Source organism: Amphiura filiformis, chromosome 7 (genome assembly GCF_039555335.1).
Source record: "Amphiura filiformis chromosome 7, Afil_fr2py, whole genome shotgun sequence".
NCBI classification, from domain to species: domain Eukaryota; kingdom Metazoa; phylum Echinodermata; class Ophiuroidea; order Amphilepidida; family Amphiuridae; genus Amphiura; species Amphiura filiformis.
This window is the reverse complement of record NC_092634.1, coordinates 64,667,853-64,736,196: the sequence shown is the minus strand read 5'-3', so window position 1 is coordinate 64,736,196 and position 68,344 is coordinate 64,667,853. Positions and strand designations below refer to the sequence as shown.

General features: G+C 37.9%; 3 protein-coding genes across 5 annotated transcripts in view; all 3 read left to right on the top strand.

The window, feature by feature from the left end:
* LOC140156431 (uncharacterized) overlaps positions 1-3,480 on the top strand; it is a 5,306-nt gene extending 1,826 nt beyond the window's left edge. The window contains exons 2-6 of the mRNA XM_072179380.1: positions 232-378; positions 719-829; positions 1,420-1,530; positions 1,798-1,911; positions 3,295-3,480. Coding sequence (XP_072035481.1) covers positions 232-378; positions 719-829; positions 1,420-1,530; positions 1,798-1,911; positions 3,295-3,455 — 644 coding nt within the window. The 3' untranslated portion in view covers positions 3,456-3,480. The remainder of the gene's footprint in view (positions 1-231; positions 379-718; positions 830-1,419; positions 1,531-1,797; positions 1,912-3,294) is intronic.
* A 10,413-nt stretch (positions 3,481-13,893) lies between these two features.
* LOC140156430 (uncharacterized) lies at positions 13,894-28,519 on the top strand. 2 transcript variants are annotated; one of them, XM_072179378.1, is made up of 8 exons: positions 13,894-14,073; positions 18,330-18,476; positions 18,808-18,918; positions 19,516-19,626; positions 19,777-19,887; positions 20,155-20,268; positions 20,668-20,779; positions 27,909-28,519. In XM_072179378.1, exons 1-8 carry the CDS (start codon positions 14,016-14,018, stop codon positions 27,949-27,951), a joined length of 807 nt encoding a protein of 268 aa, XP_072035479.1. In that variant the 5' UTR covers positions 13,894-14,015; the 3' UTR covers positions 27,952-28,519. The 2 variants fall into 2 exon arrangements, with proteins under 2 accessions (XP_072035479.1, XP_072035480.1); XM_072179379.1 differs by lacking the exon at positions 19,777-19,887 and having other exon boundaries at positions 27,909-28,518.
* Positions 28,520-31,990: 3,471 nt separating this feature from the next.
* LOC140157474 (uncharacterized) lies at positions 31,991-41,277 on the top strand. 2 transcript variants are annotated; one of them, XM_072180679.1, is made up of 7 exons: positions 31,991-32,251; positions 33,523-33,669; positions 34,010-34,120; positions 34,710-34,820; positions 35,088-35,143; positions 35,601-35,757; positions 40,428-41,277. In XM_072180679.1, exons 1-7 carry the CDS (start codon positions 32,194-32,196, stop codon positions 40,436-40,438), a joined length of 651 nt encoding a protein of 216 aa, XP_072036780.1. In that variant the 5' UTR covers positions 31,991-32,193; the 3' UTR covers positions 40,439-41,277. The 2 variants fall into 2 exon arrangements, with proteins under 2 accessions (XP_072036780.1, XP_072036777.1); XM_072180676.1 differs by having other exon boundaries at positions 31,996-32,251; positions 35,088-35,201.
* Positions 41,278-68,344: the final 27,067 nt, after the last annotated feature.

Sequence of the window (68,344 nt, the reverse complement as noted above, 5' to 3'; positions counted from 1 at the left end):
TGCGTGAGGGATCATACTGTCTTGTTTGAAATGCATTCTATTTAGTAGTAAAGAAGAAGGAAAAATCAAACATTCCAATCTTTTAAAAAGGAAACCATATGCCTTTTTACAATTCATTTAATTACTATAAATCTCACAGACCTCAACTACATGTCAGACAAGTTAAAGTTTGTTTTTTCCTTTTACTCACTTCGAATGTACTTTGTCAAAATCACCATTGTCCGAATGAAGAGTGTATACTACCACCAATATATTGTCCAACGTATGAGCCATGCGATGGCTTTCTTTGTGCTAATGGAGAGTGCAGACCACCGTGGTGGGTATGTGATGGAGTCAATGATTGTGGCGACTACTCGGATGAGCAAATTTGTCCCCCTGGTAAGTTACATATTGAATTCAAGTCTGTCATTCTGTCATTTTGCAGCTGCTGTTAGCTGTGAGTAGTATACTGTATAAGTGATGATTTTGCGTATAGTTATTATTGCGACTTGCCGTGAGAAACACATTTTCGCGAATGTTATGTTATGATTGCATATATTTGCAAGTTGCTATTTTCGTTGTAGGAGCTCTAATCACAAAATTCGCTAAAATAAAACCCTTACCACTTAGCAATATACAAACGTTATGAACATCCAAAATGGTACCGTGACCTTTGGGACATTCTTTACAATTCATGTAATTGCTATACATCTCACCGACATTAATTACTTAACTACAGGTGTGCCATGTGATGGGTTTCCTTGTCCTAATGGAGTGTGCAAACCAGCGTCGTTTGTATGTGATGGAGACAACGATTGTGGCGACTACTCGGATGAGCAAAATTGTCCCGGTAAGTTACATAATGAATTCATGTTTGTGGGATAGGTTTTTACGATTGATCATCTGATGTCAGTCGATGATCACCTTCGTCATAGACAAAGAGCAAACTACTTTGTTGCAAACTCTCCGCAGTTGCATCACCAGATAGGCGAGGTCTGCTTGTTTTCTGTTGATAAGGGGCAGTCTTCAGTGAACGGCTATTTTCAGATCCACCAAACTCTTTACATTTCCAGATAGGCGAGGTCTGCTTGTTCTCTGTTGACAACGGGCAGTCTACAGTGAACGCCTCTTTTCAGAGCTACCAGTAGGCAAGGGCGGCCTACATGTCTCGTTCTTAGGTACTTTGTCCTGAAGAAGTCAGAGCTACTCCTGACGAAAGCTTGACAGTTCTAAACTTGTCCGCCAAAGAACCCGCTAAAAACTTACTAATTGTAATGAATTCAAGTTTATCATTTTGCCACTGCTGTTGTTTATATTGGCTGTGACTATATTATATACAAAAGTTATGAACATTCAAAATGGTATCTCGACCTTTGGGACATTCTGTACAATTCATGCAATTGCTATACATCTCACCAATATTAACTACCTGTCCAACAGATGTGCCATGCGATGGGTTTCCTTGTGCTAATGGAGAGTGCATACCAACAGAATGGATATGTGATGGAGACAATGATTGTGGCGACTACTCGGATGAGCAAAATTGTCCCGGTAAGTTACACAATGAATTCATGTTTGTCATTTTGCAACTGTTGTTGTTTTTATTTGCCTGTAACTATATAGAATTTACAAAAGTTATAAACATTCAAAATGGCGACTGCTCAGCGGGGAAATACAATAGCTGCCCTGACAACATTAATGACAGCTATTGTACTTACCCACTTCTTGCACTGAGCAGTCCGCGACCTTTGAGACATTCTGTACAATTCTTGTAATCATTGCTATAAATCTCACTGACCTGAACTTCATGTCCACTAGATATGCTATGCGACGGGTTTCCTTGTCCTAATGGAGAGTGCATACCAGCAACAATGGTATGTGATGGAAACAATGATTGTGGCGACTACTCGGATGAGCAAAATTGTCCCCCGGGTAAGTTACATAATTGAAATTAAATCTGTCATTTTGCAACAGAACTGGTATACCCAAAGTAGGCAAAGTTCAAACCGAAAACCTATATTGTTGTCTGCGCTTGTTGTAAGTACATTATCATCAGATTTATATAGTTTACTTCGACATGTTTGAGGACTGTTAAATATCGAAACTATAATTTTTTTATTATTTGCCATAAAATGTGTATTACATTGCATAACAAAATTATTTGATACCAGCAGGACATTTTTCGTATTCAGAATGCAATTCGATAATGTCCCACCAAAAATACTGTCCACACGCTCATACCCCATCCCTTAATGATTCAGAAAAAAGTAAAGGCAGGGCTATGACACTCACCTCATTTGCATGGCAAAATTACCTGTCTCCTCTGCAGCCAATTTGGTTTCGCTCCATCGAAATCAAGCTGGTCATGGAGGAGACTACCCTCCTTTGTGTTTGTTCATTTGTGTATGGAGATCCCTTTTTGGAGTCTATAATGACTTAGGATACGCTCTCAGCTAGAGTCCGACGCTGCATTGTACTAGAAATACCTTTTTTGTGAAATCGCTATAGAGCCAATCGGGAACACGTATTCGTTTTGAAAATATAGCATTAAAATTAGTATCACCCTTGTGGCCCCCGTGCAGTGGAAAACCTTAATTCTTTCATTAAAAGGAAATGAAAATTAAAAAAACACGGACTGATCTACCTGTGCACCTATAAAATGGGCACAGCAATTTGTCTCAAATATGAATGAATTTTAAGAAACATACGGGATATGATGAACATTGACCTGACGCCATGATAGTAGGATCTATTAGTCGTTTTATATACAATGTAGGCCTATATACCGTATTGTCATAATACCAATATTTGTCATTATATATGATGAGTAATATTTAGCAACGTAAATGTGCAGTTCATATGCACAAACGAATACTGATCTTTATGATATTTAGGTTTTTGTACATCACATATACATGTCACATAGGAGGTCATACGTGTTGACCTTCATCTATTGTATTTGTTCATCTGTGTATGGAGAGGATTAACGCCATTAAAACTCCATCAGTATTAGGGCGTAGTTCAGTGAACTCACCGGATTGCTGTTCCAAGTACTTTGATAATACAGATAATATGTATTAATGGGTCGAGGCGATTGCATTGAAAAACCTAATAAATTATTCATAACAGTTACGTAATCAATCGATAGTGCGGACACTTTTCATTTGCAAACCACCAAAATTCGTGATCTTTTAGCGTTGGAAAAGAAACCACGTGAATAGAGTGCCCTCTCAAGAATATCAACTCTCTGGTAAAGGCCTCGTTTGACGTATGTGGTAACATTGTGACGTCATAGATCTTATTTTGGCCACACAGGCGAACATGGTCATTGCTCTGATCAGGGAAGTGATACAGATGGAAGCCGATCAAAGACCACATCAAAGCAGGGAAGTAATACAGATGGAAGCCGGTCAAAGACTACATCAAAGCAGGGAAGTGATACAGATGGACCACGGTCAAAGACTACATCAAAGTGAGTATCATACTTACATCGATACTGAACAAAAGAAGTACAGGTTGAACAATAGAGCCAACGGGCAGCATGTCGAAAATCAAAATTCCCGCTTAAAAGGGATATCCTTTTCAAATCCCTTTGGAGAAATCCCTTACATTTTTAGAGGAATCCTCAAAATTTGTTTTGTTGATATGGGTATGGGTAGTGGTTGGAAGGCCTCGAAAAGTTACCAATTAAATGTATATGTTAACTGCACTCTAAGATAGCAGTGATAAAATGAAATTGTATTTCATTTTTAAAGAAATCTGTAAGCATATGGCCGAATACGATTATTTTGGTTTGATTTCCGTGATTATGTACTATAAATCTAGAATCACTGTCACTTTTTCCCGAATAAAGCGACAAACTTGAAAATAAATCGACGAGAACATGATTTTTATTCGATAATAATAATAAACCTGCAATAAAGGCGGTAAATCTGATGCACATCAAAAGCCCAATGACTACACTGTTAGCACAATAGCTTGGTATGCGTACCTTCTATAGCATGTTACGTAAATAATTCAATACACGTTGGACCTATTTGACCCCGCAAGAAAACCTCATATGCACCCATCGCACTCAGTGTTGACTATGCCTAGTGAGAGAATAACAAAAGCGTGGCGAATGAACAGTCGACCTCCCAGTACACGCCTAATGTCCTTGAGTTCAAAAATATTACGTTAGCCAACGGAGAAACACATCCGTTGATAATCCATCCAATACCTATTGATGTATATAATACTCCATCAACTCGTAATGGTAAAAGACATACTTTCAGACAATATCCAAAACCGGATTCTATAGTCATATGAAACGTGGTAAACGATCTTATGTTATAAACTGAACTAGCGCAATATGGCGCTTTAACCGCGGTGTTGGCAATAATGTACCCGATTGTCAATCATATGTATACCTTTTGATCTCGACCTACAATCCCGAAAAAAATGTATTCGAACACCCACTGTAATCCCAAGTTCTTCTTAGTATAGTGCGCACGCTATATGAGTCACTGGAACTAAGAATTATAATAGAGTTCTCTCAATGTTCATCTTAAGCATATCCCCTCCCCTTTCCCCGCCAATCAGTGTTGGGAGAGGATATGGTGAAGATGAGCATATTGGGCATGCCAACATTGTACGGGGGTAGAAGGGGGACCATTTCCAATAAGGCCTTTAAAGTGTTCGAACAATTTTTTCTAAGATTGCAGTTGTTAAAATAACTGGCACTTCATGTTCATACAAGCCAATACATTATATTATATTATTATAAATGGTTTATTAAAACAATGTACTCGCAGCAAATAGCTGAATTACAACATCATTTACACATCAAAATATTAACACAAAAATATCACAACAATGGCAAGAAAAAATATATACAACAATTACATGAGACTACAATATGAGCAACAATGACAAATCAAACTGAAGCCGAAACTAAAACCAACCTCAGTACAAACAGCAGAGAGAACTGCAGAAACAACGCAGCACAGAGAATGCAAAATGGCCAAAACTATTTCAACTGTTCATTCCACTTTTTGACCATTTTTTGATAGCACTGTTGGCGTATCTCTGCGTGCGCACTTTCGGCAGCGTCATCATGTTGCTATTGCGGAGAGGAACCTTGACTACTTCGGATCTCAACTTAGGTAGCCAGCTGCGAAATTGTTGAGAGTCATATAGTTTGGTAGCAAAATCTAAGCAGATCTTGTCACGTCTGCTTCTGAGATCAGACATTTTGCATGTGACGAGGGCGTCTTGGTAAGAAATATAGTTACCACCCAAGACGATTCTGCACGCCCTCTTCTGAATACGCTCCAAAGCCAGGTGTTGTTTCTCAGTAAGCCCCGGATGCCAAACGGGCACCGCGTGTTCAAGAAGGGGCGCACAAAACCAACGTAGATGGCAACCAAATCCTCAACACTCAGACCAAATCTTTTGAGCCTGGTCAGCATAAACAGCCGGCCACTAGCACGCCCTAGAACGTCTCCAATATGAATGTCCCAACTGAGGTCTTTGGCGATCTTAATGCCCAAAATTTTGATCACATCGGCACTTTTAAGATTTTGATTACATAACCGCAGAGGGGGTAATACCTCGGGATCTTTCATGAAGGAGACGTCCATGTACATGCATTTGGACGGATTTAACTTCATGTTGTTGTACAGAGCCCAATCGTCAAAATTGTCTAAATCAGTTTGAATAGTACTACCATTTCTGGTATTGATGTTTTCAATTACAGTTAAATCGTCAACATATTTAAAAGCGAGTTTATTTGGATCGTTCATGCTGGCAGCGTCATTTGCAAGAACCATAAAAATAATAGGCCCATTTAAGGTGCCTTGTGGAACCCCGCCTGAGAGATTTTGCCAGTCAGACACGACATTTTGGTATCTCACACATTGGGATCTGTACGACAAAAAATCACAAATCCATGGTATTGCAGCAGGCCTTGTACCCATTTCAATTAATTTTGGAATAGCGATATTATGGTCAACGCAGTCGAATGCTGTACTAAAATCAGTCACGGTGATACGTGACATACTTTTAAATTGCTCAAGGTGTTTAAGGATGAAGTCGACTAACTTAACCAAATAATGGGTCGTGGATCTTTCTTTTCTGCTGCCAAATTGCCCATGATCGATTTGTGGTTCTATGTCATCCACCACCCAATCTGTAACAAAGGACTCGGCCACCTTAGAAAAGTGATCAGTCAACGAGACCGGTCTAAGCTGGTTCCACGTAGCGGGTTTACTTTTAGGCAAAGGCACAACCACGGCACGTTTCCATTGCGATGGCACCGACCCTTCTTGAAAAGATTTATTTAAAATATGACACAGTGGATCACTAAGTTCAACTGAGAACTCACGGATCAGCTTAGATGAGATCCCATCTGGTCCCCCCGCTTTTTTCCTGCCGATTTTAGACAATTTCGAATTGACTTCCCAGGGATATATTTCAGGAAGGGCTTCTGGGGCAGGAAGGTAAGTGGGTAAGCCAGAAATGTTCAACGGGCTTAGGGATGCGAGCGAAAATCGGCTGCACTCTAGCGCAGCCGGCTGCGCTTTGGCCCCACTATTCTTTTTTAATTCTGGCTGCACTGTCTGGCTGCAACAGTTACAAGGTTGGCTGCAACATAGGTGGTCAATATATTTTGAAAGTTGCAGCCAGAGTGCGGCCATAGGGTGTTAGGTCGCATGAGGATTATCTGCTTGGATAAATAATGTGGTTTGCTGTACAATAAACCATTATTCCTATTGTCATATCTTCATATTTCCATTTACCACAACACACTGGTACCGTAAACGTTCGCCTAATGGCGCTACGGAGTTCATGGAAATGAGAGAGCGCCATCCCTGTAAAAGCCGACTATTATCACTGATCATTAAGGGTACGTGTAGTTAAAGGGTAAAACCTATCGACACATACAATTATGAACAAGATCGAAGAAACTTGTTCATGATAATGCGGTAATCATTCACCTGATACGTTGTGGCCCAGTGAGCAGAGCATTAGACTATAGTGCGAGGATAAAGAGAACTTGAGAAGATTGATGGTTCGAATCTCATGCAGTAATTTCTGACAGAATATATTGAATGTTTTTTTTCTGATTTGAGGAAATTTTATTCTCTATTTTCTTGATTTTATCTTTAACATTGTTTATATAATTTTATTATTTTATCTTGAATGTGTCTTTTTTCATGATTCTTTGTTTTTATCGTTTCATTTTAGAGTAACTCAATCCATTCAATCAAATGTTGTAATGAACCTATTTGATTGTATAGGCATTTGTTATGTGTGTGAGACGAACTGTCGCGTGCGACAAGTCTTTCAATTTGCGCGAGTGTCCTTGCCTATGCATCAGTGGTCATAAGAGGTATATCATTTTATTCGAAGGGGGGGGGGTCCCAAATATACGGGGGTCATAAAGTCTTGGAAAGAATAATAGTAGGGGGTCATAAAATGTTTTATGACCAAAATGTAGGGAGTCACACGATGACCACAGAAAGTGTGTTATTTTATTCAAAAAGACTGATTTCAATACAATTTTGGGGTTTGGGATCATACAATTTTTGTTGCCGAAATAGGGGGTGCGCAATTGTATTGACGCAGACTTTTTGTAAATTTGGGATCCCCCCTTCCGAAAAAAATGATAGCCCTCTAAGAGGATTCAAAAGATAACCTCTGCCCCTATAATCCCTAGCTATTTGTTTGAAACTGTTCCACGGAGGATGTATCATGATAGGCTCAGTCTTCAAATGATATAAATAAAATTTGAATGAGTGAACCGTAAATCATACAACGACCAACTGAATAGAAGCTGTGCATATGACGTATCATCCCGTAAATATGACGGACTACTCAAATGCATTCAACAAAAGCATGATTGCAATCTACCGCGACAGTTCGTCTCACACACATAACAAAATGCAATACGATCAAATAGGTTGATGACAACATTTGATTGAATGGACTGCACTGCGCCATGATTACGGGGAAGAAACCGGTTCAAATCCTTTGTTTGGAGCCAATCGATAAAAGCAAGGCCTATACGCTGGCAAAGTTACGTAATTAATCGGATTACTTACCATAGCAATAGGTGAAAACAATTTTGAACATATCGCGCTGCACTACAAGCAGGTTACACTCATCACCTGTGTATGTCTGCAATCATAGATTGAATACAATACCGGTCTTTTCAAAGATACTTATCTTACAGGTGCAATTGATCAGATTGATATGGTTCAATGCAGATGTACCGCGTGAACGTATCAGTGCAGAGCGGTATATTCAAAAATTGTTTTCACCTATTGCTATGGTAGTTAATCCGATTATTACGTAACTTCGCCAGCGTATAGCTATCATTGAATACTGGCTACGATTCCACAACAAAATGAGAACATGTTATAAGGCGCTTTGGAAGGCACACAATACCCCAATGGCTTTCCATTATTATGTGCACTCAACAACTATTCAGTATCGAAGCCCGGTATCGTTTACGTAATGTTACTATGTCAACGGGATCACGCGCTTAAGTAATGAACCACGATCGAAACAATCAGTACACAACAAAGGCATACCAAAATAGCGTGATCGTAATGATCGCCATACAAACAGTGCTTGGTTCCGATACCATCACGGAGTTACGTAACTACTTCGTGGTCTGATAGTTATATGATCAATGGTCTGATCTACTTGGGTTCGATCCTTTTAAGAAAAGAAAAAATAGCTGATCATTTATAATGCATAAATGAATAAAGTAATGTAGTTACACAATTTGAAACATTGAGGCCGTACTATTTTTCAAAGGTCATTTAACTGTTAAATGTACTGGAATATATCACGCATTGATAGGTAGCAGGTGGAGCAAATTTTGTCAGCGGTTTTTTTTTTGCCGTTTGTTCGAAGTGCCTATTTATCTAAAAAAATAAGAAAATTAAAATTAAATTAAAAAAAATTCACAATATTCGTTCGTAAAATGGGGACAAAATTCAAAAACATTTCTTGACCCTTCTTCACATAAAAGTGGGGGCAGAAATCAAGATTCGAACAAGTACCATTCACCATTCAAGGCGCACCCTCTACCGACTGAGCTAACGGGTCAGACAATAGAAGGTTGTAATTTTGAACTGAAGAATATTGAAAAATATGAAGATTTTACAATGTTATAAAAAGATTTACCAAAATGAGTATAACGTATTAATCGATTTACAAATTAAGTCCAATGGCACTTTGAGAAAGAATACCTGAAGAAACCCCAAAACATTTGCTGCTCTAGCAACTAACCTAGTGACCTAAAGTATTGGGTCATGTCACGATAATTTTTTCTGAGGCATTATGTCCAGGTTGCTCAATTTAACATACACGTATCCTTAATGCTGTTGAGATTTTACAAGGATGGCGCTCTCATATTTCTAAGCGCCATTAGGCGAACGTTTACGGTATGCTATTTTTATATGTTTTGTATTCTTACTGCATATCTTTATGTCAAATGCATAGTACATGTAATAATTATGTGAAATACATAAAATTATAAAAACACGGACACCTAAAATCATTCATTCATTCATCAGTTATATTCAACGTTATCAGAAAACATAGGCAATACAGAATATTATCATACAGCATAGTTAAAAATGCAAACCTACAAAATATAACAATATTTACAAAATACAATCTAAGATTATTAATACAATTAATATTATATTAATATTGTAAATAGGTCCAATAAGTGACAGTTGATAATATTATAATGAATAAGCGAGATTTTTACAAAGTCATACTACTAACTTTTTTAAGTGACATTAAATTAATCTAACCTACATGGGTTGTGACCTTTTAATGTGTCCTTTTTTAAACAATCATCTTAATGTTTATAGTCTCTTGATTTCCACTTTGTAGCAATAAGGATTTGTGGTTTCTCTGAGCTATTTACTATTACACAATAAGTCTTTTATGCCTTAGATCCAATTCACTGGGTCTTGGATATGGGTCGCAAGGTAGGTGATAACAGAAAACTATTACTAGCGCAGCCGGCCGCAGGTAGCGGGGCCAACCTTGAGTTGGCCTCGCCTGGCCCCGCAAAAATTAGAGTGTAACCAGAGTGCAGCCGGCTGCGCTATAGTGCAGCCAGTTTGTGCTCTTGTGCCTTATGTGCTGACCGATCGAAACAAAATGATCATTTATACTGTTGGCCACAGCTTTAGGATCAGAAGGGTCGGTACCTGCTGGAGGCTCAATGGGTGCTTGGCTAGTGTTTTTGGATTCATAACACGTATCTGACGGTACCACTCAGCAGGGTTAGACTTTTTATGCCTTTGAACTCTGTCATGGTAATAGTCTTTCTTATCATTAGCAATGGAACACTGAACTTTGTTCCTGTAATATCTCCAAATTGGAGGTCTAGTGTGATCGAAAACTTCTTGACGTCTTTTGATTAATTGCTTTGTTTTCGAAGATATCCACGGCTTATCTGTGACATGATGTTTTACTTGCCGTGTAGGAAAATGCAAGTCCATCTGTTCATTCAGGGTGTTATAAAAGGCATTTGTACAATCCTGAGATTTGTTTTGCTCGTAAACTTCACTCCAATCGTGACTTGATATCCAAGAACCAAAAGAACGAATGCCCCTTGTCTTTGATTGGTCGGACAGTTCTGGTAATAGTCGCGTTAGTATGCTTAATACTGTGGTTAGGTTTTGGGAACCATGCAGCTGTTGAGTGGTCGCTCTTTCCTATGGGCGTTTCAATCAAAGGGGTTGAATAGAATTGGGCAAAATTTGTTATTATTTTGTCCAAAATGCTATTCCCTTTGTCGACAACTTGGACTAGGTTGTTTTTTCTACAAAGTTGAGAGACATCAAGTTTGTTCATATCCCCTATGATGCAAACGCCTGCGTCAGGATATTTAACACGCATGAGATCCAAAGTATCTTGAATATGATTGAGCATAAGCATCATTATATCTTGGTTTTCGTCGGGGAAATAGAGTGCACCAACAATAATAGAAGAAACTGTTCTTGGAAACTGTTCATTAACACGTGAATGGTATTTTTGATAGCCCTATGGACAGAAAGACGAATATAGATCAGGATTTGACAGTTGAAAGGATAGAATAAATAATAACCAATAACAACCTCTGCATTAACGTTTAACTCCCATTAGGTAAAAAATACAACGTTTTTGGGTATATTCTGTCTCAAAACTGGCGCCATGATCCACGGCTCCATCAAGACTTGTACCTCTAAAATCATTTGGCAAAAGTCGCAGAAATGTGTTTTTTTAGCAACACACGTACCTATTCTGTAAAATATATCTTCTTATTGCCCACCAATCAAAAAAAAAAAAATATTATCATTACATCGATTTTTTAATCCATGTACAGCCAAAGTAGTTGTTTTGGCTGGGTTTGAAGTGTTTGAAGCGTTGGTTAAACGTAACTGACTGAGCGTGCACTGATGAAGACGTCATAATCGCAGAATTTTGCTGACTAGGAGCCTTTGCCATGTTCAAAGACTTTTGTCTGACACGGCGTTTATTTTATAGGCCTAATGGTCTAACAGCACGTATCCGACACTTCACTTGGAAAACCACTTTATCATTTACCTTGCGTACTGATGTAGCAACCTCGTTTTCTAAATGACTAAGCGAAATGGGTTTAAATGAGGTTTTCTTGCGGGGTCAAACAAATGTGGTGTGCATAAGTTACTGCATGGAAGTATCCCCAACTATGAATATTTGCTGAAAATGTTCATTCTCGTTACTTGTCTTGTTACGTTGCAATAAAAAAAAAAAGAATACATGAATAGTGGGACAAACTACATTATCATTATACCATACGAAGTGGTGGATAAAATAATAGAAGAGTTTAACTTCAACACTACATTATTTTCGCTCACCTTGAACGTTTTCTCTAGTTCGACTAGCATCTTCAGCAGATGGTGATGTTGTGATTATATCTTGTCTACAATCGTAACATCCTATGATGTCATTCTGTCAATCATATGACATCATCAGTGTGGGATATCCTGATTTGATTAAATCTAATTTAAGATCGTTTGGTAAACAACTTGCTCAGGAATGCGTGGAGTGCGGGCTAAATACACACATTTTGAACTTGACATTCACAGGGGTACTAGTAGAGGTGCATGTCATGAAAAGAAAATTTATATTTGTTAACATTAACTTATTTTCAAAAATCTACGTGCAACCTTTTTTTGGGACACCCGGTATTATGCACATATCAGATGCAACCCCGGCCCCTGGGTAGCCGGGGATGGCCGGGTCGTGGGCCGCGGATTTGGGGTTTAAAAGTTCAAGTCCCAGGTAAACACCTGGCCAGTCCCGGACCCATCCGGGCAAAATCTAGAGCCACTCCCCGGCCCACCCGGGGAAAAAATATCCGATACAAACTGATGCAAACCCCTGGTACTCCACGGCCCCCAAGTCCCCGGCACTGAGCATCAGATATAGGCCTAGATCTTTTGGTTAATATAGCGGCGATCTTGTCATGAGGGTTCAAATATGGTTTCGTCGCCAAAAGCATAAACTATGGCAGATCTTGTAGCTGTTATACTGGAGATCACCCGGTTAAACAATATGATGATCTGGGGCCCGTACAGTGATAAAGACCTCAGCATCGCTGGATTTACATGTTTTTGCTGACTTGAAACTTTTGCCATGTACAAAAGCCTTTGTCTGACACGGCGTTTATTTCACATGGTCTAACAGCACGCATCAAACACTCCACTTTTATCGTGCACTTTTCATGCTTTGGGATGGGACAAGAAGGTATCCCTCTTAATTTTGTTGTGTCACCACTACTGTTATGAATGCTTGTTTGCTTATTTTAAATATATATTTTACGAGACATGATTAGTAATCAAGAATCTGTCTCGTGTCCCCAACATAGTCATCCCTCAAAAAGTTGCAAATGAATGTGTTTGACAAAATTCAGGCTAATATTTTACCTGATGAATGGTATTTTTTCCACGCATTCAATGTTCATATTATTTACCATTCAAATGTATGCTCCTTAGGCCTAATCAGAATGGACGAGGAAACGCAGTAAGTGTTTGATCCTGCTCTTAAAAATAAAACAAGCCATTTTTTCTTATTCGTTTTGCGAGGTGTGGTATGCCGCATTCGCCCTATATTCGCTTGGTTTATGAGCAGAGGATGATTTGGGTTTAAGCACTACCCATCACGCCACTGTGTTGACTTGCGGTTAGCACAGCTGTGTGAGTGAACATGACACCACTGCTCGCATACTGCATAGACGTGGTTAAATTTGAATTTGGACTGATATATTTACAATAAAAACACATTCAAAATGCTGGTCGATTTCACAGTTTATGCATACATCACTTTTGTTCCGAAATCGACCAAGTAATAATGACACACACACAATTCTTAAACAACATCTTTTGCACAGAATTCAATGGGATTTGAAAAGTAAAGTGGTAGTTGAAACTCTAGTGATAAGACTTTTGCAGTGCATGATGGGGCTTCCTTAAATCATCCTCTGGTTTATGAGCTACTTTTCACATGCATACTACGATATGTAAACTGATATTATAATTCCAACATGCAATTTCAAAGTTAATGAATTTTGAGACACGTGATATTAAATTGACTGGTACTTTTAGGCTTAACATTTCTAAAATTTAATTTAAAATTCGCTTGGTTTATGACCTACTATTCACATGCCGTGTTACAGAAAATATTCTTGCTGGTATAACACCTGCAAACATTACGATATGTAAAATAATGTTCAAATTTCAAAATGTAATTTCAAAGTTATTGAATTTTAAAACACGTTATAAGCTGGTGTAGAATGGCTGGTACTTTTACGCTTACCATTTTCTTAAATCCAATTTAAAATTGAACAATTTCGAATACGTGGCAAGCTGGTGTAGAACCTATACCTACAAGCATCATATCCATCATTTCACTACCTGACTCGCGTGGAGAGACATCGTTTAATATCAGCTGCAAATAAAATAATTTGGTGATCCAGATTTTGTAACCACATCAGAAAGATGAAGTTGCTCGTCAATATGTGTCTGTTTGCTGTAGTCACTGTTATCGTGTCAACAGGTAAGCTAATTTGGTTTTCTCAGTTATTTTCAGTCCTACTTTGGTCTTTGATATAGAGTGAAAAGTACATTTAAATTCGTCCAAAAATTGAGGTCACAGAAACTCAAAATCAATTTCTTTAATCGAACATTGAAATTCATTTTAATGTCAGTGTATTCCATATTAATATTCGCCGAGAATTCAAATTCGTCGCACCTTTCGATGTTCATTGAATTGTAAAAGCTATTTCGTCTTTTGTCATTCATTTTAAAACATTTGTGTTTTATATTAATCAGGCGTTATCAAAATGGATGTAGGGTGCATTTACACTCTAAACACAAGTGTTAATATACTTTCATTTTTGAACAAAACTTTTTAACTCTTACCACGTAAACTATAATAACACACAATTCTGGTAAAAATACAAAATTGAGCACTTCTATTAACATATGGTGGCATATGTATAGAAAGTCCTGGGACATACACATGTTTATGTGCTACGGGTTACACGGGACCCAACTGTGACACACGCTTGGATACGGACACAAGTAAGTACACATAAGGCAGCACACCACTAAATCCTTCCGCATTTGGTATAACCCTTGATAGTTCTGGTAACAATAGGTCGACAATGCAAATAAGTAGGTGTCCCTTGGGAGCAAGATGATTAGCCATCTTTGTTTATTATGAAAAGTGGGCGTACAGGTATAAAATGGATTCAATTTACTTCAAAATGTGTGAATTACCAAGCCAATACATCATGCAGTTATTGTTAACTACATGTATTCACACAACACAGGGGCACTCACATAGGTAATTGACCCGTACTGGTAGCGCAGTGTTGTATGTATATTAGATCAACTAGTTAGCGTCATATATCAAAAAGTATAAAAGCTATGATTTTAGTACTTTTGCTATGTTTCAATTACTTAATCTTTTCAATATAACTGAATTTTTAACCCGGTACAAGCTTTAATAACGGGGGAACATGCATTTGTATGAGAAAGGAAATCTACCATCTTATCCAAACTCCCGTGTTAATCCAGTGCACATTTTGCTTCATTTTGCCTTGACTTGGTCGAGTTTGTAAGAGGAGTGCCACCAAACCGTAATAGGTACACATTTAGTACTCTATGTCAATCAAGTATGGTTTATTTTCTACATGTCAATCTTTAAATTATTAGCATAGTCCTTATAATAACGGTGGAACGCCTTGATGAGTAAATGATAGCAAACAGCTGCCTTTCAGTGAAAAAATATCCCAAAACTCAGTCAGTGGAGCATCGCCCGTACATGTCAATAGCGTCATTATCGATTGGAAGAAGCGGTATCAAGTTAGTAATTTACCATTATGAAGGCAGGTGTAGCAGGGTTTTATCAACGGGAAAGCGTGTTTTGTCTCGGCATAGGGGATCGAGTTAAAATATTTTCAATGGGATTTTCGTATTAAAACACACAAAAAAGCACAGGAAAGACAACATTTCTTATGTTTCAACGACTTTAATTCCTATGATATGATGAAATTAAGACCAGCAGTTCCCATAAAACATAATACACATTCAAGAATTATTACATGCACTTTTAAGTGTAAGCCTTTTAAAAAAGGGTTTTACTTCAATGAGTTCACAATACTTTGATGCATCATTTGCCATTTTTATTTTCATTGTTATTCTCCCAAAAATAATCATACATAGTAAAAATTTCAAACATAAATGAATACTTAATAAAAAGAAACGAAACAAGTTAGATTTAAAATTCTGCCAAGGATACACCGGGGTTCGAACCAGCAACCTATCGATCCATAGTCGAGGCACTACACACTATGCTATACAAGTGGTTGTGCTAGAAAGCCGCCTATTTATTATACTTATTGTTTACGACATAAAGCGCACGCACACGGTATACTAAATTTATTACTATTACTACACCATGCAGTTATTGTGAACTACATGTAGGCCTATGCACACAACACAGGGGCACTAGCTCACATAGGTAATTGACCCGTACTGGGCCTCTATTGTGTTCAATCTACGATTGCAGACATCCACAGGTGATGAGTTCAACCTGTTTGTAGTGCAGTGGGTTTTTTTCCTTAAAATTACAAGCAACACCCCTATGTCTTTCTTTCTTTAGAATAGTCCGTATTCCAACGATCGTAGCTGATATACAGTAACTTTCGTAGTGTATGATAAACAACGGTAGAGCCATTGCCACTCACGGAATATTGAAGTTGCAAGCTCAAATTTATTTTTTGCAAAACGTAAAAATATAATATGAAATAAACTTACCTTCACATCGAATACATCTTCCTTGCTCCAAGTTCTTTCCTTTATACGCTGCTTTCTAATATCTATGGATGATTTTATTAGGTTTTTGAAGTAACCTGCCGGTTTTCTTTCTCTCTTTTCCATTAGTAAAATTAAACACCATCCAAATTTCAAGGGTTGTGAGCAAGTGGGCGTCATCAACATCCCAACCAGAGAGTTGATATTCTTGAGAGGGCACTCTATTCACGTGGTTTCTTTTCCAACGCTAAAAGATCACGAATTTTGGTGGTTTGCAAATGAAAAGTGTCCGCACTATCGATTGATTACGTAACTGTTATGAATAATTTATTAGGTTTTTCAATGCAATCGCCTCGACCCATTAATACATAGTATCTGTATTATCAAAGTACTTGGAATAGCAATCCGGTGAGTTCACTGAACTACGCCCTAATACTGATGGAGTTTTAATGGCGTTTAATGGCGTTAATCCTCTCCATACACAGATGAACAAATACAATAGATGAAGGTCAACACGTATGACCTCCTATGTGCATGACATGTTATATGTGATGTACAAAAACCTGAATATCATAAAGATCAGTATTCGTTTGTGCATATGAACTGCACATTTACGTTGTTAAATATTACTCAGCATTATACAATGACAAAATATTGGTATTATGACAATACGGTATATACATTGTATATAAAACGGCTAATAGATCCTACTATCATGGCGTCAGGTCAATGTTCATCATATCCCGTATGTTTCTTAAAATTCATTCATATTTGAGACAAATTGCTGTGCCCATTTTATAGGTGCACAGGTAGATCCGTGTTTTTTAAATTTTTATTTCCTTTTAATGAAAGAATTAAGGTTTTCCACTGCACGGGGGCTACAAGGGTGATACTAATTTTAATGCTATATTTTCTAAACGAATACGTGTTCCAGATTGGCTTTATAGAGATTTCACAAAAAAGGTATTTCTAGTACAATGCAGCGTCGGACTCTAGCTGAGAGCGTAGCCTAAGTCATTATAGACTCCAAAAATGGCTCTCCATACACAAATAAACAAACACAAAGGAGGGTAGTCTCCTCCGTGACCAGCTTGATTTCGATGGAGCGGAACCAAATTGGCCATTTTTTTCGGGTCATTTTGCCATGCAAATTTCTTAGTGTCAGCCGGTTGATCCCAACGCTACAAAGATTAGTCGACCATAACGTACAATTCGAGCGCTCATTGGTTTTAATATTATCATGTGGTAAAAAATTTGCATTGGCCAATCGATTACTATAATGGTTTAGTACTGCATATCTCGGTTTAATTTCACTAAAGCGGGTTTATGGCTGGAAAGGTCACGGTGAATTTACAGTGGACGAAACTGCACTTTGATTGGGCGCTTTATCATTTTTTTCTTCCTATTTCGATGGGGAAACTATTCCCCCTGCACCCGGTGGCTACGCATGCCACTGTTATCTCACTCCCTCTCTCTTAGTCTTTGGGCTTGATTGTCACAGCTTATGAAAAACACCCTAAAACGCATGTTTTAGCTCTTATTTCCAAAATATTGGCCAAATATTAACATTTGACTTTTATTGCTAGTTAGGACTAACTAAAGGATTATGATTTAGCTATGTTTCATTTAGCAAAACAGGATAATATCTTTTATTCCCAAAAAAAATAGTGCTGTATTTTTCTTGAATAGGGAATAGTAGGTCAAACTACATCGGGCATGGCACTTAATGAAATTAAAAAAGGAACTAAACTTGGGCTTGTATGCGTGAGGGATCATACTGTCTTGTTTGAAATGCATTCTATTTAGTAGTAAAGAAGAAGGAAAAATCAAACATTCCAATCTTTTAAAAAGGAAACCATATGCCTTTTTACAATTCATTTAATTACTATAAATCTCACAGACCTCAACTACATGTCAGACAAGTTAAAGTTTGTTTTTTCCTTTTACTCACTTCGCATGTACTTTGTAAAAATCACCATTGTCCAAATGAAGAGTGCATACTACCACCAATATATTGTCCAACGTATGAGCCATGCGATGGCTTTCTTTGTGCTAATGGAGAGTGCAGACCACCGTGGTGGGTATGTGATGGATTTGATGATTGTGGCGACTACTCGGATGAGCAAATTTGTCCCCCTGGTAAGTTACATATTGAATTCAAGTCTGTCATTCTGTCATTTTGCAGCGTGTGAATAGTATACTGTATAAGTGATGATTTTGCGTATAGTTATTATTGCGACTTGCCGTGAGAAACACATTTTCGCGAATGTTATGTTATGATTGCATATATTTGCAAGTTGCTATTTTCGTTGTAGGAGCTCTAATCACAAAATTCGCTAAAATAAAACCTTTACCACTTAGCAATATACACAAGTTATGAACATCCAAAATGGTACCGTGACCTTTGGGACATTCTGTACAATTCATGTAATTGCTATACATCTCACCGACATTAATTACTTAACTACAGGTGTGCCATGTGATGGGTTTCCTTGTCCTAATGGAGTGTGCAAACCAGCGTCGTTTGTATGTGATGGAGACAATGATTGTGGCGACTACTCGGATGAGCAAAATTGTCCCGGTAAGTTACATAATGAATTCATGTTTGTGGGATAGGTTTTTACGATTGGTCATCTGATGTCAGTCGATGATCACCTTCGTCATAGACAAAGAGCAAACTACTTTGTTGCAAACTCTCCGCAGTTGCATCACCAGATAGGCGAGGTCTGCTTGTTTTCTGTTGATAAGGGGCAGTCTTCAGTGAACGGCTATTTTCAGATCCACCAAACTCTTTACATTTCCAGATAGGCCTAGGCGAGGTCTGCTTGTTCTCTGTTGACAACGGGCAGTCTACAGTGAACGCCTCTTTTCAGAGCTACCAGTAGCCAAGGGGCGGCCTACATGTCTCGTTCTTAGGTACTTTGTCCTGAAGAAGTCAGAGCTACTCCTGACGAAAGCTTGACAGTTCTAAACTTGTTCGCCAAAGAACCCGCTAAAAACTTACTAATTGTAATGAATTCAAGTTTATCATTTTGCCACTGCTGTTGTTTATATTGGCTGTGACTATATTATATACAAAAGTTATGAACATTCAAAATGGTATCTCGACCTTTGGGACATTCTGTACAATTCATGCAATTGCTATACATCTCACCAATATTAACTACCTGTCCAACAGATGTGCCCTGCGATGGGTTTCCTTGTCCTAATGGAGAGTGCATTCCAACAGAATGGATATGTGATGGAGACAATGATTGTGGCGACTACTCGGATGAGCAAAATTGTCAAGGTAAGTTTACTGCTGTTGTTTATATTTGGCTGTGACTATATTATATACAAAGGTTATGAACATTCAAAATGGTACCGAGACATTTGGGACATTCTGTACAATTCATGTAATTGCTATACATCTCACCGACCTTAACTCCTTGTCCAACAGATGTACCATGCGATTTGTTTCCTTGTCCTAATGGAGAGTGCATACCAGAAGATTATGTATGTAATGGAGTCAATGATTGTGGCGATAACTCTGATGAGCAAAATTGTCCCGGTAAGTTACACAATGAATTCATGTTTGTCATTTTGCAACTGTTGTTGTTTTTATTTGCCTGTAACTATATAGAATTTACAAAAGTTATAAACATTCAAAATGGCGACTGCTCAGCGGGGAAATACAATAGCTGCCCTGACAACATTAATGACAGCTATTGTACTTACCCACTTCTTGCACTGAGCAGTCCGCGACCTTTGAGACATTCTGTACAATTCTTGTAATCATTGCTATAAATCTCACTGACCTAAACTTCATGTTCACTAGATATGCCATGCGACGGGTTTCCTTGTCCTAATGGAGAGTGCATACCAGCAACAATGGTATGTGATGGAAACAATGATTGTGGCGACTACTCGGATGAGCAAAATTGTCCCCCGGGTAAGTTACATAATTGAAATTAAATCTGTCATTTTGCAACAGAACTGGTATACCCAAAGTATGCAAAGTTCAAACCGAAAACCTATATTGTTGTCTGCGCTTGTTGTAAGTACATTATCATCAGATTTATATAGTTTACTTCGACATGTTTGAGGACTGTTAAATATCGAAACTATAATTTTTTATTATTTGCCATAAAATGTGTATTACATTGCATAACAAAATTATTTGATACCAGCAGGACATTTTTCGTATTCAGAATGCAATTCGATAATGTCCAACCAAAAATACTGTCCAAACGCTCATACCCCATCCCTTAATGATTCAGAAAAAAGTAAAGGCCTCGTTTGACGTATGTGGTAACATTGTGACGTCATAGATCTTATTTTGGCCACACAGGCGAACATGGTCATTGCTCTGATCAGGGAAGTAATACAGATGGAAGCCGGTCAAAGACTACATCAAAGCAGGGAAGTGATACAGATGGACCACGGTCAAAGACTACATCAAAGTGAGTATCATACTTACATCGATACTGAACAAAAGAAGTACAGGTTGAACAATAGAGCCAACGGGCAGCATGTCGAAAATCAAAATTCCCGCTTAAAAGGGGATATCCCTTTTCAAATCCCTTTGGAGAAATCCCTTACATTTTTAGAGGAATCCTCAAAATTTGTTTTGTTGATATGGGTATGGGTAGTGGTTGGAAGGCCTCGAAAAGTTACCAATTAAATGTATATGTTAAGTACACTCTAAGATAGCAGTGATAAAATGAAATGTTATTTCATTTTTAAAGAAATCTGTAAGCATATGGCCGAATACGATTATTTTGGTTTGATTTCCGTGATTATGTACTATAAATCTAGAATCACTGTCACTTTTTCCCGAATAAAGCGACAAACTTGAAAATAAATCGACGAGAACATGATTTTTATTCGATAATAATAATAAACCTGCAATAAAGGCGGTATATCTGATGCACATCAAAAGCCCAATGACTACACTGTTAGCACAATAGCTTGGTATGCGTACCTTCTACAGGGTGGGCCATTAAAAAGTTCACACTTTTTTGATGGCTTATTTCTCAAAAGTGCAAACACATATTGAAATAAGTTGAACATATTTGTAAACCTCTATGTCTGGACTGTCATTGCTGAAAAGGGCATTAACATCCATGGTCTAATTACAAAATGGCGGCCATTTGAAGCAAGGGGGTCAAAAACCACTTTGCACACACGTAAGTCAAATGGAGCGGATGACCACGCGATATATGGTGGTCGCTGGTTCACACCACAATGGATTAGGAACAAAGGAAGAAAAATAACAGTACGCATGAAAGTTCTGTCAATATTTCTCTTGTAAATTAACCATATTTAAATAAATATTTCTTTTCAAACAGAATATGTAGCCTTCCAGTTGAACAGAATATGTAACAGTAGCTTTAAATAATCTGCGCAGTTAACGTTTGTTTGCAGTCGCATTCTAGATAATGTGCATAATTTTATACCCGAGTCTTCATGATGGTTATTGCACTATAACATAAATCTTATATAGAGATATAACAAGATAAATTTATAAATAGGTGTCAGGAATGAGACATTATTTCTTCATATAGACACATATAGGGCCTATAAACCGTAGCAGTGCTTCAATGGAAACGAGTTATTTGTCTCAAATTGTCATGAAATTAAAAATATTGCACTAGAAAAGTAAGAATACAAGTAAAATCATATTTGACTCTGATAAAAATAGTTCTGTTCTTCATTACTGCTTATCATGGTTCCATAAAGTCACGTATTTATGCATGCCACAGTGAAAATGCGCCTGTCTTTAAAGTGTTCTTATCGTCCTTCAACGTGGCCTCCTTGCTCGCGAATACAAATCATCGCACGATCGTACATATGGTGAACTGCTCTTGAAGTAACCCTGGTGCGTCGGATCCTTGTGAACTCCTCAGCTCCCGTAAATTCCTTGGCGGACCTTCAGCATACACAGACGCCTTGACATCACCCCAAAGCCAGAAGTCCAAAGGTGTCAGATCAGGACTCCTCGGAGGCCACTCCACATGATGTCCAAGGCCGACAACACGATGCGGAAACAACTCCTGCAATCTGTCTCTAACAGCGATAAGACGGTGGGCTGGCGCTCCGTCTTGAAAGAACCACGCCCTGCGGATGGCCCCGTTCGCTTGCTGTCCAAATATTTGGAAGAGTTGAGGCTCTAGTTGATCATTGGTTATGTCGAGGTAAACGTTTCCATTTATGTTCTGGTCAACGAATATCGGTCCTATCAACCGGTTGTTTCCTGTGACGGCTGCGAGAACACTAACTTTGCGTTTGTCATGTGGAACGTTAAAAGCAAAGTCTCTCGGAGGATTGCCTTTCGGTGCATACATCCGTACGTTTTGAGAAGAGACAGACCCGTCCATTTGAAAGTTTGCCTCGTCAACAACAACAGCGGTATCAAGAAAGCGACGTGCTCTGTTAACTAACCAGTTACAAAACTGAAGTCGCCGATTTGGATCTCCTGGTTGCAGTCCATGACGCTTAAGGATCTTGTAAGGGTGCCATTCGATATCATGAGTGATGATTCGTCTGAACGTTGTCCTTGGAATATGGGGACAATTGTTCCGTCGAGTACTCAATCTTGGGTTAGCTTGCAAATCCCTTCTGATTGGCTGATCTTCCTGTTCGTGGTCTCCCACTGTTAGATTTGTTCCGATTGAGAACAGTTCCATGTAAGTGAAACTTTTGTTTAATATTATAGATGTGTCGGCGACTAGGAAGTCTGGTATTCGGAAACTGGTTCGGCCATGCATTCAGGACAGAGCGCACCTTTCCGGTTCTTGAAATTTCCTCCTCGATGAAAATTCGTTCCTCCTTTGTAAACTGCCGCATTTTGAACAGCAAGAATCACCTCAAAGTACTTACACGGGTATCTCTAACATGAATGACAAGAACGCACGCAAGGCATTTTAAATTTGAAGTTCCCTCCAAAACTAGTGTGTTTGTTATGTAAATGAGCATGTCCAATCAGCCTTTTGTGTCAATTTCACAGGTGAATGATTTTCAAACAGTAAACAACTCATACACGCATGAGTCCGATGACCCCGGCAATGACACTCAAGTAAATGCATATAGAGTCATCAAACTTTTTAAAACTTGCTTAAGCCTAAAAACTTAATATGCATGATCATTGTCTATAGTCTTACGTGTGTGCAAAGTGGTTTTTAACTTCGCTGCTTTAAATGGTCGCCATTTTGTAATTAGACCATGGATGTTAATGCCCTTTTCAGCAATGACAGTCCAGACATAGAGGTTTACAAATATGTTCAACTTATTTCAATATGTGTTTTCATTTCTGAGAAATAAGCCCTCGAAAAAGTGTGAACTTTTTAATGGCCCACCCTGTATAGCATGTTACGTAAATAATTCAATACACGTTGGACCTATTTGACCCCGCAAGAAAACCTCATATGCACCCATCGCACTCAGTGTTGCCTATGCCTAGTGAGAGAATAACAAAAGCGTGGCGAATGAACAGTCGACCTCCCAGTACACGCCTATTGTCCTTGAGTTCAAAAATATTACGTTAGCCAACGGAGAAACACATCCGTTGATAATCCATCCAATACCTATTGATGTATATAATACTCCATCAACTCGTAATGGTAAAAAACATACTTTCAGACAATATCCAAAACCGGATTCTATAGTCATATGAAACGTGGTAAACGATCTTATGTTATAAACTGAACTAGCGCAATATGGCGCTTTAACCGCGGTGTTGGCAATAATGTACCCGATTGTCAATCATATGTATACCTTTTGATCTCGACCTACAATCCCGAAAAAAATGTATTCGAACACCCACTGTAATCCCAAGTTCTTCTTAGTATAGTGCGCACGCTATATGAGTCACTGGAACTAAGAATTATAATAGAGTTCTCTCAATGTTCATCTTAAGCATATCCCCTCCCTTTCCCCGTCAATCAGTGTTGGGAGAGGATATGGTGAAGATGAGCATATTGGGCATGCCAACATTGTATGGGGGTAGAAGGGGGACCATTTCCAATAAGGCCTTTAAAGTGTTCGAGCAATTTTTTCTAAGATTGCAGTTGTTAAAATAACTGGCACTTCATGTTCATACAAGCCAATACATTATATTATATTATTATAAATGGTTTATTAAAACAATGTACTCGCAGCAAATAGCTGAATTACAACATCATTTACACATCAAAATATTAACACAAAAATATCACAACAATGGCAAGAAAAAATATATACAACAATTAAATGAGACTACAATATGAGCAACAATGACAAATCAAACTGAAGCCGAAACTAAAACCAACCTCAGTACAAACAGCAGAGAGAACTGCAGAAACAACGCAGCACAGAGAATGCAAAATGGCCAAAACTATTTCAACTGTTCATTCCACTTTTTGACCATGTACGGATAGCACTGTTGGCGTATCTCTGCGTGCGCACTTTCGGCAGCGTCATCATGTTGCTATTGCGGAGAGGAACCTTGACTACTTCGGATCTCAACTTAGGTAGCCAGCTGCGAAATTGTTGAGAGTCATATAGTTTGGTAGCAAAATCTAAGCAGATCTTGTCACGTCTGCTTCTGAGATCAGACATTTTGCATGTGACGAGGGTGTCTTGGTAAGAAATATAGTTACCACCCAAGACGATTCTGCACGCCCTCTTCTGAATACGCTCCAAAGCCAGGTGTTGTTTCTCAGTAAGCCCCGGATGCCAAACGGGCACCGCGTGTTCAAGAAGGGGCGCACAAAACCAACGTAGATGGCAACCAAATCCTCAACACTCAGACCAAATCTTTTGAGCCTGGTCAGCATAAACAGCCGGCCACTAGCACGCCCTAGAACGTCTCCAATATGAATGTCCCAACTGAGGTCTTTGGCGATCTTAATGCCCAAAATTTTGATCACATCGGCACTTTTAAGATTTTGATTACATAACCGCAGAGGGGGTAATACCTCGGGATCTTTCATGAAGGAGACGTCCATGTATATGCATTTGGACGGGTTTAACTTCATGTTGTTGTACAGAGCCCAATCGTCAAAATTGTCTAAATCAGTTTGAATAGTACTACCATTTCTGGTATTGATATTTTCAATTACAGTTAAATCGTCAACATATTTAAAAGCGAGTTTATTTGGATCGTTCATGCTGGCAGCGTCATTTGCAAGAACCATAAAAATAATAGGCCCATTTAAGGTGCCTTGTGGAGCCCCGCCTGAGAGATTTTGCCAGTCAGACAGGACATTTTGGTATCTCACACATTGGGATCTGTACGACAAAAAATCACAAATCCATGGTATTGCAGCAGGCCTTGTACCCATTTCAATTAATTTTGGAATAGCGATATTATGGTCAACGCAGTCGAATGCTTTACTAAAATCAGTCACGGTGATACGTGACATACTTTTAAATTGCTCAAGGTGTTTAAGGATGAAGTCGACTAACTTAATCAAATAATGGGTCGTGGATCTTTCTTTTCTGCTGCCAAATTGCCCATGATCGATTTGTGGTTCTATGTCATCCACCACCCAATCTGTAACAAAGGACTCGGCCACCTTAGAAAAGTGATCAGTCAACGAGACCGGTCTAAGCTGGTTCCACGTAGCGGGTTTACTTTTAGGCAAAGGCACAACCACGGCACGTTTCCATTGCGATGGCACCGACCCTTCTTGAAAAGATTTATTTAAAATATGACACAGTGGATCACTAAGTTCAACTGAGAACTCACGGATCAGCTTAGATGAGATCCCATCTGGTCCCCCCGCTTTTTTCCTGCCGATTTTAGACAATTTCGAATTGACTTCCCAGGGCTATATTTCAGGAAGGGCTTCTGGGGCAGGAAGGTAAGTGGGTAAGCCAGAAATGTTCAACGGGCTTATGTGCTGACCGATCGAAACAAAATGATCATTTATACTGTTGGCCACAGCTTTAGGATCAGAAGGTTCGGTACCTGCTGGAGGCTCAATGGGTGCTTGGCTAGTGTTTTTGGATTCATAACACGTATCTGACGGTACCACTCAGCAGGGTTAGACTTTTTATGCCTTTGAACTCTGTCATGGTAATAGTCTTTCTTATCATTAGCAATGGAACACTGAACTTTGTTCCTGTAATATCTCCAAATTGGAGGTCTAGTGTGATCGAAAACTTGTTGACGTCTTTTGATTAATTGCTTTGTTTTCGAAGATATCCACGGCTTATCTGTGACATGATGTTTTACTTGCCGTGTAGGAAAATGCAAGTCCATCTGTTCATTCAGGGTGTTATAAAAGGCATTTGTACAATCCTGAGATTTGTTTTGCTCGTAAACTTCACTCCAATCGTGACTTGATATCCAAGAACCGAAAGAACGAATGCCCGAGTCTTTGATTGGTCGGACAGTTCTGGTAATAGTCGCGTTAGTATGCTTAATACTGTGGTTAGGTTTTGGGAACCATGCAAATGTTGAGTGGTCGCTCTTTCCTATGGGTGTTTCAATCAAAGGGGTTGAATAGAATTGGGCAAAATTTGTTATTATTTTGTCCAAAATGCTATTCCCTCTTGTTGGTTTGTCGACAACTTGGACTAGGTTGTTATTTCTACAAAGTTGAGAGACATCAAGTTTGTTCATATCTCCTATGATGCAAACGCCTGCGTCAGGATATTTAACACGCATGAGATCCAAAGTATCTTGAATATGATTGAGCATAAGCATCATTATATCTTGGTTTTCGTCGGGGAAATAGAGTGCACCAACAATAATAGAAGAAACTGTTCTTGGAAACTGTTCATTAACACGTGAATGGTATTTTTGATAGCCCTATGGACAGAAAGACGAATATAGATCATGATTTGACAGTTGAAAGGATAGAATAAATAATAACCAATAACAACCTCTGCATTAACGTTTAACTCCCATTAGGTAAAAAATACAACGTTTTTGGGTATATTTTGTCTCAAAACTGGCGCCATGATCCACGGCTCCATCAAGACTTGTACCTCTAAAATCATTTGGCAAAAGTCGCAGAAATGTGTTTTTTAGCAACAAACATACCTATTCTGTAAAATATATCTTCTTATTGCCCACCAATCAAAAAAAAAAATTATATTATCATTACATCGATTTTTTAATCCATGTACAGCCAAAGTAGCTGTTTTGGCTGGGTTTGAAGTGTTTGAAGCGTTGGTTAAACGTAACTGACTGAGCGAGCACTTATGAAGACGTCATAATCGCAGAATTTTGCTGACTAGGAGCCTTTGCCATGTTCAAAGACTTTTGTCTGACACGGCGTTTATTTTATAGGCCTAATGGTCTAACAGCACGTATCCGACACTTCACTTGGAAAACCACTTTATCATTTACCTTGCGTACTGATGTAGCAACCTCGTTTTCTAACTCACTGAGCGAGATGTGTTCAAATGAGGTTTTATTACGGGGTCAAAGAGATGTGGTGTGCGTAAGTTACTGCATGGAAGTATCCCCAACTATGAATATTTGCTGAAAATGTTCATTCTCGTTACTTGTCTTGTTACGTTACAATAAATCAAAAAAAAGAATACATGAATAGTGGGACAAACTACATTATCATTATACCTACGTATTTTTCTTTACAGATTTACCGTGATGGGAAAAGGGAGAAGAGTGCCCGTGCATTGATTGATCCCAAGTTAAATAATAAAGAAATAAAATAAATAAATAAACAAACAAATAAATAAATATATAAACATTCTTATGGATCTAAGGAAGACAAATATTATACGTCTCAGAGCTCCAATGTTCTCATCTCTTCTTGTAACCCTCTGTACACAGGTGTCCACTGCAGACGATAAGTTCCGAATTGAACATTTTATTTGACCATTTTTGGAATTATAACGAAAAATCAATTAAAATGAGTACAAACATGCCCACAATTAGTTCAATGGTTCTTGAGAGAGTTCTTGATATGTTGAGCTATCTCAAGAACCACTGAACAAATAGTGGGATTGTTCCTATTATCTAAGCCTACTATTTAATGAACCTTTAACAGTTACCATAGGGTATTAAATAAAAGGCACTAAATTTAATGCCCACGTGACCCATGGGCGTCGCCATACCAAGACCACCAAGTGATCAGTAGATGTGCTACAATGCTAAGAGATAGGAATTTTTTAGACAAATAAAATTGCTGAAAATTTAATGTACAACTTAATTAAAAATTGGGAGATTCTGTTTTTTAAAGGTTATTAATTATTTTAATCTGATGTGATTTGGTAGTTCACAGCATCTTACGAATGGTAGTGAGCTTTGGCAAAAACTATATTGCTCAATTCATAGCGAGTGTATAGTAGAATTAAAATATCACAGATATACTTTTATAGGTGCTGCGGTTTTTGAGTTACGTTGTAAAGAGGGCTGAAACAACAACACTTTTGTAAAACGTACATAACTCATTAACACCAATAAATTAAGCAAGTTTGCAAAGTATATGATTTGCAGAATGAACTTTTGCAAAACATCAAGGTGCTATTTTTCAAGAATATATTGATCTAGATAATGAAAATCGAGTTTTAGGTTGCTTCGACCAACAATACCTCGTCTACCCTTAATATGTTTTCAAGAACTAAATTTTGAAGGTTTTGGTCGACGGAAAAAAAAGTTATCGACGGAAACTCTTACAATAATACTACAAAGTTGCAAAAAAATGACAAATTTGCTAGAAAATGTGGACATGCATCCCGCGTTTCCAATTGAAATACACAGGAACACCCCCGCTGTGCCAAAGGTCACTATTCCAGACATCCTGTCTAGACGCTGTTATGTCTGCGCCCATGTGGTCACGTGGGCATTAAATTAAGTGCCTTTATTTAAATGCCCTAAGACGACTGTTTAAGCAAAGACATTGTTCACTGATTTTACAACTGTATGACAAAACAGGCAAAAATAGTAACTTTTTGCGCAAGATTTGCAATTTAAGATTTAGTATATGGACAATTATATATGTGTGCTCTTTCATTTAATGACATAAAATTGGCGAAGTTTGACATTTATAACCTACATCTTGGTCAAACATTATGCGTTTTCAACAGATTTATCACATTCGCCTTGCTATAAACATGGAATTGCGTCATTTGTTGACGTTGGTAATGAAAAAAGTATTTTTAGCAGGAAGTGTTAGCTTTCATTCGATATAAAAACTTTTCTGATTGAATGAAGGGGTTTTGTCAAAACCAATCACAGATGCCGTATTTACCACTAGTCACCAGCTAGAAGCTCACACAGCTCTTATGATGCTATGTACTCAACCATGAAGAGTAATACAGGAAACTGTGCATAGATTTGTTTACAAGAGAATCGTTTTGTAGTCAAACCTTTCGATATGAACATGCAAAGTAGTAACACTAACCTTGATATAAAGGTTCTAGACCTACTGAGTTTGAAAACCAAGAGTAAAGATAAAAATGTGGTTCATTTTATTGCCTTGTCATTGTCTGATCCCAGGAAACAAAAATACTTGTTTTTGTGTGGTTTGGTCAAGACATTGAAAATTAAATTTCATGACGTCATTAAATTTCGGGTTATTATGAAGGTTTTGAAAATGTTTTGTAAGAAACATCACAACAACAGCATTTTGCAAAATGTTATCGTACGATATTTTTGACAACAAACAAACATACGAGTAGATATGCATACGAAGTGGTGGATAAAATAATAGAAGAGTTTAACTTCAACACTACACTATTTTCGCTCACCTTAAACGTTTTCTCTAGTTCGACTAGCATCTTCAGCAGATGGTGATGTTGTGATGATATCTTGTCTACAATCGTAACATCCTATGATGTCATTCTGTCAATCATATGACGTCATCAGTGTGGGATATCCTGATTTGACTAAATCTAACTTAAGATCGTTTGGTAAACAACTTGCTCAGGAATGCGTGGAGTGCGGGCCAAATACACACATTTTGAACTTAACATTCACAGGGGTACTAGTAGAGGGTGCATGTCATGAAAAGAAAATTTATATTTGTTAACATTAACTTAGATTATTTTCAAAAATCTACGTGCAACCTTTTTTTGGGACACCCGGTATTATGCACATATCAGATGCAACCCGGCCCCTGGGTAGCCGGGGATGGCCGGGTCGTGGGCCGGGGATTTGGGGTTTAAAAGTTCAAGTCCAAGGTAAACACCTGGCCAGTCCCGGACCCATCCGGGCAAAATCTTGAGCCACTCCCCGGCCCACCCTTGGAAAATATCCGATACAAACTGATGCAAACCCCTGGTACTCCACGGCCCCCAAGTTCCCGGCACTGAGCATCAGATATAGGCCTAGATCTTTTGGTTAATATAGCGGCGATCTTGTCATGAGGGTTCAAATATGGTTTCGTCGCCAAAAGCATAAACTATGGCAGATCTTGTAACTATTATACTGGAGATCACCCGGTTAAACAATATGATAATTTGGGGCCCGTACAGTGATAAAGACCTCAGCATCGCTGGATTTACATGTTTTTGCTGACTTGAAACTTTTGCCATGTTCAAAAGCCTTTGTCTGACACGGCGTTTATTTCACATGGTCTAACAGCACGCATCAAACACTCCACTTTTATCGTGCACTTTTCATGCTTTGGGATGGGACAAGAAGGTATCCCTTTTAATTTTGTTGTGTCACCACTACTGTTATGAATGCTTGTTTGCTTATTTTAAATATATATTTTACGAGACATGATGAGTAATCAAGAATCTGTCTCTTGTCCCCCGGCATAGTCATCCCTCAAAAAGTTGCAAATGAATGTGTTTGAAAAATTCAGGCTAATTTTTTACCTGATGAATGGTATTTTTTCCACGCATTCAATGTTCATATTATTTACCATTCAAATGTATGCTCCTTAGGCCTAATCAGAATGGACGAGGAAACGCAGTAAGTGTTTGATCCTGCTCTTAAAAATAAAACAAGCCATTTTTTTCTTATTCGTTGGGCGAGGTGTGGTATGCCGCATTCGCCCTATATTCGCTTGGTTTATGAGCAGAGGATGATTTGGGTTTAAGCACTACCCATCACGCCACTGTGTTGACTTGCGGTTAGCACAGCTGTGTGAGTGAACATGACACCACTGCTCGCATACTGCATAGACGTGGTTAAATTTGAATTTGGACTGATATATTTACAATAAAAACACATTCAAAATGCTGGTCGATTTCACAGTTTATGTTATCTATCCTTCCGGCCTTTATGCATACATCACTTTTGTTCCGAAATCGACCAAGTAATAATGACACACAAACAATTCTTAAACAACATCTTTTGCACAGAATTCAATGGGATTTGGAAAGTAAAGTGGTAGTTGAAACTCTAGTGATAAGACTTTTGCAGTGCATGATGGGGCTTCCTTAAATCATCCTCTGGTTTATGAGCTACTTTTCACATGCAAACTACGATATGTAAACTGATATTCTAATTCCAATATGCAATTTCAAAGTTAATGAATTTTGAGACACGTGATATTAAACTGACTGGTACTTTTAGGCTTAACATTTCTAAAATTTAATTTAAAATTCGCTTGGTTTATGACCTACTATTCACATGCCGTGTTACAGAAAATATTCGTGCTGGTATAACACCTGCAAACATTACGATATGTAAAAAAATGTTCAAATTTCAAAATGTAATTTCAAAGTTAATGAATTTTAAAACACGTTATAAGCTGGTGTAGAATGGCTGGTACTTTTACGCTTACCATTTTCTTAAATCCAATTTAAAATTTAACAATTTCGAATACGTGGCAAGCTGGTGTAGAACCTATACCTACAAGCATCATATCCATCATTTCACTACCTGACTCGCGTGGAGAGACATCGTTTAATATCAGCTGCAAATAAAATAATTTGGTGATCCAGATTTTGTAACCACATCAGAAAGATGAAGTTGCTCGTCAATATGTGTCTGTTTGCTGTAGTCACTGTTATCGTGTCAACAGGTAAGCTAATTTGGGTTTCTCAGTTATTTTCAGTCCTACTTTGGTCTTTGATATATAGTGAAAAGTACATTTCAAATTCGTCCACAAATTGAGGTCACAGAAACTCAAAATCAATTTCTTTAATCGAACATTGAAATTCATTTTAATGTCAGTGTATTCCATATTAATATTTGCCGAGAATTCAAATTCGTCGCATCTTTCGATGTTCATTGAATTGTAAAAGCTATTTCGTCTTTTGTCATTCATTTTAAAACATTTGTGTTTTATATTAATCAGGCGTTATCAAAATGGATGTAGGGGTGCATTTACACTCTAAACACAAGTGTTAATATACTTTCATTTTTGAACAAAACTTTTTAACTCTTACCACGTAAACTATAATAACACACAATTCCGGTAAAAATACAAAATTGAGCACTTCTATTAACATATGGTGGCATATGTATAGAACGTCCTGGGACATACACATGTTTATGTGCTACGGGTTACACGGGACCCAACTGTGACACACGCTTAGATACGGACACAAGTAAGTACACATAAGGCAGCACACCACTAAATCCTTCCGCATTTGGTATAACCCTTGATAGTTCTGGTAACAATAGGTCGACAGTGCAAATAAGTAGGTGTCCCTTGGGAGCAAGATGATTAGCCATCTTTGTTTATTATGAAAAGTGGGCGTACAGGTATAAAATGGATTCAATTTACTTCAAAATGTGTGAATTACCAAGCCAATATTGGGTGCTTTATAATTTTTTCTTCCTATTTCGATGGGGAAACTATTCTCCCTGCACCCGGTGACTACGCATGCCACTGTTATCTCACTCCCTCTCTCTTTTTTGACTTTTATTGCTAGTTAGGACTAACTAAAGGATTATGATTTAGCTATGTTTCAGTTAGCAAAACAGGATAATATCTTTTATTCCCAAAAAAATAGTGCTGTATTTTTCTTGAATAGGGAATAGTAGGTCAAACTACATCGGGCATGGCACTTAATGAAATTAAAAAAAGTATCTAAACTTGGGCTTGTATGCGTGAGGGATCATACTGTCTTGTTTGAAATGCATTCTATTTAGTAGTAAAGAAGAAGGAAAAATCAAACATTCCAAACTTTTAAAAAGGAAACCATATGCCTTTTTACAATTCATTTAATTACTATAATTACTATAAATCTCACAGACCTCAACTACATGTCAGACAAGTTAAAGTTTGTTTTTTCCTTTTACTCACTTCGCATGTACTTTGTCAAAATCACCATTGTCCGAATGAAGAGTGCATACTACCACCAATATATTGTCCAACGTATGAGCCATGCGATGGCTTTCTTTGTGCTAATGGAGAGTGCAGACCACCGTGGTGGGTATGTGATGGAGTCAATGATTGTGGCGACTACTCGGATGAGCAAATTTGTCCCCCTGGTAAGTTACATATTGAATTCAAGTCTGTCATTCTGTCATTTTGCAGCTGCTGTTAGCTGTGAGTAGTATACTGTATAAGTGATGATTTTGCGTATAGTTATTATTGCGACTTGCCGTGAGAAACACATTTTCGCGAATGTTATGTTATGATTGCATATATTTGCAAGTTGCTATTTTCGTTGTAGGAGCTCTAATCACAAAATTCGCTAAAATAAAACCCTTACCACTTAGCAATATACAAACGTTATGAACATCCAAAATGGTACCGTGACCTTTGGGACATTCTGTACAATTCATGTAATTGCTATACATCTCACCGACATTAATTACTTAACTACAGGTGTGCCATGTGATGGGTTTTCTTGTCCTAATGGAGTGTGCAAACCAGCGTCGTTTGTATGTGATGGAGACAATGATTGCGGCGACTACTCGGATGAGCAAAATTGTCCCGGTAAGTTACATAATGAATTCATGTTTGTGGGATAGGTTTTTACGATTGATCATCTGATGTCAGTCGATGATCACCTTCGTCAAAGAGCAAACTACTTTGTTGCAAACTCTCCGCAGTTGCATCACTAGATAGGCGAGGTCTGCTTGTTTTCTGTTGATAAGGGGCAGTCTTCAGTGAACGGCTATTTTCAGATCCACCAAACTCTTTACATTTCCAGATAGGCGAGGTCTGCTTGTTCTCTGTTGACAACGGGCAGTCTACAGTGAACGCCTCTTTTCAGAGCTACCAGTAGCCAAGGGGCGGCCTACATGTCTCGTTCTTAGGTACTTTGTCCTGAAGAAGTCAGAGCTACTCCTGACGAAAGCTTGACAGTTCTAAACTTGTCCGCCAAAGAACCCGCTAAAAACTTACTTAAAAATTGTAATGAATTCAAGTTTATCATTTTGCCACTGCTGTTGTTTATATTGGCTGTGACTATATTATATACAAAAGTTATGAACATTCAAAATGGTATCTCGACCTTTGGGACATTCTGTACAATTCATGCAATTGCTATACATCTCACCAATATTAACTACCTGTCCAACAGATGTGCCATGCGATGGGTTTCCTTGTCCTAATGGAGAGTGCATACCAACAGAATGGATATGTGATGGAGACAATGATTGTGGCGACTACTCGGATGAGCAAAATTGTCCCGGTAAGTTACACAATGAATTCATGTTTGTCATTTTGCAACTGTTGTTGTTTTTATTTGCCTGTAACTATATAGAATTTACAAAAGTTATAAACATTCAAAATGGCGACTGCTCAGCGGGGAAATACAATAGCTGCCCTGACAACATTAATGACAGCTATTGTACTTACCCACTTCTTGCACTGAGCAGTCCGCGACCTTTGAGACATTCTGTACAATTCTTGTAATCATTGCTATAAATCTCACTGACCTGAACTTCATGTCCACTAGATATGCCATGCGACGGGTTTCCTTGTCCTAATGGAGAGTGCATACCAGCAACAATGGTATGTGATGGAAACAATGATTGTGGCGACTACTCGGATGAGCAAAATTGTCCCCCGGGTAAGTTACATAATTGAAATTAAATCTGTCATTTTGCAACAGAACTGGTATACCCAAAGTATGCAAAGTTCAAACCGAAAACCTATATTGTTGTCTGCGCTTGTTGTAAGTACATTATCATCAGATTTATATAGTTTACTTCGACATGTTTGAGGACTGTTAAATATCGAAACTATAATTTTTTATTATTTGCCATAAAATGTGTATTACATTGCATAACAAAATTATTTGATACCAGCAGGACATTTTTCGTATTCAGAATGCAATTCGATAATGTCCCACCAAAAATACTGTCCAAACGCTCATACCCCATCCCTTAATGATTCAGAAAAAAGTAAAGGCCTCGTTTGACGTATGTGGTAACATTGTGACGTCATAGATCTTATTTTGGCCACACAGGCGAACATGGTCATTGCCCTGATCAGGGAAGTGATACAGATGGAAGCCGATCAAAGACCACATCAAAGCAGGGAAGTAATACAGATGGAAGCCGGTCAAAGACTACATCAAAGCAGGGAAGTGATACAGATGGACCACGGTCAAAGACTACATCAAAGTGAGTATCATACTTACATCGATACTGAACAAAAGAAGTACAGGTTGAACAATAGAGCCAACGGACAGCATGTCGAAAATCAAAATTCCCGCTTAAAAGGGGATATCCCTTTTCAAATCCCTTTGGAGAAATCCCTTACATTTTTAGAGGAATCCTCAAAATTTGTTTTGTTGATATGGGTATGGGTAGTGGTTGGAAGGCCTCGAAAAGTTACCAATTAAATGTATATGTTAACTGCACTCTAAGATAGCAGTGATAAAATGAAATTTTATTTAATTTTTAAAGAAATCTGTAAGCATATGGCCGAATACGACTATTTTGGTTTGATTTCCGTGATTATGTACTATAAATCTAGAATCACTGTCACTTTTTCCCGAATAAAGCGACAAACTTGAAAATAAATCGACGAGAACATGATTTTTTTTCGATAATAATAATAAACCTGCAATAAAGGCGGTATATCTGATGCACATCAAAAGCCCAATGACTACACTGTTAGCACAATAGCTTGGTATGCGTACCTTCTATAGCATGTTACGTAAATAATTCAATACACGTTGGACCTATTTGACCCCGCAAGAAAACCTCATATGCACCCATCGCACTCAGTGTTGCCTATGCCTAGTGAGAGAATAACAAAAGCGTGGCGAATGAACAGTCGACCTCCCAGTACACGCCTAATGTCCTTGAGTTCAAAAATATTACGTTAGCCAACGGAGAAACACATCCGTTGATAATCCATCCAATACCTATTGATGTATATAATACTCCATCAACTCGTAATGGTAAAAAACATACTTTCAGACAATATCCAAAACCGGATTCTATAGTCATATGAAACGTGGTAAACGATCTATGTTATAAACTGAACTAGCGCAATATGGCGCTTTAACCGCGGTGTTGGCAATAATGTACCCGATTGTCAATCATATGAATACCTTTTGATCTCGACCTACAATCCCGAAAAAAATGTATTCGAACACCCACTGTAATCCCAAGTTCTTCTTAGTATAGTGCGCACGCTATATGAGTCACTGGAACTAAGAATTATAATAGAGTTCTCTCAATGTTCATCTTAAGCATATCCCTCCCTTTCCCCGCCAATCAGTGTTGGGAGAGGATATGGTGAAGATGAGCATATTGGGCATGCCAACATTGTACGGGGGTAGAAGGGGGACCATTTCCAATAAGGCCTTTAAAGTGTTCGAACAATTTTTTCTAAGATTGCAGTTGTTAAAATAACTGGCACTTCATGTTCATACAAGCCAATACATTATATTATATTATTATAAATGGTTTATTAAAACAATGTACTCGCAGCAAATAGCTGAATTACAACATCATTTACACATCAAAATATTAACACAAAAATATCACAACAATGGCAAGAAAAAATATATACAACAATTAAATGAGACTACAATATGAGCAACAATGACAAATCAAACTGAAGCCGAAACTAAAACCAACCTCAGTACAAACAGCAGAGAGAACTGCAGAAACAACGCAGCACAGAGAATGCAAAATGGCCAAAACTATTTCAACTGTTCATTCCACTTTTTGACCATGTACGGGATAGCACTGTTGGCGTATCTCTGCGTGCGCACTTTCGGCAGCGTCATCATGTTGCTATTGCGGAGAGGAACCTTGACTACTTCGGATCTCAACTGCGAAATTGTTGAGAGTCATATAGTTTGGTAGCAAAATCTAAGCAGATCTTGTCACGTCTGCTTCTGAGATCAGACATTTTGCATGTGACGAGGGCGTCTTGGTAAGAAATATAGTTACCACCCAAGACGATTCTGCACGCCCTCTTCTGAATACGCTCCAAAGCCAGGTGTTGTTTCTCAGTAAGCCCCGGATGCCAAACGGGCACCGCGTGTTCAAGAAGGGGGCGCACAAAACCAACGTAGATGGCAACCAAATCCTCAACACTCAGACCAAATCTTTTGAGCCTGGTCAGCATAAACAGCCGGCCACTAGCACGCCCTAGAACGTCTCCAATATGAATGTCCCAACTGAGGTCTTTGGCGATCTTAATGCCCAAAATTTTGATCACATCGGCACTTTTAAGATTTTGATTACATAACCGCAGAGGGAGTAATACCTCGGGATCTTTCATGAAGGAGACGTCCATGTACATGCATTTGGACGGGTTTAACTTCATGTTGTTGTACAGAGCCCAATCGTCAAAATTGTCTAAATCAGTTTGAATAGTACTACCATTTCTGGTATTGATGTTTTCAATTACAGTTAAATCGTCAACATATTTAAAAGCGAGTTTATTTGGATCGTTCATGCTGGCAGCGTCATTTGCAAGAACCATAAAAATAATAGGCCCATTTAAGGTGCCTTGTGGAACCCCGCCTGAGAGATTTTGCCAGTCAGACACGACATTTTGGTATCTCACACATTGGGATCTGTACGACAAAAAATCACAAATCCATGGTATTGCAGCAGGCCTTGTACCCATTTCAATTAATTTTGGAATAGCGATATTATGGTCAACGCAGTCGAATGCTTTACGTGATACGTGACATACTTTTAAATTGCTCAAGGTGTTTAAGGATGAAGTCGACTAACTTAACCAAATAATGGGTCGTGGATCTTTCTTTTCTGCTGCCAAATTGCCCATGATCGATTTGTGGTTCTATGTCATCCACCACCCAATCTGTAACAAAGGACTCGGCCACCTTAGAAAAGTGATCAGTCAACGAGACCGGTCTAAGCTGGTTCCACGTAGCGGGTTTACTTTTAGGCAAAGGCACAACCACGGCACGTTTCCATTGCGATGGCACCGACCCTTCTTGAAAAGATTTATTTAAAATATGACACAGTGGATCACTAAGTTCAACTGAGAACTCACGGATCAGCTTAGATGAGATCCCATCTGGTCCCCCCGCTTTTTTCCTGCCGATTTTAGACAATTTCGAATTGACTTCCCAGGGATATATTTCAGGAAGGGCTTCTGGGGCAGGAAGGTAAGTGGGTAAGCCAGAAATGTTCAACGGGCTTATGTGCTGACCGATCGAAACAAAATGATCATTTATACTGTTGGCCACAGCTTTAGGATCAGAAGGGTCGGTACCTGCTGGAGGCTCAATGGGTGCTTGGCTAGTGTTTTTGGATTCATAACACGTATCTGACGGTATCACTCAGCAGGGTTAGACTTTTTATGCCTTTGAACTCTGTCATGGTAATAGTCTTTCTTATCATTAGCAATGGAACACTGAACTTTGTTCCTGTAATATCTCCAAATTGGAGGTCTAGTGTGATCGAAAACTTCTTGACGTCTTTTGATTAATTGCTTTGTTTTCGAAGATATCCACGGCTTATCTGTGACATGATGTTTTACTTGCCGTGTAGGAAAATGCAAGTCCATCTGTTCATTCAGGGTGTTATAAAAGGCATTTGTACAATCCTGAGATTTGTTTTGCTCGTAAACTTCACTCCAATCGTGACTTGATATCCAAGAACCGAAAGAACGAATGCCCGAGTCTTTCATTGGTCGGACAGTTCTGGTAATAGTCGCGTTAGTATGCTTAATACTGTGGTTAGGTTTTGGGAACCATGCAACTGTTGAGTGGTCGCTCTTTCCTATGGATGTTTCAATCAAAGGGGTTGAATAGAATTGGGCAAAATTTGTTATTATTTTGTCCAAAATGCTATTCCCTCTTGTTGGTTTGTCGACAACTTGGACTAGGTTGTTATTTCTACAAAGTTGAGAGACATCAAGTTTGTTCATATCCCCTATGATGCAAACGCCTGCGTCAGGATATTTAACACGCATGAGATCCAAAGTATCTTGAATATGATTGAGCATAAGCATCATTATATCTTGGTTTTCGTCGGGGAAATAGAGTGCACCAACAATAATAGAAGAAACTGTTCTTGGAAACTGTTCATTAACACGTGAATGGTATTTTTGATAGCCCTATGGACAGAAAGACGAATATAGATCATGATTTGACAGTTGAAAGGATAGAATAAATAATAACCAATAACAACCTCTGCATTAACGTTTAAGTCCCATTACGTAAAAAATACAACGTTTTTGGGTATATTTTGTCTCAAAACTGGCGCCATGATCCACGGCTCCATCAAGACTTGTACCTCTAAAATCATTTGGCAAAAGTCGCAGAAATGTGTTTTTTTAGCAACACACGTACCTATTCTGTAAAATATATCTTCTTATTGCCCACCAATCAAAAAAAAAATATATATATTATCATTACATCGATTTTTTAATCCATGTACAGCCAAAGTAGCTGTTTTGGCTGGGTTTGAAGTGTTTGAAGCGTTGGTTAAACGTAACTGACTGAGCGAGCACTTATGAAGACGTCATAATCGCAGTATTTTGCTGACTAGGAGCCTATGCCATGTTCAAAGACTTTTGTCTGACACGGCGTTTATCATTTACCTTGCGTACTGATGTAGCAACCTCGTTTTCTAACTCACTGAGCGAGATGTGTTCAAATGAGGTTTTATTACGGGGTCAAACAGATGTGGTGTGCGTAAGTTACTGCATGGAAGTATCCCCAACTATGAATATTTGCTGTAAATGTTCATTCTCGTTACTTGTCTTGTTACGTTGCAATAAATCAAAAAAAGAATACATGAATAGTGGGACAAACTACATTATCATTATACCTACGTATTTTTCTTTACAGATTTACTGTGATGGGAAAAGGGAGAAGAGTGCCCGTGCATTGATTGATCACCCCAAGTTAAATAATAAAGAAATAAAAGAAATAAATAAACAAACAAATAAATAAATATATAAACATTCTTATGGATCTAAGGAAGACAAATATTATACGTCTCAGAGCTCCAATGTTCTCATCTCTTCTTGTAACCCTCTGTACACAGGTGTCCACTGCAGACGATAAGTTCCGAATTGAACATTTTATTTGACCATTTTTGGAATTATAACGAAAAATCAATTAAAATGAGTACAAACATGCCCACAAATAGTTCAATGGTTCTTGAGAGAGCTCTTGATATGTTGAGCTATCTCAAGAACCACTGAACAAATAGTGGGATTGTTCCTATTATCCAAGCCTACTATTTAATGAACCTTTAACAGTTACCATAGGGTATTAAATAAAAGGCACTAAATTTAATGCCCACGTGACCCATGGGCGCCGCCATACCAAGACCACCAAGTGATCAGTAGATGTGCTACAATGCTAAGAGATAGGATTTTTTTAGACAAATGAAATTGCTGAAAATTTAATGTACAACTTAATTAAAAATTGGGAGATTCTGTTTTTTAAGGTTATTAATTATTTTAATCTGATGTGATTTGGTAGTTCACTGCATCTTACGAATGGTAGTGAGCTTTGGCAAAAACTGTATTGCTCAATTCATAGCGAGTGTGTAGAAGAATTAAAATATCACAGATATACTTTTATAGGTGCTGCGGTTCTTGAGTTACGTTGTAAAGAGGGCTGAAACAACAACACTTTTGTAAAACGTACATAACTCATTAACAACAATAAATTAAGCAAGTTTGCAAAGTATATGATTTGCAGAATGAACTTTTGCAAAACATCAAGGTGCTATTTTTCAATAATATATTGATCTAGATAATGAAAATCGATTTTTAGGTTGCTTCGACCAACAATACCTCGTCTACCCTTAATATGTTTTCAAGAACTAAATTTTGAAGGTTTTGGTCGACGGAAAAAAAAGTTATCGACGGAAACTCTAACAATAATACTACGAAGTTGCAAAAAAATGACAAATTTGCTAGAAAATGTGGACATGCATCCCGCGTTTCCAATTGAAATACACAGGAAGACCCCTGCTGTGCCAAAGGTCACTATTCCAGACATCCTGTCTAGACGCTGTTATGTCTGCGCCCATGTGGTCACGTGGGCATTAAATTAAGTGCCTTTATTTAAATGCCCTAAGACGACTGTTTGAGCAAAGACATTGTTCACTGATTTTACAACTCTATGACAAAACAGGCAAAAATAGTAACTTTTTGCGCAAGATTTGCAATTTAAGATTTAGTATATGGACAATATATGTGTGCTCTTTCATTTAATGACATAAAATTGGCGAAGTTTGACATTTATAACCTACATCTTGGTCAAACATTATCCGTTTTCAACAGATTTATCACATTCGCCTTGCTATAAACATGGAATTGCGTCATTTGTTGACGTAATGAAAAAAGTATTTTAAGCAGGAAGTGTTAGCTTTCATTCGATATAAAAACTTTTCTGATTGAATGAAGGGGTTTTGTCAAAAACCAATCACAGATGCCGTATTTACCACTAGTCACCAGCTAGAAGCTCACACAGCTCTTATGATGCTATGTACTCAACCATGAAGAGTAATACAGGAAACTGTGCATAGATTTGTTTACAAGAGAATCGTTTTGTAGCCAAACCTTTCGATATGAACATGCAAAGTAGTAACACTAACCTTGATATAAAGGTTCTAGACCTACTGAGTTTGAAAACCAAGAGTAAAGATCTCCCAGGAAACAAAAATACTTGTTTTTGTGTGGTTTGGTCAAGACATTTAAAATTAAATTTCATGACGTCATTAAATTTCGGGTTATTATGAAGGTTTTGAGAATGTTTTGTAAGAAAAATCACAACAACAGCATTTTGCAAAATGTTAAAAAGTTATCGTACGATATTTTTGACAACAAACAAACATACGAGTAGATATGCATACGAAGTGGTGGATAAAATAATAGAAGAGTTTAACTTCAACACTACACTATTTTCGCTCACCTTGAACGTTTTCTCTAGTTCGACTAGCATCTTCAGCAGATGGTGATGTTGTGATTATATCTTGTCTACAATCGTAACATCCTATGATGTCATTCTGTCAATCATATGACATCATCAGTGTGGGATATCCTGATTTGACTAAATCTAACTTAAGATCGTTTGGTAAACAACTTGCTCAGGAATGCGTGGAGTGCGGGCTAAATACACACATTTTGAACATTCACAGGGGTACTAGTAGAGGGTGCATGTCATGAAAAGAAAATTTATATTTGTTAACATTAACTTAGATTATTTTCAAAAATCTACGTGCAACCTTTTTTTGGGACACCCGGTATTATGCACATATCAGATGCAACCCCGGCCCCTGGGTAGCCGGGGATGGCCGGGTCGTGGGCCGCGGATTTGGGGTTTAAAAGTTCAAGTCCCAGGTAAACACCTGGCCAGTCCCGGACCCATCCGGGCAAAATCTTGAGCCACTCCCCGGCCCACCCGGGGAAAATATCCGATACAAACTGATGCAAACCCCTGGTACTCCACGGCCCCCAAGTTCCCGGCACTGAGCATCAGATATAGGCCTAGATATTTTGGTTAATATAGCGGCGATCTTGCCATGACGGTTCAAATATGGTTTCGTCGCCAAAAGCATAAACTATGGCAGATCTTGTAGCTATTATACTGGAGATCACCCGGTTAAACAATATGATGATCTGGGGCCCGTACAGTGATAAAGACCTCAGCATCGCTGGATTTACATGTTTTTGCTGACTTGAAACTTTTGCCATGTACAAAAGCCTTTGTCTGACACGGCGTTTATTTCACATGGTCTAACAGCAAACATCAAACACTCCACTTTTATCGTGCACTTTTCATGCTTTGGGATGGGACAAGAAGGTATCCCTCTTAATTTTGTTGTGTCACCACTACTGTTATGAATGCTTGTTTGCTTATTTTAAATATATATTTTACGAGACATGATTAGTAATCAAGAATCTGTCTCGTGTCCCCCGGCATAGTCATCCCTCAAAAAGTTGCAAATGAATGTGTTTGACAAAATTCAGGCTAATATTTTACCTGATGAATGGTATTTTTTCCACGCATTCAATGTTCATATTATTTACCATTCAAATGTATGCTCCTTAGGCCTAATCAGAATGGACGAGGAAACGCAGTAAGTGTTTGATCCTGCTCTTAAAAATAAAACAAGCCATTTTTTTCTTATTCGTTGGGCGAGGTGTGGTATGCCGCATTCGCCCTATATTCGCTTGGTTTATGAGCAGAGGATGATTTGGATTTAAGCACTACCCATCACGCCACTGTGTTGACTTGCGGTTAACACAGCTGTGTGAGTGAACATGACACCACTGCTCGCATACTGCATAGACGTGGTTAAATTTGAATTTGGACTGATATATTTACAATAAAAACACATTCAAAATGCTGGTCGATTTCACATTTTATGTTATCTATCCTTCCGGCCTTTATGCATACATCACTTTTGTTCCGAAATCGACCAAGTAATAATGACACACACACAATTCTTAAACAACATCTTTTGCACAGAATTCAATGGGATTTGAAAAGTAAAGTGGTAGTTGAAACTCTAGTGATAAGACAAGGTTGTAGCAAAATGTTATGAATTACCCTCGTTTAATACTAAACAAGAGATTCACAATATGGTCGCAAACACTTTAATAATATTTATTTACATTTTCAGACGCCACTGTAAAAACAAGTCATGATTTATTGGTATCAAGTCGTCAATTTTTTTCTGCTAGTCTTATAACGTATGTCTAGTTCTGATCAAAAATGTGAAAATTTTATTTTCACAAAGTCAAAGCTCAAAATCGTAGGTCACGGAAAGATATAGTTTCCCATAATTGTTTGCTCTGTAAAATGTTTCGTGTGTCAAAATTTGATAAAATGATACACTTCCTCATTCAGATGATTGCTATGTGGTATTCACATAATAATCGTTGTGATCACGGTATGCATATTGCCGAATAACGGGCCGAATATAATCCAAGTATAAACCGTCTGTATTGCTTTATTCTGTCAACAGAGGGCGACGTTTTCTTTCTTTTTTATTAATGAAAAGCCGTGCAAGTTTCCTGATCGCTACTTGCGCTCAGCGATGTCTTTGGTCGATACTCGCGCTCGGCGAATCGCTAAAGAACTACACATGTTATATAGGGATGGGTTATAAGAAACTGTGATTTAGCATTCTGCATTAATCATATTGAATATTAAAGGCCCATTGCTTATCCGGACGATCGTAAAAATCATCAAAATTCAGATTTTGGTACCTTTGGTACCTTTGTGCCATAGATGTGCTAACATAGCCTGCGACTGGTTCAGCCGAAAGCCGTGTATTTAGACAAAATAAGACATTTTACACGAATCTGTAATTTAGATACTAACAGTATCTAAATTAGCTATATACATGTATTTGAATGGGGCTTCAACTTAGTCAGTACTGCTGTTTTCTTCGGTTTTTTTTTGGGGGGGGGCCAAATTTGTCATTTCAAAAATACCAAATAACAATTTGAATGACTTATCCTTCACTCTTAAGCAATTTATAAACAATTGTAATTTTTTTTACACTTGCGCTGGGATCACTGAATGGGTCTTTTATGTGGGATGTATTCTCCTCAGCAACGTTATACTGTAGTAATAAGCTACATTTGTATTTCGTCGGTAGCAACACATAGTGACGTACGATGACTTTTGATCATTTTTATGAAATTTGGTCCAACGGTTTTAAATATCAAGTTCTTCAAGTACGCCAAGTTTTAAAGAAAGGTCAACTATACTTAATTAATTAATTAATTGACCTATGTGAAGAATCTCGTGAGAATCTAATATCTTCCGTTTCACAAACTGACGTACGATCAACATACGCCACTATGTATTATGTATTAGGTTCATCATCCGTCAATAATGTGGCGTAACGAGCCGAAATGCTAAATCTTCCATTCGCATAATGACGGATGACGTGGCGTAAGGTACAAAAACACACTGAAAGTCAGTGTTGCTCGGTTTAACATGCGTACGTGCGACTTACGCTTCAAAAACCTGCCGAAACCCCAAAATATGCCGTTTCTTATAGTGGCGTATAAGTTTAGAGCATGATATATCCTATAAATGTTATTTCTTTTTAATTATTTAAGTTACAGTTTAATAGTTTAATCATTCAACTTCAATTTTAAATGGAATCGGTCCATTGAGAGATAATATTGGAGGAGTACTGACATATTAGTAGCATATCATTCCAACGCGTTTTTCCCGTAAACGTATTTTCCTTGTGTCCAGCACGTACGCCACTATGTGTTCCGACCGACGATTTTATCATTAACATTATTTGGGTATATTATTTGGAATATTCATGAAAAAGCATTCAACAACTCTTCCTATACCTTTGTACAGGAGCCAACCGTTGTTAATCCGTGATGAATCAACACTTTTCCAGTTACGTATACGCGAACGCAAGGTTACGCGTACGCGTTACGCATGAGCGCGTAAATTCGTCATGCCTGTTAATATGTTATTAAAATAACATCTAAACACTACCGCTTTATTCTTCAGTTTTATTGCTGATATCAACAGAGAAATCATCGATCTTCTTGTAAGGTTGAGTGGCAATGACAAACAGATATTCCGAATGAACATGATGAAAGAATTATGTGAATAAGACGATCTTTAGCTTTTTCGTTGTTGAAAGGATTCAATCATGTTTCACCGTTGTTCGTCACCGATTAACAACTCGCGTCCGGCGCGTCTGCGTGGTTTACTTCGCTCGGGCAGCTAAAGCTGCCCTCGCGAAGTAAACCACGCAGACGACGCGGACGCATCCATGTTAATCGGTGATGAACAACGGTGAAACATGATTGAATCCCTAATTGTTTAACCTCATGCAAAAATGGTATATGAACCTTGATAAATTAGTGTATTACAGTAAATCGCCTATACATATGAGTACCGGTATTAAAAACCAGTCGGCTCATTATGTTTAATTCATTAACCATTAACTTTATTTGGTCGTAAATTATTAAAAGCATACATTAAATTTAATACCTCTAGCTGCATCAGAGTTTTCAATATCATCAGCCATCGATGTCAATGGTTCGGAAGCTTTCCTTCACAATGCCTATTTGGCTCTGAATCTGTAATTACCGATTTTCGATATAGAAAGTAAGTAAAGCATGAAATAATTTTAACTTGATTTTTGTTTTGTTTTTATTGCGTTTTGATTGTTAGATCTTGTTTAAAGGATGATGATTGTGTTAGCGTTAATGACGCAAGGCCAAAAGAAGAAGAAGAAGAAGAAGAAGAAGAAGAAGAAGAAGAAGAAGAAGAAGAAGAAGAAGAAGAAGAAGAAGAAGAAGAAGAAGAAGAAGAAGAAGAAGAAGAAGAAGAAGAAGAAGAAGAAGAAGAAGAAGAAGAAGAAGCAGAAGAAGAAGAAGAAGAAGTAGTTTAAGTAACTGTACATCGACGAGTAAAGTGTGCTTTTTGCACTTGCGACGACTCAATCACACCGGTGGGCTGTATGAGAACAAAAGGTACCACTGGCTCAAGTGGGCGGTTTCACGTGACTTTCTTTTGAGCACTTATTAACAGTAACCTGTCAATTATCGATGTAATGACGAAACCCTTTTGTCCTGTAAAAAGGGTACCACTTGATAAAGCTTGTCGGCAAATCAAATCGGTATCAAAAGAACAATGCGTTACGTAATCTATCGTCTCTGTGTTTATACAAGTTCCTTGTTTCGCAACTTTTTGATAACATAGGGCCAAAATCATTATCGACAAAGACTTGATTTGTTTACCCAGGTTGGTCTGTGAGGGACACATGCTAATCCACGGAAACCCATGGACCGTTCCAAGCTCATACAATAAAATGCACAAGCCTGAATAGCTAATATAGGCAGATAAGATGCATGCTGGCACAGATAGCTTTGATAAACAAAGCAAGAAATGATGCCTGACATGGGTCGATATTCAGGTTTTCGTAGTCCCGTAGATTTCGTACCCACTACGATGTATTTACGACCGTGACAGACCCAGGTCGTCACGGGTCTGACCGCCAAGCCCGGTCAGTTACTGGCCCGTATACGGTATTTCTCATATGTATGTAGTAACATTGGATCGTAAATGTAGGATAGATTGTTATTATTATCTCATTTTATTTTTTGTTCTTTAAATCTTCAGCCTGATGACGCAAGGTCATATCTAGTCCTTAGCTAGAAAAGAACATCCATACCAACGGAATGAGCTAGATAACCGCGCAGCCAAACTTATTTCATTCATACCATGCACCTATTCAACTTGCACGGGGTTGTGCTTCTTCGCTTCCTCGTTCTGGGGATTTCTTTCTGCGAAGTCCGTGCAATAGATTTAGGTGGGTGGAGTATGAAACGCGACTCGCCGGGTCTAGATGGCAGAAAAGGAGACTTGCCAAGTATAGATGGCAGACAACGCAACTTGCCCGAACTAAATGGCAGAAAGCGTGACTTGCCCGAACTAGATGGCAGAAAACACGCCGATTTGCTAGATGGCAGAAAACGCGACTTGCCCGAACTAGATGGCAGAAAACACGACTCGTCAGGTCTGCATTGCATCGCACACGCAATTTGGCGGCTGAAGATACTGATGAAGAATGCGGAGGAAGTGAACCGATTGCACGTGTATACTGACAGCAGATCCAGTGACTCAGGGCTCTATGTAGATAATAGGAAACGTCTTGGAATTTATTGACTCAAAACAAAATAATATGTTAGGATCGCCGTCCATCATAAGGCTGGATTGCCTAGATGGTATAGCACTGCGCTCGCAAACAATAGGTCACCGGTTCGAATTCCAAATTTTCTTTGCCCCCAGACCCCGGCTTCTTCAAATTAAGAAGAGCACCGGTGATATCCTCACGCAAATCTCTTCCAACTACACTTCAGTTTGAAACTCAGATGGAGAAGGCGGAGAAAGTCGACCGATTGCACATGCATATTGGCAAAATGCAAGGAAGCAGATCCAGTGAGTCCGGGCTCTATTTAGATGATAGGAAACGTCCTGGTCTTCCTTACGGAATTCCTTAGATGGTATAGCACTCGTCTCGCAAACCACTCCATAGGTCGTCGCCAAACCTTTTGGCCCCCTTCTTCAAATTATATCGTTACCTGGTTAGTTTTTCTGTATAATAGTTTGTATTACCTTGAAAGTAGACAATCAAGGTAGCATGTTTACTTGCTTGTTAGTATTCTGCCTTGATTAGGCAGTTCCACAGCTACTATCTACAGCATTCACCCGTCTTCAATCCTTCGCTTTAGCTTCAAAATATGACCGCGTATCCTTTACTTATATCAAGTATGTATTCTTCCCCATGTTCTTGTGTTTAATTCTTATCCATACTTCCATATTACACACTTAATTATTATTGAGCTGTCTCTTTCCCACAGCATTTCATACTTTCTAATTGTCTTTTTGTCTTTCCAGCTCACCTTTTCCAATCTTCTCCACATCCACATTTTAAAAGCTTCCAGCCTCCTTACATCATCTCTCTGCAATGTTCATATCTATGCTCTATTGACAAGGCCAAACTCCAAATTACTAATTCAAAATGATCTATATCCTTGTTAGAGTTTTGGTCATCAAAATTTCCATTATTGAATGCCTTAACCATACCAATTCTTGCTATTATTTCTGTCCGACTCTTCCCATCCTCCTTCATGTATTTGAACTGCTTGGCGTAATCCCCATTTTTTCCAGCTATCGTGATGTTTAAAATGAGGGCCTCCTTCATGTCCTTTCTTAAAATACTCTTCACTTTGGTCATCTGTTATTTTGATCTTTTATTCCTTTGAAAACCTGCTTCGGTACTTGCCACCATTGCTTGATATGTGCAAATCATATTTCCTACATAACAATAAATCTTCTGCAACAGGTACACCTTCTATTAAGGTAGGAGCATCGGATAATATGCCCATGCAGGAAAATAGCCACTATATCAAATCAGAATTATGTATCCATATCAATTATATAACCAATTTAAGATAAGTCTTTACTCCACTTATTTTTAAAGTTTCAAGAAAATTTAAACATTTCTTATGTTTTTCTTTAATTTTTGAAAATTCCCTAATTGTTTCTACAAATAATTATTGCTAGCCTAGAGGGAATGTGATATGGTTTCCATAGTTTGTGAGATGGTTAATAAGCCTAATATCTAAATTCTCTCGCCAGATTTTTTTTGATAAAGTGTTTATTTTTTGAGAAAAATCATTTTTTCTATTTTTAAATTAGGGAAATCTAGAAACACCCAGAACTTAAAATAGAAACATTTTATTGAAAAAAGCTGGCGAGAAAAGTTTCTAAATTTAATAACCTTTCATATGACACCTTTTTTTGTTAAAATTGGTCCTATGGTTAGCTCAGACAATAATTATGAAATTAGTGTTTCTAGATCAAATCATGAAAAATTGAGCAAGTACTAACATTACCTTCATTAACATCCCCTTTATTACTGGCCAATATATAGGAAAAAAGTCACTAATATTATTTGGTAACATTTTTATAATAAAAGATCCAAAAAGCTTTCTATAAAGGAGATAGAAAGGAGAAAAAATAATAACATAAATAACATAAATAACATAAATAATAACATCCCAGCAAACACAAAAGCGTTTTTAAAACGTTTTAAATAAGTTATATTTTGGGTTTTGGTTCAGATAAAAACGATTTAATAACATTAATATGTTGGGGTCTATAAAGGTCATGAAATCGTTTTAAAACTTTTTGTATGAAAACACACTACAACAATATTTTTAAAATGTTTTCGAAATGTCATTATAAACTATTTTTGCAAACATTTTTGCCAAATATTTTGTCAACACTTAAATAACATTATGTTAAAATATTTGCACCCAGCATACACAGAAATGTTCTTAAAATGTTTTTTACAAAACGTTTTAATAACATCTAAATGTCGGGTTATATAAAGGTCGTGAAAACATATTGTGTTCCGACCGACGATTTTATCATTAACATTATTTGGGTATATTATTTGGAATATTCATGAAAAAGCATTCAACAACTCTTCCTATACCTTTGTACAGGAGCCAACCGTTGTTAATCCGTGATGAATCAACACTTTTCCAGTTACGTATACGCGAACGCAAGGTTACGCGTACGCGTTACGCATGAGCGCGTAAAATTCGTCATGCCTGTTAATATGTTATTAAAATAACATCTAAACACTACCGCTTTATTCTTCAGTTTTATTGCTGATATCAACAGAGAAATCATCGATCTTCTTGTAAGGTTGAGTGGCAATGACAAACAGATATTCCGAATGAAAGAATTATGTGAATAAGACGATCTTTAGCTTTTTTCGTTGTTGAAAGGGATTCAATCATGTTTCACCGTTGTTCGTCACCGATTAACAACTCGCGTCCGGCGCGTCTGCGTGGTTTACTTCGCTCGGGCAGCTAAAGCAGCTAAAGCTAAAGCTGCCTCGCGAAGTAAACCACGCAGACGACGCGGACGCATCCATGTTAATCGGTGATGAACAACGGTGAAACATGATTGAATCCCTAATTGTTTAACCTCATGCAAAAATGGTATATGAACCTTGATAAATTAGTGTATTACAGTAAATCGCCTATACATATGAGTACCGGTATTAAAAACCAGTCGGCTCATTATGTTTAATTCATTAACCATTAACTTTATTTGGTCGTAAATTATTAAAAGCATACATTAAATTTAATACCTCTAGCTGCATCAGAGTTTTCAATATCATCAGCCATCGATGTCAATGGTTCGGAAGCTTTCCTTCACAATGCCTATTTGGCTCTGAATCTGTAATTACCGATTTTCGATATAGAAAGTAAGTAAAGCATGAAATAATTTTAACTTGATTTTTGTTTTGTTTTTATTGCGTTTTGATTGTTAGATCTTGTTTAAAGGATGATGATTGTGTTAGCGTTAATGACGCAAGGCCAAAAGAAGAAGAAGAAGAAGAAGAAGAAGAAGAAGAAGAAGAAGAAGAAGAAGAAGAAGAAGAAGAAAAAGAAGAAGAAGAAGAAGAAGAAGCAGAAGAAGAAGAAGAAGAAGTAGTTTAAGTAACTGTACATCGACGAGTAAAGTGTGCTTTTTTGCACTTGCGACGACTCAATCACACCGGTGGGCTGTATGAGAACAAAAGGTACCACTGGCTCAAGTGGGCGGTTTCACGTGACTTTCTTTTGAGCACTTATTAACAGTAACCTGTCAATTATCGATGTAATGACGAAACCCTTTTGTCCTGTAAAAAGGGTACCACTTGATAAAGCTTGTCGGCAAATCAAATCGGTATCAAAAGAACAATGCGTTACGTAATCTATCGTCTCTGTGTTTATACAAGTTCCTTGTTTCGCAACTTTTGATAACATAGGGCCAAAATCATTATCGACAAAGACTTGATTTGTTTACCCAGGTTGGTCTGTGAGGGACACATGCTAATCCACGGGAAACCCATGGACCGTTCCAAGCTCATACAATAAAAATGCACAAGCCTGAATAGCTAATATAGGCAGATAAGATGCATGCTGGCACAGATAGCTTTGATAAACAAAGCAAGAAATGATGCCTGACATGGGTCGATATTCAGGTTTTCGTAGTCCCGTAGATTTCGTACCCACTACGATGTATTTACGACCGTGACAGACCCAGGTCGTCACGGGTCTGACCATAAGCCCGGTCAGTTACTGGTCCGTATACGGTATTTCTCATATGTATGTAGTAACATTGGATCGTAAATGTAGGATAGATTGTTATTATTATCTCATTTTATTTTTTGTTCTTTAAATCTTCAGCCTGATGACGCAAGGTCATATCTAGTCCTTAGCTAGAAAAGAATATCCATACCAACGGAATGAGCTAGATAACCGCGCAGCCAAACTTATTTCATTCATACCATGCACCTATTCAACTTGCACGGGGTTGTGCTTCTTCGCTTCCTCGTTCTGGGGATTTCTTTCTGCGAAGTCCGTGCAATAGATTTAGGTGGGTGGAGTATGAAACGCGACTCGCCGGGTCTAGATGGCAGAAAAGGAGACTTGCCAAGTATAGATGGCAGACAACGCAACTTGCCCGAACTAAATGGCAGAAAGCGTGACTTGCCCGAACTAGATGGCAGAAAACACGCCGATTTGCCTGGTCTACTAGATGGCAGAAAACGCGACTTGCCCGAACTAGATGGCAGAAAACACGACTCGTCAGGTCTGCATTGCATCGCACACGCAATTTGGCGGCTGAAGATACTGATGAAGAATGCGGAGGAAGTGAACCGATTGCACGTGTATATTGACAGCAGATCCAGTGACTCAGGGCTCTATATAGATAATAGGAAACGTCTTGGAATTTATTGACTCAAAACAAAATAATATGTTAGGATCGCCGTCCATCATAAGGCTGGATTGCCTAGATGGTATAGCACTGCGCTCGCAAACAATAGGTCACCGGTTCGAATTCCAAATTTTCTTTGCCCCCAGACCCCGGCTTCTTCAAATTAAGAAGAGCACCGGTGATATCCTCACGCAAATCTCTTCCAACTACACTTCAGTTTGAAACTCAGATGGAGAAGGCGGAGAAAGTCGACCGATTGCACATGCATATTGGCAAAATGCAAGGAAGCAGATCCAGTGAGTCCGGGCTCTATTTAGATGATAGGAAACGTCCTGGTCTTCCTTACGGAATTCCTTAGATGGTATAGCACTCGTCTCGCAAACCACTCCATAGGTCGTCGCCAAACCTTTTGGCCCCTTCTTCAAATTATATCGTTACCTGGTTAGTTTTTTCTGTATAATAGTTTGTATTACCTTGAAAGTAGACAATCAAGGTAGCATGTTTACTTGCTTGTTAGTATTCTGCCTTGATTAGGCAGTTCCACAGCTACTATCTACATCATTCATCCATCTTCAATCCTTCGCTTTAGCTTCAAAATATGACCGCGTATCCTTTACTTATATCAAGTATGTATTCTTCCCCATGTTCTTGTGTTTAATTCTTATCCATACTTCCATATTACATACTTAATTATTATTGAGCTGTCTCTTTCCCACAGCATTTCATACTTTCTAATTGTCTTTTTGTCTTTCCTTCCACCTTTTCCAATCTTCTCCACATCCACATTTTAAAAGCTTCCAGCCTCCTTACATCATCTCTCTGCAATGTTCATATCTATGCTCTATTGACAAGGCCAAACTCCAAATTACTAATTCAAAATGATCTATATCCTTGTTAGAGTTTTGGTCATCAAAAATTTCCATTATTGAATGCCTTAACCATACCAATTCTTGCTATTATTTCTGTCCGACTCTTCCCATCCTCCTTCATGTATTTGAACTGCTTGGCGTAATCCCCATTTTTTCCAGCTATCGTGATGTTTAAAATGAGGGCCTCCTTCATGCCCTTTCTTAAAATACTCTTCACTTTGGTCATCTGTTATTTTGATCTTTTATTCCTTTGAAAACCTGCTTCGGTACTTGCCACCATTGCTTGATATGTGCAAATCATATTTCCTACCTAACAATAAATCTTCTGCAACAGGTACACCTTCTATTAAGGTAGGAGCATCGGATAATATGCCCATGCAGGAAAATAGCCACTATATCAAATCAGAATTATGTATCCATATCAATTATATAACCAATTTAAGATAAGTCTTTACTCCACTTATTTTTAAAGTTTCAACATTTCTTATGTTTTTCTTTAATTTTTGAAAATTCCCTAATTGTTTCTACAAATAATTATTGCTAGCCTAGAGGGAATGTGATATGGTTTCCATAGTTTGTGAGATGGTTAATAAGCCTAATATCTAAATTCTCTCGCCAGATTTTTTTGATAAAGTGTTTATTTTTTGAGAAAAATCATTTTTTCTATTTTTAAATTAGGGAAATCTAGAAACACCCAGAACTTAAAATAGAAACATTTTATTGAAAAAAGCTGGCGAGAAAAGTTTCTAAATTTAATAACCTTTCATATGACACCTTTTTTTGTTAAAATTGGTCCTATGGTTAGCTCAGACAATAATTATGAAATTAGTGTTTCTAGATCAAATCATGAAAAATTGAGCAAGTACTAACATTACCTTCATTAACATCCCCTTTATTACTGGCCAATATATAGGAAAAAAGTCACTAATATTATTTGGTAACATTTTTGTAATAAAAGATCCAAAAAGCTTTCTATAAAGGAGATAGAAAGGAGAAAAAATAATAACATAAATAACATAAATAACATAAATAATAACATCCCAGCAAACACAAAAGCGTTTTTAAAACGTTTTAAATAAGTTATATTTTGGGTTTTGGTTCAGATAAAAACGTTTTAATAACATTAAAATGTCGGGTTATATAAAGGTCATGAAATCGTTTTAAAACTTTTTGTATGAAAACACACTACAACAATATTTTTAAAATGTTTTCGAAATGTCATTATAAACTATTTTTGCAAACATTTTTGGCCAAATATTTTGTCAACACTTAAATAACATTATGTTAAAATATTTGCACCCAGCAAACACAGAAATGTTCTTAAAATGTTTTTTACAAAACGTTTTAATAACATCTAAATGTCGGGTTATATAAAGGTCGTGAAAACATTTTAAAAACGTTATTGTAAATATTTTGGGCAAACATTTTTTGCAAAATATTCTTTCAACCCCAAAATAACATTCTGTTTAGAATGATTTGAAAGTTTTCAAAAATGTTTTTGGAATGTTATTAAAAGGTTTTTATACCCTTTATATAACTGTCATAAGACTCGAATCACTTTGTAGTGTATCTCTATGGCAGAAAATTGAAAAATCATAGTCGAATCATTCCATTTCTGAAAAGTCGAGTCTGGAGTCACGGCTAGTTACAAATCTATTTGATTATGTTGACAAGGTACCAGTACACACCAAAGCAGTGAGTTTGTTTGTTATCAGTATTAATTATTATTGTTGTGTTTATTATATTTTTATTTTATATTGGTCTACACTGCCAGCCACCTCCTCTGTCTACATCCACAATGTCCACACCTGCGGCAAGGTGCTAGATAACCGACGATAACCGCAAACCGCCGCCTATCAGATTTTATTTCTACTTCGCTTCAGTTGCACCTATTCAATTATGCGCAGGGTTGTGATCCTTTGCCTCTTCGTATTTGTGGCTTTGTTCTGCATACATGTCTTTGGCTTAGATGGAACAGGGAAACGCTATTGGCTAGCTAAACTTGAGTTAAAGAAGGCGAAAAATGTGCTATTGAACAACTTTCTACAATTGCACCAATGACAACGACATAAAGACACACTGACAGAACAGAAGTCTACGCTTAAACCGCCCCACTTGCACCAACATTTATCCAACTACTCAGACTGTCGCGTCGGTCCCAGTACCGCCAAAACTGATGCAACGATATCTTGTAAGTAACGCCAAAATTCGGGAAAAAGTCGGTTTGGATTCTCCTATAGTGTTGACTTAAAACGATTCAACTGATTCAACACCAACGGACGGAAGAGTAGATAGATAACCGCGCTGCCAAACATATTTCATACCATGCACCTATTCAACATGCACGGGGTTGTGATTCTTTGTCTTCTCATCCTGGCGATTTCTTTAGGCGATGTCCGTGCAATGGGTGTGGAGGGTATGAAAGGTGACTCGTCGTGTCTAGATGGCAGAAAACGCGAAATGCAAACTATAGATGGCAAAAAACAAAATTTGCTCAAACTAGATGGCAGAAAGTGCGACTTGCCTGAACTAGATGGCAGAAAACGCGATTCGCCAGGTCTGAATTGCTTCCCACTCGCAATTTTGCGGCTGAGGATACTGATGGAGAAGGCGGAGAAAGTGGACCAATTGCACATGCCTATTGACAGAATGCAGGGAAGGAGATGCAGTGAGTCAGGGCTCTATGTAGATAATAGGAAACGCCCTGGCCTGATAAGACTCCGACCTATGGATAGATATAAACAAAATTAATATGTAAGCATCGCCGTCCATTATAAAGCTGGATTGCTTAGATGGTATAACACTGATCTCGCAAACCAAACGATTCCAATCCCGCTTGAGCCAAATCTTTGTTATCCTCCTCCTTCAAATTAATATCATTACCTGGTTAGTTTGTCTGTATATACTGTTTGTATTAAAAGTAAACAATCAAGGTAGCACGTTTACTTGCTTGTTAGTATTCTGCCTTAATTAGGCAGTTCCATGGCTACCATCTACACCATTCTACTCAAATCATCTCATACTGCAGTTACTGTCCGTTTTCCTATACACAATACACAGTGCTCTTACCATTGACGCGTAACCTCTACAAATAGTGTATGATAGAAGTATGGGTAATTGCCTAGTTAACGTCGCTGTGTGAAAAATAACCGGCCAATATTAAAAGTACTCTTCTAAAATTATAGAAAATATAGTTTTGTAACATGTCCTAAATTTTTAGCTAATTTAGATGTTTGGAAATATTCGCACTTTGGTGTTTTAGTGTATGTTATAGGTAATAGTACATTGCCAAGTTAACGTCGCTGTGTGAAAAATAACCGGTCAATATTAAAAGTACTCTTCTGAAATTCTAGAAAATATAGTTTTGTAACATGTCCTAAATTTTTAGCTAATTTAGGTGTTTGGAAATATTCGCACTTTGGTGTTTTAGGAAGGATATGTAAACGACAGATAACACCAAAATATATGAAGAAATTATTTCCAAACCGTGTTACGGCCCACAGCCATTGTTTCGTTTCGTTTCGTATTGGAAATTCCTCCTTTTGTGTAGGAGCACCTCTTCCCTTTTTGAAGAGTAGGTAAAGTTAATGGGAGTTCACAAAAACACTCTCCCGACAACACTAAATTCGCACAAATAAATATAATAGTCACACAAAGTTACACGGTAAATAGTACATCAAAATATATACAAAGTCAAAGTTAATGGCGATGGCTGCAGCACAGGTACAAAAACGGCAGTTGGACTTGGATTAAATTGCTAAACGTGCTCCAGAGGCAGAGTAACAACAGTATCGGCAGAGTCATCAGTATCAGCAGAGTCATCACTATCGGTATCAGAATCCGAGGGAAGTATCTCAATATACTCGTATTCACAGCCTGGACACTCTCTTATTCCATTGGGTAACGCATCCACTCTTATGAGATCGCCGCGACACATACATTTGGGGCAATATTGAGCGTGAGGGTCAAAATCGAGATCAACTGTCTCTGAAGTTTCTTGGAGATTTGAGTCAGGTATACTAACAGGCTTAGTTCCCGGAGGGGTCAGCATATGCTCGCTTGTTGCAGAGTTTTCCGCGAGCTTTTCAGGCGGTTTGCAGGCAGTGCGGTGAATTGGCCAATGCTTAGCCTGGCATTCGTGGTTACAGTAACAAGCAGTGGAGCACCTGGTACACCTCTTCAAGCGTCCACCAATCTGTGATTCTGAGGCCAGGCAGTCCAAATTAAAGCAGAACTTTTCAGGGGGTTTCAAGTGATCGAGTGGGGCAGTGAGTTTCAAGTACTGCCTTTGCAAACAGTCGTCAAGTTCACGGGCAGCTCGACAAAGTTCAGGGTCCAGAGCTGAAGTCTGAGAAGTAAATGCTTCAAGGGGAATCGGCTTACCAAACTTGTAATCCGGTGAGGGATCAGGCCTATTAGGTGTTACCTCAGAGTCAATCTCGCCTGACAGGCCTTCCTGTCTGGTCGAGTTTGGGAAAACCCCGGGAGGTTTCACCGGCAGGGTTTTCAAGTTTATCTCCTCGTCAACAAAAAGTTGAGCCGGTACATGCGATGAGGAAAGAGGACTTTGACTTTTTTTCTGTAAGTTAAGTTTCCTAGCTTTCCACAGTTCGAACCTCTTCCGATCTCTTTTCTTTGTAGACGGGGATTTCTTCTTCTTCTTTAGCTTTATATTCCCAGTGGCAGCGTTCAATGGAGCAGGCGTGGCATTTTCCGCACCTGTTGTCCGTTGTTGGGTTTGCCGCGGGTCTTCACACGTGACTGTGATAGCGCGAACATTCAAATCCGGTTTCACTACTGGTGTTTTCCACACAATATCCAAGAAAATTGGCCTCTTGGTCTGCTTTAATGACCACACCGGTTCCACATTTGAGACATTCAGCGCCTGCAGTACTTGGTTTATCCTGTCAAAACCGATGAATCCATGTTTTCTCGGAAATTATCGACGGAGATAAAATCCCGGTACGTGCTGCACAGCCGGCCATCACCATTATGTTTCTCATTTTCAAGAATGTGGTTAACAATATGCACAGTATTGTCTCATTTGGTGAAGAAAGGCCACACAGTAATTGTTACTATGCGTTTGCTTTATAATCATTCACCCAACTGAAACTATAATACCAGCTCATTGCTCATTACACAGGTAAAACAGACACATGTGTGTGTGGATTTAACCAGAGAAGATCTGATGTAACATATTTGAGCTGTTTTCAATGAGTGTTATCTTGGTTTAATAGCTTTTAATGGGGTTTAAGTCCTGCAAAGGTCGTGGTGAATTCTACTGTAGACATGACTGCATCATGTGACATCAAATCTTTGGTATAATTCTGGTATACCTTAGGGTTAATGTCAGGGCTATGGTTAGGGTTAGAGTTATAATTAGGGTGGGTTAGGTTAGAGTTATAATTAGGGTGGGTTAGGGTTAGGTTTATTATTAGGGTGGGTTAGGGTTATAATTAGAATGAGTTAGGATTAGTGTTAGGATTACACAGGTGCGCAGGGTATACCAGAATTATTCCAAATTTTAAATATGGTTGATGATCCGCAGATCAAAGTAAACAAATGAACCAGATTCTCCCACTGATTTCATCCTACTTCATCCTTTGCTTGCCATAAAAGCTGAATCATATCAAAAAATTATATTAATGTCGCTTCAATTTGATGCACGTATGTCTTCTTTTAAGATATCTGCACAGATTTACCCAATTTTCCGATTTACTGTGTCTTGGTTTAATTTTTATTTCAGTTATTTAATCCAATGGCGAGGTAGCCTGTGCTCCATTTGGCTGGTCCTTGCTGTATAACAGGCCTATGTCCTTTCTTAATTATATGGGAATATTTTTAACATTTTTCTTACTCTTGTATGCATCATTTTGTCGACATGGTAATAAATGTTATGTTGTTTTAATTTCTTGTAGCTAATATGTGTATATGGTAATAATGTTATGCTTTTTTTATTTTTAAACATGTTGTCTATCTATTTTGGTATCCTGGGCAGGAAGGGAGAACAGTGCACGTCACAGATTGCTTGTCCCAGGTAAAAGAAGAAAATAAAAATGAATTAATAAAAATAAAGTGGTATTAAATCAAAACAGATTATTGTGGAAAGGACAGAGATATATCAAGATTGTGCCAAAACAGTTCAAATTACCCTGGTCCAAATTAATAAATACAGACAAAGAAAATCACAATATACAAGCAAAGACTTAATTTTAATTTACATTTTCAGGCGCCACTGTAAAAACTAGTCAAGATTTATTGATATCAAGTAGTCCATGTTTCGGCTGACAAGTTGAACAACAATATATTTTTAACTTTTAAATATGGTATTTTATTAAATCAATTGTAATTTATGCGAATAACATAAACAGTAAAATATTGGAAGGAAATAATGAATGTTATTTTCTAATTTCTACTGATTGTTCATTCATAAGGCAAGTTAGTGTTTTGAATAGTAAAAATCCGTTCAAGTTCCCTGATCGTTACTCGCGCTCGTCGAATTCCTGCGGTCACTACTCGCGCTCGGCAAATCGTTTAAATGGCGGTTATTAAGAAACTGTTATTCATATTGAATATTAATGAGAAATGTAATTTTCCTCAGCAAATAGCAATCTGTTGTAATAAAATATATTTGTATTGTATTATTAACAGTATTTGTGTTAGAATTGTAAATATTCATGAAAAGCACTGTTTAACCATGTGCAGGTCAAGTCACCTTGAAGAAATGGTATACATGGTATATGAGCCGTGTTAAATTAGTGTATTGTAGAAAGTCACAGTCCTGAACAATATGAGTAATAAAAACAAATCAGTCAGCTCATTATGTTTAATTGATTAACCATTAAACATCTATTTGGGTGTAAATGATTATAAACATACATTAAATTTAAACTCTCTAGCTGCACCAGAGCTTAAAGTATCACCAGCCGTCGAAGTCATCGGTTCAGATTAAGGCCTCTTCAATGTCTATATTATCCTGAATCTGGAATTACCAATTATTTTCGATATAAAAAGTGAGTAAAACATGATTTTGATCTTGGTTTTTATTACGTTTTGTATAGGAAATCTTGTTTTAGAGGTCAGTATATAGATTTTGTTTCCTATCTAAACTTTTAAATAAAGTAGAGTAAACCTTAATGGACCCACAATGGAATCTTAAGGTACACACAAATATCTGCTTGTCAATTTGACGGAAAAACAAATTATTTCTACCACTCTACAGAGACACCTGTTCAATATGTGCAGGGTTGTGCTCCCTTGCCTTGCATTAGGAAAAGTTGGAGGGCATCTCCCATTCATCCATCACACACTAGGTACAACCCAACTGCACGTATCCACTCATTTCGAAAGCCGTATCTTTCGAAAGCCAAAATATCACAATTAATATTGATTTGAATGTGTTATCTTCATATTTCATGCAAAAAAATTAAAAATTAAAAAATTAAAAAAAACCGATGTAATTTCAACCAAGCATTGTTCGGTAGTGAATCAAGGCCCATAAATGCCATTGGCAGCGCTGACATGTACAGAAGGCTGTGGATGGCGGCGTGCTATCATGTATACTACAGTTTATTCATGAAAATATCAAATTAACTCGATATTATCGATCATAAGGTATAGTCGAGCCAAATTTGGACACCATCCAGATATTTTCCCTTGATATACCATTCATAAATATAATATTAGGAAGAGTGCAGGATGCTACGCATTTTTTGATATTGTGTCGTTTTCTTTCTGTTTTTAAATCCAGATTCAGCCTGATGAAGGAGAGGTCCAAAACTTAGTTAAGAAATTTACATGGTAGAGTAGTAATAAGTAAACATTCAATGACAACAAAGCTTGAAGCACTGAAAACGCAATATTTATATATTGGTTTTCACTGCCAGCTCTATCTACATCTATACCAACGGAAGGATATTCAACATATTTCATTTCTGCCACTCTAGTCTACAGATGCACTTACTTAATATGCGCACGGTTGTTTTTCTTTGTTTCATCGTTCTTAATGCTGTTTTCTGCCAAGTACATACATTTCTAGAACTAGATGACATAAAACGTACCGGTGTCCCAGGTCTCAGGACTGCCAACTCTAACGCTTTTGACAAACGTGTCACAATTATGATCTTTTTCGCACGCTCTCACGCCAAAATAGTAAAATCTGACGAACAGATGTAAACTTCAACATGATGACAAAATGTATATTATTATTATTTGTTATCTTGTTTCGATCGTTGTTACTGTAAACAGCAGTGAACCGTTTGATTCAACTACTGTCCGATTAATATGGACGCTCTAATATTCAGATGCTGTATGAGACTAAATTATACGACAATAAATAGCGCCCTCTGTTGGTCAAAACTTTATATACAAAAATAATTGTCCAATTTGTTATACTGGAACCAACTGTGAGCAAAAGCAAGAGCAACTAATGTAAAACACAGGGCGCTATTTACAATTTTCAATTTCTTATGTATTCAATTAAATTGTCCATTTCTTATGTATTGTATTTAAAAAATTAGCTCGTTTACACTCCTAATCAGACTCCATTTGGGGGAACTGAACAACCTGCCCCCCCCAACACACCCACTTTCAATGTGCTGCGCACGCCACTGTTATGAGAAAAATATCCCGCCCTTGTGGGATTGAATCCAGTCCATAGTCTTAACCACTGCTCACAGTTGGGACTCGGACAATCTCATTTTAAGCCCCAATGGTAACCCAATTATGATATTGAATAATGAAAAAGGAGGCGTCATAATGTTTTACCCTAACAGGCGTAAGACAATGCGACACACAATTAATAAAGTTCTGATTTTTTCTGATCTTGTAGGAGAGATACATATTTTTGTGTTAATGTTTACTATTTTATACTGTTTCTGGTGTATCAAATCTTATTTTAGGTCACCTACAAAGAGATCTAGAAAAGATATCAATATATCGAGGGTTCAGAACCAGAAAGCCGTAACTCACTGTGACCAGCTCTCACAAAATGAGCATCAAGTTGCCTGATTGCTTTGGTCTTCAAAAAATTTCCTCCGCAATGTCTTTTGTTTTCTATTGAATTTTATCAAATTTTGGTTACCCCACTTGAAATCCACACTCCATGTGTGGAAGATTAAAGTCGTGTTTTCCATAGGGGTATATGGTTTTTAAATGGAATAGCCCATTAGACCAATCATGCTGTTAATAATAATGCTGGTGGTAAGGTTTAAAAGTCCCATCTGTTGATGAATCATTGGTGATAGCCAAATAAAGTCAATCAATCATGTTCATATGGGGTAAATGAAGTCAAATGCTGGTACTATATCCCTAATGGTACAAGGCAAAAATTTATTTTTTATGCACATTAAAAAAAATACCATTCTGACAGATGGCAATATTCAGGGCTCTGGTCCTCTGATTCGTCTTGATTCGTTTTGCGAACATAATACCGGCCAGGCTGACATTCATCCTTACTTCCCTTCTATATGTGCTTACCTCAACTGTTTGAGTATCAACGCATGGACTTTACGTGCACAGTTTAGCTATGCACGAGCCTGGAACCTAGGATTGATTGCAGATATCAGAACCGGGGAATGGATGGTCCCCTTCTCTTTTTCGAATAGCGCTGACATTTTACGTGCACAGGGTTTGACTCTTCCTGTACACGGGACCAACAGCTTTAGGTGATTTCCGAACCACGAGACGTTACAGACACAAACTACCTATGTCTGCACACTACCAATATCTGCACGTGCTAAGCAGTGTATATTGGGGTATATCCGACATTAAGTATTGGTGAAGATAGAGTGAACTGAAGACTTTTGAAGTGGTTATTATTAAAGAAATGGTCACAGACGCACACTACCTATGTCTGCACACTACCAATATATGCACGTGATAAGCAGTGTATATTGGGGTATATCCGACATTCAAGTATTGGTGAAGATAAAGTGAACCAAAGACTCTTGAAGCGGTTATTATTAAAGAAATGGTCGGGGAAGCGAATTCGATAAGTTATAAGCTGTAAACAAAATTGGATGTGATTTATTATCAACTTCTGATATCTGATTTCGTTTCGTAGCTCTTTGTTGTTGTGACTAGCATAAACAATTTTGTCCCTAGTCGTTGTTAATTATTAGTTTACCTAAATGAAGTATGTTTTCATGCGCCCAAATGAAATTGTTTCTAATTAGAATAAAAGTTATTTACTGGTAATTTATTGCTCAGCTTCTGAGAACACCTACAAAACCGTCATTTGTAGGTGACATTCCAATGTATAATCATGCTGAGATTGAAGAATTTATCAGAGAACTAAATTGAATGACCCTCATGTATGCAACGTTTCACGTAGATTTGGAAACCACTACGATAAACTTGCGGGGCCGTGACGTCAGACCCAGGTCATCACTGGTCTGACCGTGATAGACCCGGGGCAGTCACAGACCCGCATATATTTCTCGTAACAATGAAGTACCATTCGATCGTAATTGTATTATTATTCTCTTATTCTATTGTTTTGATGTTTAAATCCAGATTCAGCCTGATGAAGCACGACCATACCAAGTCTTAAACTTAGCTAAGAACCTGTACAAGATAGAACAAGACGGATTAACATTGAAGTTAAAAATACATCCACACCAACGGAGCTAGATAATCGCGCAGCCATACTAATTTAATGTATACCATGCACCCATCCAACTTGCGGTGGGCTGCGATACTTTGCCTTCACGTCCTGGTGATTTCTTTCTGCGAAGTCCGTGCACTGGGTTTAGGTGGTGTGATACGCAAAGCGCCAGGTGTAGAAGGCAGAAAACGAAACTTGTCAAGTATAGATGGCAGAAAAGGCAACTTGCTCGAACTAGATGGCAGAAAACGCGACTTGTCAAGTAAAGATGGCAGAAAACGCTATTTGCCCGAACTAGACGGCGGAAAATGCAACTCGCCAGGTCTGGATTGCATCCCATACGCGATTTTACGGCTGAGGAAACTGATGGAGAAGGCGGAGAAAGTGGACCGATTGCACATGCAGGGAAGCAGATCCAGTGAGTCAGGGCTCTATGTAAATAAAAGGAAACGTCATGGTGCTCCTGTCTGGATTGCTTAGATGGTATAACACTCATCTCGCAATCCATAGGTCGCTGGTTTCAATCCCGCTTGAGCCAAATCTTCTTTGCCTCACCCCCTTCTTCAAATTAATATCGTTACCTGGTTACTTTGTCTGTATATATAGTATATATAACTTTGAAAGTAGGTAGCATGTTTACTTGCTTGTTAGTATTCTGCCTTAATAAGGCAGTTCCACGGCTACCATCTACATCATTCTACTCTTCAGACCTTCTTTTTATCTTCACAACATGACCGTGTATCCTTTTCTTCATCAAACATTTCTTCCTCTCCATGGTCTTGTGCTCTTCTAATCCGGCCTTCCATCTAGTACGTACTTAATTATACTTCAGCTCTTAAAGTCCTTTAAAGTCTTAAAGTGGCTTTGTTCTGCTTGTCTTTGACGTAGACCAGGTGGTGGCCGCATTGCATTCTCTAAATTCAGTAAATTGTCATCGTCAACCGTGTAATTGAATGGGATTATTTTGAAATTTTAAAACGCTTGAAATATCACAAACAAATAGGCCAATGTTGATAAATAATATAAATACAAGCTAAATCCGTTGGGGTTCGATAATGAACCCCACAAAACTAACCGACTATATTGGAAAATGCCATACGGCCGGGTGGTTTCACAAGTTGCCGGCTCGATCATGTCATCCGCCGCCTGACGTAGACGGATTTGATGTACGGACGGGAATTGCAATTGGCTAGGTGGAGTTCAAGAAGGCGGGAAAGGTGAAACAAATGCAGTTGCTATTAAAAACGTCTGTAATTGCATCAATGACGACGCTACAAGAGACCTACTAACGTCAACACAGCCCAACTACCGACACGAACACCATTTGGAACAAAACTATTCAAAGTATTTGGCGCCAGTGTGTCTTGTATTATTATTATAGTGTCAGCTTATAAAAATGTTTCACCTCAACTGCTATATAAACCACGATAAAAACGTCAATCATGTTTTTAATTGTATGGAATTTAGATACTGGTACTAATTTGTAGGCAAAAATATATGCACAGAAAAATGTTTCTACTAATGCACCAGGTCTACAGATAGCCGTAGTTAACAGGCTCTGCTACGTTCCCGGGCCACGTTCTTAGTTTGTTTTGCGAACTCCATCCATTTCGTACATCGGCGACCGACGGAATACTGGTCATCCTGACGCTCAGGTCTGACGTTCAAATATTGGTGAATGGTGAATATAGAGTGAACCAAATATTCTTGAAGCGGTCGCTATATCCAGCATAGTGTCACTGTCAACTTGAGACAGGAACACACTATATAAATTATAGTGCGTATCGCTGCGATGTAGTAACTGTCATAAATACGTCCCGGGCCTTTGTTATTTACGAAGCTGCGCAATCAGATGACATCAAATGTTTAATATAGTTGGTGAACCGCAGATCAAAGAGACACAAATAGTGCGGACTAATTCGTCCAACATCGAATATAGAACAAATTAAGTGAACATTCCGAAACACAACAACTTGGAAGTTTGAAGCACCGGGCTTAAAAAGCACTGAAATTTAAAAAAAAAAACACGGTAATAATATTGGTATTCGCTACCAATTTTGTCTATATAGATTACAACAGTGTAGACTTACGAACGGCGCTAGATACACTGCCAAACAGATTTCATTTATACGACTACAGTACAGACGCACCATTCAATTATTAGACTATGCCATAGTCTATTTTTGATAAATAAATGCATGCTATAAATGTATGATGAAAGCATTCAGTTGAACTCGAAATTATACTGATATTTATTACATCAAAATATAAACTAGTATAAAATTGTTATGAATAAGTTTATATAATTATATTAGTGACAGTAAAAGTAAAGTGTACGTAGGCTTATATTATTGAATGCAACATAAATTATCATAATGTCATAATTGTATTGGCACTTCACTGAACAATTCTGATTTTAAAATCTGCAAGTTTATTAATCGCGAAATTCCAGGTTAAAAATAGACTATGGACTTCCAATTTTAAACTGGATTTTGAGTGGCAAAGTCCCTGACACTCACACTGTCAATCACACTTGTTTATCAATCAAATTTAACCGCAAGCAAATACAATACGCGCTCATGCACTTAGTGACGCGTTCATGCAATTACACAACACAATGGCGGCAGACTTGTGTACCATATAGTTATTAATGGTAATGATAGGTACCCGGAGGATTTAAACCATAACGAGATCTGGGCGACCAATCACAAGCCAGATCCATTTAAAGATGCATTACATCATTGCCAATTTTAGTAGGCCAGATTTCCGACAATCTCATCCATAGAAGCTCATAGACAGCCGTGTTAAGCATCTCTGACCGCAATCCAATGTCAGTAGTCCACTTGGGGAGCTAACAAACAGAGGGTGTAGGGTGACTAAAAAGATCAGATGTGAAAATCTATCAATTGTGCACACATTAATTAAATCAGAGTTTTAAGCTCAAATACAATACCCATGTATATGCAGAATGGGCAAGTGGACTACGGGGTAGTCTATTCAATTATGCGCATGGCTATGTTCCTATGTCTTTTCGTTATTCTGGTTTCTTTCTGCGAACTCCATGCAGATTATTTAGAAGGCGGACTAATACGTGACTTTGATTTGGCAGATGAATATACTGATGGAGCAGAAGAAAAAAATGAACCGATTGCCAACCCAGATGATATTGACACTGCAAGAAAGAAATGGCAGTGAGCCATGACTCTACCATGTATGTCTACCCAGCAAACACAAAAATGTGTTTAAAAGGTTTTAAACATGTTTTATTTTGGGTATTGGTTTAGATAAAAACGTTTTAATAACATTAAATGTCAGGTTATATAAATGTCATGGAAATGTTTTCAAAATGTTATTGTAAAATCTTTTTTTTGCAAACATTTTTGGCCAAATATTTTGTCAATACTTGAATAACATCATGTTAAAATATTTGTATTAGGTTATCAACAAATACCGTAAAACCCCGTCTACAAGCATATAGAGCGCTTCTGATGAAAGTTTCAGTTTCAGTTTCAGTTTATTTTCACCATACAATATTATACAAACCAAATAATGAAAGAAAACATTGGTGGGGAGACCAAAAAGAGCAAGGCTCGAAATGTATGGTCACCCTAGAAGTTGCAAATGATGATAATTATAGATAACTACCTTAAATAACTACTAAAAACATGACAACTACAAACACGGAACAGGACTGGGTAAGTGCAGAACAGGACCGGACAGGACATGTGCAACTAAACACTAAGGTGAAGGCAGTGATGATGGCATATAGCAAAATTCAAATTAACTATAATATAAGTTACAGGTATAAAATAAACAAACCAATTAAGTTACTGATAATATGACAACAGATATGACTTATATTTTCTTTTAAATACATACAGTGATTTGGCATTCTTTAACTCATGTAAAATTGTATTCCAAATCAGAGGACCTTGTCTTCTAATTGTATTTCTTGCTAAATCAGTGTTGAAATTATACGGACGATAAAA

Excerpts from the sequence above, each read along its gene's own strand:
- LOC140157474 (XM_072180676.1), top strand. The coding sequence starts at position 32,194 with ATGAAGTTGCTCGTCAATATGTGTCTGTTTGCTGTAGTCACTGTTATC. Across the intron at positions 33,670-34,009 it reads TGAGCAAATTTGTCCCCCTG|GTGTGCCATGTGATGGGTTT; the intron begins GTAAGTTACATA and ends ACTTAACTACAG. Across the intron at positions 35,758-40,427 it reads CGGTCAAAGACTACATCAAA|ATTTACTGTGATGGGAAAAG; the intron begins GTGAGTATCATA and ends TTTTCTTTACAG.
- LOC140156430 (XM_072179378.1), top strand. The coding sequence starts at position 14,016 with ATGAAGTTGCTCGTCAATATGTGTCTGTTTGCTGTAGTCACTGTTATC. Across the intron at positions 20,269-20,667 it reads TGAGCAAAATTGTCCCCCGG|GCGAACATGGTCATTGCTCT; the intron begins GTAAGTTACATA and ends TTGGCCACACAG. Across the intron at positions 20,780-27,908 it reads CGGTCAAAGACTACATCAAA|ATTTACCGTGATGGGAAAAG; the intron begins GTGAGTATCATA and ends TTTTCTTTACAG.